Source organism: Typopeltis vanoorti, chromosome 11 (assembly GCF_054136105.1).
Source record: "Typopeltis vanoorti isolate ZY-2024b chromosome 11, IOZ_Tvanoo_1.0, whole genome shotgun sequence".
In the NCBI taxonomy this organism is placed as follows: Eukaryota; Metazoa; Arthropoda; class Arachnida; order Uropygi; family Thelyphonidae; genus Typopeltis; species Typopeltis vanoorti.
In genome coordinates this window covers 135977501-136039574 of record NC_143559.1, presented here as the reverse complement: position 1 = coordinate 136039574, position 62074 = coordinate 135977501, and the positions used below count along the sequence as shown (strand labels likewise).

Here is a 62074-nt window from a genome sequence, read left to right as displayed (position 1 = left end):
TCATATATATATATATATATATATATATATATATACATGTATATACTAGCCCCCTGGCTCCTACGGCGCCCAACCCCCGTGTTCCGGACTGGTAGGCCGGTTCTCCTTGAATTCTGATGACTCGAAGTTTGAAGACTCGACACTCAGGATAGCCCCTGAGTTTTAAAACGTTTCAAAAAACGTGACATAAAAAGGCTTATCATTTTATGTATATAGGGTAGATATTTAGTATATGTTTGGGGATTGTTGTAATGGAGTTTCACAATCCCACTGAGCTTCTTGGGGATGTGGTGAATCAAGATATTCGTTTGTTCAAATATGACATGGCGTATGAAAAATCGCGTTAGGTATACCTCTCAGGATACTGGTCCTACTGGGATATACAGAATGTTAGTTATTTTTAAGTGCATTTCGCAAAGATGAAAACTTTTACAAAAGGATAAAACAAATCTAATGATTTGTTTAATCTGTCACTCGTACGAAAGTTTTTCTGGGAATCATGGTTGAAAAAGTAACAAATCTGTCAAAATTATACATTGCAAAAACTCTGCATGAAATTCAATAAGACTGGTGTACAGAGAAATTGTTCGGGTAGGCGGGTAACAATTTTCGGTTGAATAGAATCATTTTTATCGCAGAATGATTCGAACTGCTGTTAGCAATTGTAGATTGGTCGGATGGAATTTTATCAAATTCTTTCAGATCTCTCCTGAAACGATTTCATTTGGTAAGATTTTTTCCGATGATTTTTAGAGAAAAAATTAAACAAAGCAATTAATATGTCCAAGTACATAAGCCACAAATGGAGCAAATGCTCTTTGAATGCGAAAATTATCACGACATATCGCAATAGTTGTATAGAACGGAAATCTTGACTCCTCAAAATTCAACTGCGTACAGTTTTAAAACTATATCGTAGTGACTAATTTAGCTGGCGCAGGCTGGCCGTTTTTTTCTTCTTCTTTTTTTTTCTTTCATAAGTGAATTCAGCTAATGAAAGATTGTAAAACCTATAACTTATTTCGGTATTGTGGATCAGTTAACGGTTAAATATATGACTATTTTAGTAACGAGAGAGACATGGTATTTTTCAAGCCACTTCAACCGTCATCAAGGTCATTATCTCTCGCTGAATTCGCATTTCATTTTTAAGAGGCGAATATTGTTTGTAATAGCTAAATGAGTATATTGATGGTATCTACATTTCAGTACCTACGGATTATTATTGTTTGTTCAGATTTAGCGAAGAAAGTATTCACAGGAGCAAGAAGTATCTAAATGGAGCGTGAAATGCAATCTTAAGCCGTCTGAACAAACAACACAAACGAATCCAATTCACTATCCAGATTGGAAATAATAACTTATTCCTTTTTTCTGGGCCCACTTGTCACACGATTCCCATCAGGCTGTCTTTTCTTTGGGTCTACCTCAAAGAGAAAACATTTTCCTTGAATTTAAAGAATTTAATAGAATTACAGGGCTTCTTCTGCTGTGAGATTAGATAAAGTAATATCTACTAAACCAGGGCTTCTCAACCTTTTCCAGTGGCGTACCATTATATTTAATTGAAGATATCAGACGTACCAGTAAGACAGTGGCTCACTTACCACCAGTGGTACGCGTACCATAGGTTGAGAATCCCTGTACAATTAATAAAAGAGTTATTTAGTTGAACTCTGGCACAAGAACAACTCCAAAGAGGTTTTAGTTTTGTGCCAAAGGTTAATTAGACAGAGCGTTTTATTATTTTTAAAACAATCCTAGCTAAGAAAGTTTGGAAAGCTATAACACATTTGACTGATTGGCAAGTCAACTTGTAGCCTGCAATAGCGTAAAGTTTAATAGTAAAAAAAAAATCAAAATGCTACCTTCTTTTCCTGTCTTCGTCCCACAAACCTTTCCAAACCTGAGGCAGCAAATTTCGGTTTAACAGGGGGGAAATAAGGATCAGGATCACGCGATGCTTAGGTGATCCCAAATTGATTTTCGTATATTTATTTATTTATTTATTTCTCTTCCTTTATGCTTTTATTTTGATTATTATTAAATCAGAAATTAATTTCGTTTTTGCTCTACTTTTAAAAATATCAATTTGTTAGGCAATCTCTTTTACATAATATATTTGTTCATCACCACTTAAAAGAGATTGTAATTCTGAATATTGCCAATAGAGGGATTCTTGTACCAGCACATCAGTAGAAGTATATCGTAATGGTTCAAGTTTAATAAAGTTTCTCTCGGGAAATATGAGACATCAATGGATGGTAATGTTAAAACGGTAAACATAAATTCTCCTTTTCTTAGAGTTTTGGTATCAAGAATTTATTTCAGTTGAGTTGAATAAAATGTAGTAAATATTTGCGTAACAGCGACCCTACTGGTTGTTTTTAATTCTGCAGTAAAAATATCTGCTGCGTCACGTGTTACACATCGTTCGTAAGTCTTTGTTTTTATTAAATAAATACGAAAATAAGCTGAGCATTATAAATAAAGTGCGTTTTGTCGACCTTAAATTAACTGATTCATATCACTCAATTCAAGCTAACTTTTATTTATTTACTAAAGAAATTGTTTAAATATAATACAATTATATATTAATAAATGAATATGGAGATCAATTTGTGATTCAAATTGATCTCCATATATATAAATATCTAATAATGTATATCAGTTTTTGAGTCCTGCGTGAATAAGTGAAAGTTGAAAATGCCAAATCATAAGTTTAATTGTGTGGATAGTTTAATAGAATTTATCCATGAAGGGGTTGTGTGCAAAATGTAAGTTTTATTATTCATATTTAAATATGTTTGTCCAATTAATTTGGTATTTTTATATTCAAATACAACTTACTTTTTATATACAAATATAAATACAACAAAACATTTTTTTTTTTGTTTTTTAGTATTTACATTTGTCATTAGCGAAGTTGATTTTGAAAAATTCTTTATCTCATTGATGTGCATCAGATCGCCCATCATAACACAGGAGCTAATTAATTTTTTATACGTTTGTAAAACTTGTGATTGAATTCGATTTGTGTCCTTTATGTTTGAACGGCGCCGTTTTTAGAAATGAGAGGCTTACTACATAATATTGAATGATCTGAGACGTTCTAAAATAGATTGCAAAGGGTGTCTAAGGTCAATCTATTTCTTGCATATAATATATACGATCTTGGTCTTTAAAACTTACCGAGTTTTTCACTTCAATAGGATATGAATCCATGAGAGTAAAATATATTTTTATCTCAATAGTGTTAACAGATTTACACAGGTCAAATTTTATATCGCCTATAAAAACGGAGTTGTTGTGGCTTGTTGAATTTAGAATATTATCTAGCTGTGTTAAGAAGATGTGTTAACTGCCCTCATGGACACGACAAATAGCTATAACCTGTGTTCTGATCAAAGAATCTTGAACCATTACAGTTTCTGCACTGTGCATGTTTATATTAAGGTTGTTTAAGTTGAATTTGTTTTACTTAGTACACAATTAATTATTCGTCTTGAACGATTATAGTCTCAGCAACCGTAATACATGTCATAGCCATTTAGGGAGTAGCTGCCAATTTCAAACTGTTTTATTCAGATTTCACTTCAATCTGGGTTACAAAAGGTTCTCTCCTCTCACAAACCCTTTTCGTGCTATATATCAATGACCTACTTCAGCTGACCTCCTACACAATACAGTTTGCAGATGACAGCACATTGCACACCTCCCTTTCATTTGATAAACCTTACTCTACACAACTCACCTCAACCTACAGAACATCAACCACCACCTCATTCACTCACTTCTTATCTGCAAGCCATCATCAAATCCGATTCAGATAACCTAGTCAATTGCAATGCTAATAAAACCGAGTTCTGCCCAATTTCCCATAAAAAAGAACACTTTTTTCCCAGTATTCGTTTTGACGATACCCAAATTTCCAGACAGTTTGACATTTCTCTTCTTGGCATTACCCACCCCCCTTCCCCCATCAAATCTCTCCTGGTACGAACACATTACAACCATTGCACCCTCAGCTTCTACAAAACTGGGATTTCTCTTTCGTTCAAGACGTTACTTCACCCCTGAACAGCTGTTAACATTATAAAAATCACAAATCTGCCCAGCTAATGAATACTGCTTCCACATGTGGAGTGGGACCCTTTAAAGCACTCTCAAAATGGTTGACTTGATACAGAGGAGAGCAATTAGACTTATTAATTACCTGCCTCTCTTACCAACTCACTCCCCTACATTTACACTGATGTTTGGTCTCTGCATATTTGTAGAATATGTACAGTATATTCTACAAATATTTCAGTGGGAATCAAACTTTCTCTTAAGAGATCTAATATTTGCACGGTACAAGTTGGTGCTGGTTTCTAATAAATATTAAGCCTTTTCAAAAGAGATTTTTACAGTTTGGCCAGCACTCCGCACCAATTTATTTAAGTGACTTCTTATGTCCATTTGTATCGGTTGCTTCAGTTAGTTCACAGAAGATATGGGGAACACAAAGAGTGCGTAGCGCTTAACTCGCGTTTTCTGTTTTATTTGTTCAGGTCTTTGGGTGTGCCTGTCCGTATCACTTTACTGTTGTTTTCTTTTCTTAAGAATATCTTCCTCTCTCTTACCCACACATATTTAACTTCAGTTGATCTCTTTTGTTTTGTCTGGTAAGGCAATTATTTATTAGATTTTTGTTAAATGTCATTTATATGTTGTGACAGGCACCAGCTTAATTGCTCATGTTTGGCAGTTAACTTTTGTAGTTTCTTTGCCTAATCCATTTGGTTTTGCCGTTTTTTTGTGATGCTGGATTATAATTTGTTTACTGTCTGATAATGGAAGGTGTTCTGTGTGCTTTCACTATCTCCATATTTGCTACTCCCAGTAGCGATACTAGATCATTCGTTTTGACGCTTATATTTTCGTTCTTTTCGTAGCTCTGGTAGTCCGCTTTATTTAAATGTTATTTTACCTGAAGCACTGCTGTATGTCATTTATATCCCATTTCGGGTCGTGTGTTTGTTGCTTTCATCGGTTATTTTCACGCATCACCTTTGCATTTATTTTCGTTCACTCGTTAAGTAACTTAATTTTCTGAAGTTTCTCTTTATGTCTAGAATACAGCAAAAGTAAATTCACATCTTTCATTTCAGCCTTGAGCAGCTCCTTCATTTCTTTTTTTTTATTGCACAGTTATGTCCATCAAGGACTTCTTTTATAAAAATAAAATAAGACTAATTTAAATAAATAAGATCAACAGAAATGTTAAGCAGCTAAATTAATATAAATAACAAAATAGTTTTGAGGCTGTGAGGTTAGCCTAGTGGCGGGCGCTTCGCAACCATATGCATGGAAAAGAAGTGTCCTGTGTTCGGTGACGTGAGGTGCTGAAGGATCTTCCTCAGTCACAGCCACATTAGCCGGTCTTGGACGTGGACAGTAGGATTTTTTCCCAAGTTTATCTTACGGATTTTCATCCCGCAAAGCAGGCAAACCAGCCTTGAAAACTCAACACTAAGGACATAGGATAAGCCAGAGTGTGGGGCTGATCACCTTATGCTGTGAACGGTTCGATAATTAATAAACCCCCGAAACCGCAAGGGAAAAGAGGGTATAATGAACATAAGATGAGATAGTTTTTGAATTCGGATTTTTTAGGAGACTAGGGAGTTATTTTTATAGGGGTAGGGTAAATAGTGGAAGCGACATCAGTGTCATGGATATGTGTTGTTATGAGATGTAGATAAGTAAATGATTGCATATGGAATTGTGGGAGATGGTTAGAGGTAAGATAGAGTATGGAATGTTTGGAATTTTGCTGGGTCCCCCATCTGTCATTGACATCACGTTTTGTCTTTGGTTGTCTATAGTTGGCAGGTTCAAATTTTCCAATAGAGTATTTTTCATTCCTGTTATCGAGTATGGGCAATTTTAGTTTAGAGTCAAGAGATGGTGGCAGCATTTAGACCTTTTTTCAATAATTAATTACAGGCTATCATTGCTGTCCTCTCAAACACACACACACAATTTTTTTTCTTTCGTGTTCACATTTCTAAAATAATTAATTTCTGGCTATCACTGGTGTCCTCTCACCCCTCAAGCACACACACGTTTTTTTCCCATATACATAACTCATCCAAATATTTTGATTTGTCTAAAATTTTTTAAGATCTTAAATTCGTTACTTTTTCTAATTAAATGTTATCTTTATAACAAAGTTTTTGGCTATTGGAATTTTTTAGTTTAGAGTCAAGAGATGGCATCTGCTTTTAGAGATAAAAAGGAGTTCTTTTTTGATTGAAAAACAAAACGGCATTAAAAAAAACAAAAAAAACGAGATTTAAATGGATCACAAGAACTTCTCTATGTAGCCTAGAACATTTCTAATGATAATTTAGCTGCATGTAACACTCATCTATAATTTTTTTTTTTCATTTGTGATCATGCTTGTTGTAAAATTAAGGGTTATATTTTTATTTTTTTAAACGAATACATATATTTTTGAGCATTAATATAAGCACAAAATTGTTCATTATGTTTCCCAAAACATATAAAAGTACACGTTATGTTTTCACGTTTTGGGCATCCAATTTCATTTAAATCAAGAACAGATCTACCTATTAAAAATGTAATGATTTTGATTTTTCTTTTACATTGGCGAGCAATATTTGATATTCGCATATTGATTATATTATCCAATCTCGTAATTTACCCAGAGATAGTGAACCAATTTCCCAGTTCAACTAATGGATTATATTTTATTATCCAAGAATGATGTTTTTAACCTCTTTCGGATAATTCTTTCCAACTGCATGGTGATTTTGTCAATGCATATCTTACCATAATTCCATCAGAAATACAAATTTCTTTAGGAAATAAAGTTGAATTCTTATTCAAAAGAAATTGAACATCAAAAATACTAATAATAACTGAAACTTCGTATTTTTCACCCACTGTCGATTTTTCATTTTCCATTTCCTTCAATTCCTCTTATGTTACTTCATTTGCCACCACAAATAAATAGTTATGTATTATTATTTCTGTGATTATTAGCTCTGATCTTATACTTTATATTGACTTTATCTTACAAAATTCTAAACAATTAGAACTTTAGACAAAGAAACTTTTAAAGACTTTTGTGGCTCACCCATTATTTTTACTTTACTGGACACAACACAATACAATAGCTGCAGTGGATCAACGATTGCATTAAATGAAGGACACTCGACTCGATTGTATTTCCTTATAGTAGTACTGTTTACCCTACCCTAACCTACTCTGACCATTCCTTCAAAAATTAAACTTTCACGCAGATGACTCACGGACCTGTTTTCACAAGCTGGTGGATATGATGTTGCTTGATTTTATCTTACTTTGTATGGGAAAAGCCAAAATTTGTATTTGTGTTAACTGAAAAGTACAATCCTTTTTTCTATACCAAATTTTTAAGAGTTTAAGTCACGTTTTGGGATTAAATTATCTGCTGTCTCTCTGTAAAATCACCAAATTCTAACAGCTGTGTTTTTGTTCCTAACTGATAAACAAATATACTAGTTTGTTGGAGATAGCTACAGATATATTTATCCTGTCTTCTCAAAATTTGCATTTCTGTTATCTGCAGGGGACAACACCTTTTATTTTTTACACCAAACTTTTTAAGAGTTTTAGTAATGTGATGGATTAAAATATCTACTGTCTCTCTGTAAAATAACCAAATTCTAACAGTCGTACTTTAAGTACGACTGTTTTCTTTCTAGTCTGGTGGAGGTATCTACTGATATCTACAGTAACAAAATTGTCACTTTTCACTTCATTTGTACTTTATTCACCAAACAACAATTACGTTATTTGCTATGGCCTCTGTTTTAATTCCCCCACACTATAATACTATGGGTGGTAAAGTTGTGAAATAAGATTGGACTGGCAGTCACTTGATTTTAAATTTTTATCATGTACAATTGTGTGAAAAGAAAAGAAAATATACCCTCTCTTTATTTTTAAAAACTGCATCGAGAGATTCTAATATTACTTGCTCTTACAGCCTTTTGATGTTTTGAAGTGACTATTTCAAAAGTGAGAAACCAAGAAAAAACATAGCATGAGCTGCAGTGCGAATGAAATTAAGGAAATTTACAGAAACCTAAAGGAACAAGAATCAACTATATTTTCAGGTTATTTACAGCAATTTCATTCTTTCAGCCCTTTTCTTTCTATGTGTGTTGTGCTGTGAATATATGGTTATAATTCAACTAATTAGGAATATCTATCTGCATTCAGAAGAGCCACTCTGGAGAAAGTAAGTAATCTAAATTATCATTAGAAAATTATCAATATCATTAAAGTACATGCAAACGTTCTTTTAATCATATAAATCTCCTTTAAAAAAAGCCAATTGGTTTTGCATTAAAAAAAGAACTAATTTTTATATCTAAAGTTAATCTAAATTATCATTAGAATTTTCTAGGCCAGTGTTTCTCAACCTGTGGTCTGCAGAACAGAGGTAGTCCATGTCAATGAGGCTGGTGGTCCGCAGGCAGACTAAAATTAATTAAATAAATATATATATTGAATTATCTAAACAAATTAAAATTGAATAAGTAAGTAAAAACTATTGAAATCATATGGAGAATTTAAAAAAAATATCGTCAGAATGTTCAAAGGCAGAAGCAATTATTGCTTCCACCTTCGCTTCTGTTTTGTCAGATTTGAAGTGAACATGTGTTATCAACATTTCAACCAATGGCCTGTTATTTATTGATTTTTATTATTGAATGTTTCCCCTCCTTCACCCAAGGCTCAGTATATCTTCAGAAGTGCTCAGTGATACTTGGACAAAGTGTGTCCTGAGGTAACCCCAGTATCATATATTTATATATTTTTCGGAAACATATTTTGATATTTATATATTTTTCGGAAACTGTTTTTAATAATGGAAAAGTGACTTAGAACTAGGACTTTGAAAAGAAGAGAAAATGAAACAGGTAATGCTAACTCTAGTTGTCATACAAGTGTAGTAACGGCGAGTAATTCTGATACTATTAAAGTATAAGAAACAAGCAGTTCAAATAAAAATATACAGTAGGAAATATAACACTTCATATTTGGAATTGGGTTTACTTGGTGTGGAGATGAAAGTGAACAGAAACCTCAATGTGTTTTGTGTTATGAAGTGTTGTCGAACGAGTGCATGATACCACAAAACTCCGACGACATTTAGAAACTAAACATTTTGATGTGAAAAATAAGCCAATTGAATTTTTTCAGCAACGCTTAGGGACATTACATCATGGGAAAGATATAGTTTCAGCCATGGGTTCCATTAATAGCAAGGCACTGGAAGCAACCTATCTCTTAAGTTTGCACATAGCAAAAACAGGGAAACCTCATTCTATCGGGGAAAATTTGCTACTTCCAGCTATAAAAGATGTGGTAAAAATGATGTTTGGAAACAAGTTACTAAAAGATGTTGATTTGATTCCTATTTCAAATGACACTGTCGGTCGCAGAATTAATGATATGGCAGGAGACGTGGAACCTCAGTTAATCGAAAGAGTTAAGGAGAGCCCGTATGCGTTACAAATAGACGAGACTACTGATGTTTCAAGTGATGTGCAGTTAATATGCTACACAAGATATGCGCATGAAAACAACATTCTTGACGATATTCTGTTTTGTAGAACTTTGTCATCCAGAAAAACTGGAGAAGAAATATTTCACACTCAATAATTCCATAATACACAAAGGGATCCAGTGGGGAAAATGTATAGACTTCTGTTCGGATGGAGCTCGCACCCTTATAGTCAGGCATACTGGGGTTGTTTCTATGATATGACTTGGATACATTGTTGCATATAAAGGGAAGCATTAGCCTCCAAAGGAATGTCACTAGAATTTAAAACTGCGTTATACAACGCTGTAAAGCTAGTTAATTTTATTAAAGCTCAACCGTTAAATAACAGATTATTTTCAGTACCCTGCACTGAAATGGGCAGTGAATATATACAACTTTTGCTTCATTCTGAAGTTCACTGGCTTTCCAGGAGAAAAGTACTAACAAGGTTATTTCAATTAAAGCACGAACTTTTATTTGTAAATGAACGTAATTCTGATTTTGCATCACTCTTGTTGACGAAGCATGGTTATCAACAATGTCCTATCTTTCAGACATTTTTTTTAAATTAAATGAACTAAATCTCTCCCTTCAGGTAAATTCTTTAACTGTTCTTGATGACTACAACAAAATAAAGGCATTCAGGAAAAAACTGGTTTTGTGGATTAATTATGTAAAAGACAGACAATCTGCACCTTCAAAAGACATATTTCGGTGATTACACCACATTTTGTATTATTCAGTTATACAGTATACTGAAATAATAGTTCCCGCCAAGTTTCGTAAATCGTTCGATTTACATCTTCAAGGGTAAATAGTATAACTTAAAGTATAAACAAGAGAAATTAATAAATACAAATCATAACCGTCTGGCTATTCATAAACTCAAATAACAGAATGCAGATATAAAATGTTATTGACGTTGAACAATACTGGATGATGTCACGTGTTCTTGTTCAAAAAAAAGTATTGTTTATACAATGTTTAAAAAGATCTAAGATGTCCGGAGGGAAGAGGTCTTCTAGGAGATTCAAAGAAATTTTGAATCTCCTAGAAGACCCCTTCCCTCCGGACATCTTAGATCTTTTTAAACATTGTATAAAAACTGTGAAAATATTTTTCACCTATCAAGACAGAATATGGGAACAAAAAGAAGGACTGGCCATGAAAAGAAGGACTGGCCATGGGTTCATCATTATCACCGGTATTAGCGAACCTATTTATGGAAAAATTTGAAAACAATGCTCTTAAGAATTACCATAAAAAACCAAAAATATGGCTACGCTATGTGGACGATATTTTCATCATATTCAGTGGAACAACAGATGAACTTATCAATTTCAAAGATTATCTCAACAATTTGCACAACATTATAAAATTCACTTTAGAACAAGAATAAAATAGAAAACTTCCTTTTCTAGATATTCTATTAGAAGTTAATGAAGAAAATAAACTCTCCTTCTCAGTATATAGGAATCCGACAAACACTGGAAGATTTCTAAATGCAACCTCACACCACCATCCTTCACAAAAAATAAGCTTAATTAAAACTCTTCGAGACAGAACATACAATATCTCCAGCACACAAGAAAGATGTAATGATGAACTAAAATACTTAATACAAATCCTCCAACAGAATGGCTATGAAACAAAAACCATCAAGAGAATCCTTAAAATGCCTCCAGCTAACAACACAATAAAACAGGATTACAAACACGCAATCTCGCTTCCTTATATCAAAAATGTTACAGATAAGCTAGTCAAATTAATGAACAAACACAGCGTAAAAGTAGCCTTCCTTCCTATGGAAAAAATCTCAAGATTCCTTCATCCACCAAAACCACCTCATCATCCTCTTAAAAAACCAGGAGTCTACAAAATCCTTTGCTCTTGCGGGATTTGCTACGCAGGACAGACAGGATGATCAGGAGAAATACACATGGATGAACCAAAAAGACGTACAATACAAAAGAGAACAAAAAACGGGTCTTGCTTTCCATACCACTTCCACTGGATACGATGTACTCTGGCAAAAAAAGACGATGTCATACACAGAAAACAACTGCTACTTAAGAAACTTTAAAGACGCTGCTATAATATGCTGAAAAACCCAACCCAATGCAATGAAAATCAAGGTTTAATTCTCCATCAAGTGTGATCAGCTCTAATAAAAATCTACCTCAATCTGAGCTCGGACTGTATGAACGAGAACAATAACACGTGACATCGTCCAGTATTGTTCAACATCAATAACGTTTTATATCTGCATTCTCTTATTTGAGTTTATGAATAGACAGACGATTATGATTTGTATTTATTAATTCTCTTGTTTAAACTTTAAGTTATACTATTTACCCCCTGAAGATGTAAATCCTACGATTTACGAAACTTGTCGGGAACTATTATTTCAGTATATTGTATAACTGAATAATAAATAATGTGGTGTAATCACCGAAATATGTCTTTTGAACCAATTAGCCAGGGAAGTCTACGCCTGCAATCTGCACCTTTTCCAATATTGGAATCCTTTTTAGTGGAAAATGATATTTTTGTTGATACTGAGTTTCTAGAAAGGGTTTGTGACCACCTCAAAAATCTGAAATGACATTTTGAAACATTTCCCGAAAAACTTTGATAAGAAATTTCTGTGGGTTCGAGATCCATTTCAGGCTTGCAGTCATGAAAACTACCTTTCGTTATCGAAAAAATAACAGTTAATTGAGCTTTCAAGTGACAGTGGACTTAAAATGCAATTCCGTGAAGTTGGTTTGGCTCGATTTGGGATGTCATCTTCAGTGAGAAATGAATTTCCCTAATTATCTGAAGAAGAATTGAAAATCGTCATGCAGTTCTCTACAACCTATCTTTATGAGAAAGGATTTTCATCGCTCCTTCAAATAAAAACAAAATGATGTTTCCATATGTATCCTAAACATGTTTTTAGATTTATTATGTTATAAATGGCACAGTTTTTCCGAAATGTTGGTAATGCCTACTTAGATTTTTAAAGAAATTACGAAAAGTCAAAATGACGTATAAGGAAATAAATTAAAAACAATATGTTTATTTTTGAAGTAAAAGTTAGCTTTCAACATTCTAAAAGTTATTTTTCTTGCTTTTCTGTTCGCAAAATCATCAAAGTCTAATTCATCACTCAGTTGCCGTTTTATAGACAGTAAGTTAAGATTCTTAAATGCCAAAAAAGTGCTGCCCAGGTTGGATAGCCCCTCCCTCCTCCCCCAGCTATGCCTCTGTAACTTAGTGGTCCGTAGAATTGTTTTCAGCATTTCACTGGTCCATGCGCTGTTCTAGACTATATAGAAAAGTTCTTGTAATCCATTTAAATCTCCATTTATTTATTTTTTTAAAAAATGCCGTTTGGTTTTTCATTCAAAAAGAACTAATTTTTATCTCTAAAAGCAGATGCCATCTCTTGCCTCTAAACTAAAAATTCCAATAGCCAAAAACTTTGTTATGAAGATAACATTTAATTAGAAAAAGTAACGAATTTAAGATCTTAAAAAAGTTTAGACAAATCAAAATATTTGGATGAGTTATGTATATGGGGAAAAAAAGTATGTGTGCTTGAGGGGTGAGGGGACACCAGTGATAGCCAGAAATTAATTATTTTAGAAATGTGAACATGAAAAAAAAATGTGTGTGTGTGTGTGTGTGTGTGTGTTTGAGGGGACAGCAATGATAGCCTGTATTTAATTATTCAGAAAAGATCTAAATGCTGCCATCATCTCTTGACTCTAAACTAAAAATGCCCATACTCAATAACAGGAATGAAATACCACAAACATATATTGCAAAATTCGCACTGCCAACTATAGACAACCAACGACAAAACGTGACGTCAATGACAGATGGGGGCCCCCAGCGAAATTCCAAACATTCCATACTGTATCTTATCTCTACCATCACCCACAATTTCATACGCAAACCATTTACTTATTTACATCTCATAACAATACATATCCATGAAACTGACGTCGCTTCCCCCATTTACCCTATTTGGTTTAAAGTCTCACCAATCACGGTCCGAATCCTTATCCACTAACATATCTTCCTTTTCCATTGAAATCAATAATATCATTTATTTACAACTAACAAATTACGTGACTTATCTATATCTGATAACAACACACATCCATGACACTGACGTCGCTTCCCCCATTCACTCTACCCCTATTTGGTTGAAAGTGTCCCACCAATCATGACACGATTCATTATCTCTAAATATCACCCACAATCCCATACGCAAAGCAAAACACATGACGTGACGTCAATGCACGTGTTCCCCAGAAAAATTCCAAACTCATTACGTCAAGCACCACATCATCCACAATGACGTCAATCATCTTATCACCCAATGACGTCACGATTCCTTATCTTATCTTGATCTGGTTTAGAGTGCCCACCATACTACTGCTCTCGTCTTACAGGTCTCCAATAAGCATTACAAATCTCACTCCGGGTACCAAAGTCGTCCTTTAAATTTATGTGTCGCGTGATATACTGGAGCAAAAGCTATCCTCTGATGAGGAAAGGTTGTTGTTGTTTGCGATTACACTCGAAGCAAGCATGAAAGGCTATGCGACCAGTACATTAACCTGTTAAATGAGAAACACACATTTTTTAATTATTAAATACAGTTTTGCTTATGTGAATTTAATAAACGCAAAGATGGCAAAATTAAACTTTTCAATGTTAAAAAATAGTTTAATGAGGAGAATGAAATTTAGCAGTTAGTTCCGGCCTCATTGGCTCGAACTATTGATTTTAAATTTCAAATGTAAACAGTTCAAACCTAAATACAGTTTGACGCGAATGAAACTCGATCGTGCTGATAATTAGTCGAGGCTCTAAGGAAGATCAATCGATACACGAAAAAACAGACATTTTATTGTTTAAAATTTTCTATTATTGTTTTAATTCTTAAAAATTTATTTATAGAATACGCCTGCTCTCATCTGAGACAATACGGTGACAAAAAAAAAAAAAAAACAGCATGAAAGAAGATAAAAGCAAAAAATTAAAACATTTCATTTACTGAAACAAACTGTAAACTAAGTGGCTTTGCTATTTACAGTTTAGGAGAAATAAAAGTAAAATTTTCAGTGTTTACATAAAATATAATCGCAGAGAAGAATTTATTGGAATCACTTATAAAATGCATGAAGTTTTTCTTCACGAGCTCATAAACAAATTAATACAAAAATAGATAACATATTTGCTTCGCCACTGGTAGTTGTACAGTAACATAGCATTGAGAAAAGCTCACAAATACAGCAGATCCAGAAATAAACACGTGACTATGATATAATAGGCCACAGTGGCAGAACACACTCAGGCTAGCATTTGACAAGTGAGATGTTTTCTTGATCAGTTGAGACGGCACAACATTTTTGATTAGTTTTAAAAATCAGGCTGAGAAGTACCACAGATGGAAGGATTTGAAGAGAAACTCATTCTCTGTGAATGGAAGCTGATCAGAAATATTTATTAGCTGCACCAAAAATGAAATCACTTAATATGATTTGGTGTAGTAAAGTGGGTGACCAATGAAATCAAATAGGAACCACAGACTGTTCCTACTAGAGTTCATTAGGTCACCAAAGAGGGGTATAAGGAAATGTGGAGTTCAACTGCATGAGGAATAAACGATTCAGGGCTCAAAATGTGTAATAACTAAGGATAAAATTCGTTTTGCTGTTAAGTATTTACGACACTCCACTGAAGAACAGAGACTCGATAAAAGTCTTTGCAATTAACGAGAAAAAAGGATTTTTTATCCGAACTTATAAGCAGGACAACTTAATATAAATTTAAATTCGGGTTAAATCAATAATCATGTTACCCATGACAACACCAAAATCCAAACTTTCATTTTTGTATAAATTTCAAAATGTCAATTCTGAATATCTGTTCTCATCAACATAGAGAACAAGGGATATGATTTTTTGCTCTGATTATTATTAGTATTTCGAAGATTAGAAATATTCACTTCTTACATATTTAGCCTATGTAAGACAGTTTTATTTCTTTGGATCACGTGGAAAAAATATTTTGCCTTTTATTGATAATGCAGGTTGAAATTACACATTACAATAAATGAAGAGGAAAGAAATTTCTATCGCTATCTGCCTAACTCACGAGTGCCCGATTTATGTTCTTAAAATTAATTCATTAAAATATCATCATGCTTTTCAAGGATTTAAGCCTAGATTATCCTGATCCACCCTAACAGGCCATCGTTGAATCTCTCTACAGGACCTCCTGATTTAACTATTCCTAATCGCTTGTAATTTAACTCTTCTTTTAAAATATCATATTTAAAAAAAAAACAAAAAACATCTGCACTAAATGGTTTTAAAATATTATACCCAAACCACTTTTTAGTTTTAATAGATGAATGGTTTATTAAATGTATTAATTTAATAAATTTTACCGAAATCATTATGAAAGTGAAATTAAGGTTAAAAGGAATGACGCAAGGCGAGAATAAAAATAACAAAAATTCATTTATTTTAAGATATTAAATATAAAGATTGTAAAGACATTAAAATATAAAGATGCCATATTACAAGTAACTAGGATATAATTCGAGCTTTCGCTCGAGGTTTAATTAATAGTTTTGACCCCATGAACCGTGACCCGTTAAGTTTCAGCGCTTGGCAAACATGTTCCGGAAGAGAAAATTCTACAATTGCATATTTTCCCGACTCTCCTGTTTTTCTGTTGCGTACGATGTTAACGCCAATAACATCTCCGCAAGAGATGAATTGCTCCTTAAGTTCTTCCTCTGTAGCACCGGTGGGAACGTTCTATACGAAAACCTTCACGCAGTCAGCTTCTCGACGGATGTTACTTTCTTTGTGCTTCTTTCCGATGACATCATTTGTTAGATTTTCTTCAGGATACCGATTAACTCCGTATTTCCTTCTTTCAATGAATAGTTTCGTTCCCGTGAAGGGCGATCCGTTCAGGTCCAGTGCTTTTGAAACGTGTTCTGGACTGGTGAATTTTATAAACGCACATCGCTTTGAATCTCCCGTTTTCTTGTCCTGTAAAATATTCACTCGAAGAATGCGACCGCAGGAGACGAAGTGTTCTTTAAGCTTTTCCTCGGTTGCACTTCTAGGTAAGTTGCCTACAAAGATTTTACGAAAATCCGATTCACCATCAAATTCTTTTATGATTTGCCCACAACAAGCTGCCTCTTTGACCGGTGGAAAATGTGTTTGACTCCCACTGCCTCGTCTCGGTGTTTTTCCATTACCGTCTTTATCTGTGAGCATTTCAAGCACTTTTTCAGAAGTATCGAGGAATGCATTAGCGATTTGGTGGGGGCTGCTGATGTTTCAGAGCCTTCGTAGTTTTTATGGTTGGGGGGGGGGGATCAACGCGATGAGATAAAATGCAGATGTGAATTTTCTTCTGCAAAGAAGGGAAATTCCAAATTATGTTGGTGAATTTCCTTTTCGCCTTCCTTTATTCGCAAGCGTGCATCCTTTTCGTTTCCCTCCGATGCTTCTAGGGAATTTCGCAATCGGAAATTCCGTGCAAACCTTTTCAATTCCTCACGAATGGCAGCAAATTTAAGTGCAGCTGATGAATCTTGATGGCGATGCTGTTGGAAAATATAATAAGATGTCAATTTCTTTTCTAGCAAAGTACACAATTCGATTATTGTTTATGATATTGCAGGCTGTGCCTCGTCATATTCATTTGCTTCTTCTTTTCCTTGCGTATCTATTCCATTGCATTTCCCAGCTATGCTTCGTTATTTTACATCAGTATGTTTTCATAAATATATCCCGCATTGAAATAAAGTGGAAATCTTCTTGGCTCATTGTCTGCAAACTTCGGCTGGATCGTATCGGCTTTACCCGTTAAAGGCAGCTTCTCTTCTGATTCAAACACGGACTTTGGGAGAGTTGTGATACGTGGGTGATCAGCCATCTTTAAATCCAAATAAAATTAATCTGACCAAAAAAGAAAGAGAAAGGAGTTGTAGTTGTCAGTAATAGTTAATGAAATGCATGGGATATAAACTGATAAAATGTCTATTACATGAATTATATAAACGTTTTGTCTTCAAAGCCTTCTTATTCTTTCCTCGAAATTCTGCAATTCGCCGACTTTAACTCAGTAACTTGAAGAGTGAAATAAGAATCTGAGAAAGCAAGTGAAAAAATAAACCAAATAACCATATATATATTTTCACTTGCTTTCTCAGATTCTTACTTCACTCTCAAGTTACTGAGTTAAATTCGGCGAATTTCGTTTGCGATGGGCGAAATGAACAATGAACCATTTGAATGTCCAATCGCAATTTTAATAAGCAGCAGTCAAGATTCGTTTATCTCTGAAAACCTCAGTTGCAATTAAGGGCGAGGAAAGATGGTTCACTCGTTTTCATTGAAAATGGGAAACAAATCTGTTAAAAGACCATCACTAATCGCATCTGTAAAATGTCGATGTGAAGCACTCAAAATATTTAAAAGATGACGTCTTTCCGAACAGTTTCTTGATTCTCCACGAAACTGTTTAATAGAAAAAAGAATAATTGAAAAAAGCATTCAAAACTACGATTTATAACTGCAAAGTAATCCTAAGTCTCTAAGTTCACATTACTGATGTTTGATTCATGAAACGTCTTGTATTGTGCAATAATTCCTGGTATGATAGCTTTACATGTATTCAGTTTGTTTGTGAAGTCTTCTTCTTTATGATAACGAGTTTTCGTTTTTCAAATTAGTCCAAATAATTCGGTATTTCTTTTATTTACCTGTCACTCCACCCACAATCAATTTTTGTTTCTGTTAATTGTGTTCATCCTTCTAGTCGGTTCACGTGAAAATACGAGTTTCCAGAAGTGGGGAACTCAACGTTATCCATAAGAGGATGGATATCGCAGAAGGCGTCTGATTGAGTCTGTGTGCGTAAAGAATTGGAGTGATAAATAGTGATTTGTCGGAATCAACCTTAGTTTGGCATTGCTTTGTGAAGAACGGTATAATTTAGAAATTCTTCAAATAAAGAAATACAGCGATGGATATAACTAGAAATGACATTGCAAAAACTGAAGAGACGAATGTGGCTTGTTTGTCCAAATTAATATTATGAGAATTAGAAATTGTTAATTCTTGACCACAAAGCTAAACGTTTAGCTTGTAATTTTCGTTTCTTTGCTTTCCTGATGAAGCCGACAGCACAAGCCGGTGAAGCTAGTTGATAATTAAATTAGTTATTCACCTACACTTGACCAATATTTAATTAATAGTTAATTTTCATTAATATTATGAGTCTTTACCTCTCAAGTATGATATGCAAGAGAGATTTTATCTGCAACTGATGTCCATTATGCATGCTGAATAATTAATTATATGAAATTAGAACTTCAAAGCTGAAGCTCTTCTTCAGAATTTTTTTCTTTCTTTCCAATTTCACATGGAGTAATAGACTTAGACGTTGGTCTGAAGAACAAACACAGAAACAAGGAATCCACACATTCTTGCGTATTTGTCACCAGCCATATATCTAATCTTTCTGAAAAAAAATTCAAGATACATTGCTCGGAAAGAAGACAACGGATACCATAATGTGACAAACAAACAGCCATGGCCTCCAGATTAAAACGATGTACGACCTCCTTTCGCTGCGATCACTGCAGTAATCATACTGGGCATACTTTCCAACAGCGATCAATGGAAGGTTTGGACCGTTCTTCCAGTTGGCATATAATGGGGTGCTGGACTGTTCTTGGAGCGGATGTCCATTGACCTCACCCTACACTCCATCCCACAGATGTTCAATACTTTCAGATTATGGCTCCATGTAACCCAGCTAAGTATGGTGAGGTTCACGTCCACAAACCACGTACGCAGTTACAGGAGCAGCTTTATGACACAATGCATTGTCTTTCTGAAAGAGAAAATGATTATTTCCATATAAACGCCACACATTCGGCACCATAAACCAAGGTACGAGACCAAACCAAGAAATAAGGGCAATACCATCACCAAGCCACCTCAAAATTTCATAGTTGGAGTTGCGCACTTTGGTAAGAGACGTTCACCGCGGGTCTGCAACACCCACACCGTCCATTTGCTCAGTATAGTGATGAGTGGTTTAGGTCCTGAATGTTTTTGTGCGGATTCGTGTTCAATCGATACCTTTGCACTCAACGTGTCAGCCGAGGAATGGCTGGTTTTACTTATTATCGTTCGTAGGAGCGAACGGTCAAGTTCGGTAAGTGTGGTGGGTTGTAAACTTGCAGTTGAATCCCTGCCTTTCCATATGTGTATGGTATCATTGATTATTGACCTGGGAAGGCCGACTGTGTCAACAATCTGACGAACAGATAGAAGTGCAACATGACATTGCATCACACAAACTCCGTCAGTTCCGTTCTCCCAGTCATTTAACCCGAACACACTTGCACTGACTTGGGAGCATCATTTTGCTCCAATGTATACCTGCTACAAACACGTTACTCGTTACATGGCACACACAATGCGCGTTGCCCATGGGATGTCCGTTAACTTCTTACCAAGCAGTGTATCTGCGGATCATTTACTGGCCTAGTCACTTGGGATATGAACTGTGTATGTGTGTTTCAGTTATAAGAAATATATATTAAGAAAATATTTCAGATGAAATATTTTGTGCCTTCAGACGAATCCTAATGCAAGAGAGAGAGAGAGAGAGAGTAATAGTTTTGTGCAAATAATGAAGTCTTGGATTGTTTATTTTAAAGAGAATAATTGTTTTGAAAGAATTTCACTTCACTTTGAATCCGAACAGCATCATCATCATCATTTACATTCGTCATACTTTATTTTCTTTAGTAATTTGTTGAATGACGTCCTTTTCCCCTTGTTAGCCGGGATGTCAACTGGCTTATTTTGAGGATTATTCGGTTTTCCTTTAATCAGTCGAAGTGAACAGTTACTACAGCATTCAGTCGGATGTTTTGAATTACGGTCCGTACAACATGAAGACTTGCTAATCGTGTTTCTTAATGGCGTTTGTTGTTCTGGAAAGTCTTATTTGAAAAGATTAAAATTTCCTCCACACCGAAAGAGAGCGGTTAACTCAGTTAGGGTTGAAAAACTTTAGAAAGTTTTTTGGTCCCATTGGGTGGTGAGCCAAGGACTTCCTTCTTCTTCTAACCAGTTTTTCCTCCGACAAAAAAAAATCGCCTTTCCTTTCAAGGGAATTTGTTACAAGAAGAAAAACAAACTGAGTTTCTTGGACGAAAACCATTTAACAACGCGATCCTCTAAATTACTTTCAGTGGAAAACCTTTCATTAAGTTAGAAATTTGGTCTTTCCAATCGAACATCGTCATCATTCTGAGTTCGCACCATCGAGATTTTAGGATGGAATAAATAAAAAAAAAATACAGTGCTATAATCAAATAAAAAATATGTGCATTCCACTGCTGTTCCTTTAACTTTTCTTCAATCTTACATCCAAATAATTAAGAGCCTTGGTAGCTCATTCGCTGTAGACGAAGTCCTTTGCTTGAAAGCATCTGGTTCGTATCCCGTCTAGTATGGGAAGCACCTTTATCAGGGCTTTTGAACTGAAGAGAAGTTAGCGGAGTTTTTCTTCGAAGAAAGTCGGATTTCTTGTCCCAACTCAGAGGCATCCCTGCCAGTAGAACAACCACAATTTCCAGACGGAAGAATTTTTACAGGCAGACAGCTTACCAGCTTATTATCGAATTAGGATCACGAAAACCAAGGATACTTGGAAGATCGTGGGGCGATTAAGTGCCTGTTAGACTCACTGATGATGATGATATGCAAGGGATATCTTGCAGTGCCCATTATTTATTCTAATATATATTAATATAGATAACTAGGCGGAATTTGTTTTGCAGTTGAAGAGGTCCCAGTATTATTTATTGTGTAGCGAATCCATCCTTAATTATTTGACTGTACGCCTTTTCGTATGCGTACAAATTATTTAGTTGAACAGAATCGTAAAGAAATGAAAAAAGAAGTTGCATTTAGATCTAAATTTTATCCATACAGGATTGCTCATAATACAAAGAAAGAGTACACAGCCAAAAGTCTTTAAAAAGTAGTAATTAATAGCAATAAAACAATCCGAAATTTGCAAGACTTGACTTGATTCTTCTCATTATTTATTTTGCTTTTCCCAAAACAGAGACTTAAAAGCTTGATCGTTTTAATCAGGATGACGTCACTTATCTTCATCTGATAACAACAAACATTCACGTCACGATTCCTTATCTTATCTTCTAGTTTAAAGTGTCCCACCAATCACGACACGATTCCTTATCTCTAATATATCTCCCTTTTCCATTCAAAACAATAACGTCACTTATTTACAACTAACAAATGACGTCACTTATCTACATCTCATAACAACAAACATTCACGTCACGATTCCTTATCTTATCTTGATCTTGATCTTGATCTGGTCAGAAGTGTCCCACCAATCACGACACGATTCCTTATCTATACCATCACCCACAATTCCACACGCGAACCAAAAGAACACCCACAATTCCGTACGCGAACCAAAACACAAGAACTGAAGCCATTGACACATATGCCGCCAAGGAAATTCCTAACATTCCAATCTCATGACATTTGGTTTAAACTACCCAACCAATCACGACACAAGGCTTTATCTCTACCAAACCCACAATTCCATACGCGAACTTAAACACAAGAACCGAAGCCATTGACAGATATGCCCCCATGGAAATTCCTGACATTCCTAACGCATGAAGCCACGCCCACCGGAAGCATTTGGTCAGATCGCTAAGTAGTATGCCTTCCATACTACTTAGCGATCTCCTGACTCACTACGAAGCTTGCAATATTAACATCATTGGCAGACTCTCTCCAATAATTAAATACAGAACTTGATTTTTGAACACATTTCTGAATTCTTCAACTGCTCTCTTTCTCATGTCACCAACAGAATACTTTCTGGCAAATGTGGCATGTTTTTTCATGAAGTGTCTCTCCACATTTGACTTTTTGTTGTGCGCCAGTTTTTCTTGGCAAATAAGACAGGTTGGAAGGCCATACGAGTTCGAGTTGAACGCGAAAGATTCAGCCCATTCAGTTTTAAAGCCACGATGCTCATCTGTTGTTTTTCTTAGTTTTTTCTTTGTAGCCATGTTGAAAAGCACCCTAAACAATATATTTTATTTAAAATGTTATATAAATACATTATATAAAAAGAAAATAAAAAGAACTAAATGATAATTCAAAATAATAAATGACAATAATTCGAAAATATAATAAAAATAAACATCACCAGTAACACGTTTTATCGTAACAGTTGCACGTGAAATAAAACACGCGGCGGTAAATCGCGACCGTAATAAATATAATAAAACCAATATTATATATATAGCAATCCCACGATTAGTGTGCCTAATGCGTTCTTTAAAACAGGCGCATTAATTGAAAACGCACCAATCGAGTACAATAACCTATGGAAAAAAGTATAACTCGTTCCTCAAATGTCCTTTCTTACCCTTGATTATTTTATAAAAGAATTAGGGTAAATAAAACATATTCAAAATATAAATCAATTATTCTGGCTGGCATTCTGTTTCTTTTTTCCCAAACAACTGCCTCTTCTGCAAATTTTCCTGCTTCTCTCTTCACAAGGGCCAGTCTCTAAGCATTGCTACTTAAAAGTTTCGGTTGCACCTAAATATTTTAAATTTGTTTCTGTGAAATCTCTTTGGGCTTGTCAGATTGTCAGATTTGTTTTGATTAAATTTTCTTCATATTCTTCAGGATCTGCCCGATGTGCATCTAAATTTAGCAGGTCGGAATCACTCAGCTTCTCAGAATGAGATTTAATTAACTCAGAGTCAATTGAAATGCCTCTAAAATCATTTGTACAATGTGGAAGAATGTGTTTCCAAATGGATCGCATATTGCTAGCAGTAATTTCAATCGACTTTGCCACTTTATAACCAGGCTGAGATTTCTCTGATTTGGCCAGAAAAGTCTTGGAAGGCATTGTCTTCCAAAAAAAAGGCCAGTTTCATCGACATTAAGTATTTGTTGGTCACAATAGCCCTCTTCTTATACAAGTTTCTTCAAATTTCTGGATAATTTGCGGCCACCTCCTTATCGGCACTTGCAGCTTTGCCTGTGATAAGAACATTATGTAGGCTATTTCTCAAACCACCCAGCACGTGGAATTCTTCTTTCCCACCATTGATAGCCCTTTCTTTCAAGGTTGCAAAGAGACTTAATGCGTTTGATTTAATAAAGACTAAAGTCAGTTCTTAGCAGGATCCGTTTTTGGTTACAATCTTCGATCTATGTAGAAAGAAGTCTCTCTAATTCACTCATTATGATACTTGCATTTCGAGTGCGTGCACGGTGAACTTGAATCAGCCTAACTTTTCTCTTTGTATTCAGCAGCTTTGTTTAAAATTGCTCTTATAGTTGATTCACCCATTTTTGTGTTCTTGTCTTATCTTTGCTCTGGACTCGCCTTGTTCACTTTCTTTATTATTTCAGGTTTTTCTTCCAATGAGATTACTTTTTGAATCATTTTCACACTTTCACTTTTTTGGTCACTAATTCTTTTACTCATGACAATAGGTCGGGAAAATACTTTAAAATAATAAAAAAAATGTAAAGAAAATAATTACAAAGGAGGTACGAGATATGATCAGGAAAATGCTATGTAATTAGCAGACGACATAAATTTTGCGGTAAAAATTTGAAACATAGAGAACATGGTAGTATGCCATTAAGAATAACTTTGTAAAATATTTTAAATCAGTAACTAAATTGTTTCATTCTGGTGAGAGATTTATTTAAAATAGTTAGCCATAAAAAATGTATAGATAGATAATTTTTAAAATCTGTGCCATTTATTTTGAAGATGTATATAGGCGCACTAATCGAATTTTAGAGGCGTATTAATCGAATTTCGGTATCGAAAGTCACTAATCGCACTAATCGGGGGCGCATTAATCGAGGGATTACTGTGTGTGTGTGTATATATATATATATATATATATATATATATATATATATATATATATATATATATATATCAGTGGCGTCGCGTGCTCATTTCGGTTGGGTTTGCTGTCATGTGGATTATGCAACCCGCGCTACAAATTTCACGTTAATTTGACCGTATACATGGGCCTGCGCTCAAAGGTTTCCACGGCGGGGAAGCTTGGAGACAAATAATTACATCAATAAACGTCTTTTGGCTTTTTCTGATGAAATTGTTTGTTCATGTAAACTATAAATACATTGTGGTCATTTGGCATCGAATTTAATGATCTTTAATTCTTGGGAGAAAAAAGGTATTCTGAATTAAGAGATTTCAGCACAATTTCATGTATAAAAAAACTGACCGGCATATTTGATTCAAAAGGAAATAATTAATTAATCCTAAATTAAATTGTTTCAGTTTAAAAGCCAAAAAAAATAATAAAACTAACAAGTCAAATAATATTAAATTACATTAATTACACTTACCTTTTAAAAATGTATTTTTTTTGTTTAAATTTGTTTCACTATATTACAATTCACACTTCACTCTGTAACGCAGACACAGGGCCAACTAGCCAGTCATTCTCCACAAATCAGAAAAAGATTAACCAAAAAGAAGAACACGTGTTTTATTGCTGCAATAAAACAGCATGTCTTGCAGACTACTCAAAGAAGAAGATACAGCCATAGCGCATCAGTGCTCATCTTAATTGGTCCAATGCAATTAATTGCAGGATAACTTTGAATACTTCTGCGTAGAGTCGGGGGACAATCTGTTTTATGACTGATTAGAAAAACAACAATGAAGAAGAATGCTATATTTGGTTGGTATATTTGAAATACTCAAAGATGAAAATATGTGAACTATCATTTATAAGACATGTGAGAATAGGAAGGAATAAGTGTGAGTAGAAACACTCTCATTAATGGTAAAGAATAATTATAATTTGTGACATGTGTGTCCTATAAGTTGCTGGGTAGAGCGAATAGCACAATCCTATAAATTCTCAACATGAATAAGTAAATTTATGATGGCATAATTAAAAAAAAAAACTTATGTGAGAGAGAGAGAGAGAGAGAGAGAGAGAGAGAGAGAGAGAGAGAGTATTGCAAGAATAAATATGGTTTGATGGAGCGGCAAATCATCTCGTAAAATTTGTTGCCCATGTTATGTATTTCTCTGGTTTGTCTTTATTTCGCTGTGTTTTCCAAGCAATTTCTTTTGTTTACTGAGACTCAGTATACATAACATCCGATCATTATTTATCCGAAATTATTAATTAACATTAATTAATACAAAATAAATTGCAGAATTTTATTAAGAAAAGTTTAAAAATTAACATAGAATTTCATAAAAATGAACTCATAATTTGACATACACATTGTCATATACAAATCAATATCAGCCTATTATCAATTTATTAATATCAATATATCAATTTATTAATGATATTTTTGCTGTTGTATATTAGATCCCAAATGCTTTATATCAGGTTCATATTTTGTCACTTTTAGTAATACACACGCGGAACTAGATTCATCGGTTATTCTATTTCTTAAACTGCCTTTTATAAAATTCATTTCGGAAAATAATGACTCACAAGCATATGTAGAGGAGAAAATTAATTATGGCATAATCATAAAGAGTATTAATACACTTATGTATACGGTGTAGCATGTTGACAAATATAAAAGTACGCATTTAATTAGTTATCAATCACAGGACTAATGCTACAATATTGTAGTTTCCTCAGGCCAACATCATTAAATTAACTTCTGGTAAGTTTCATTGACATATCCCATTCTGATCACCAAAAATTTATAATATTATTCAATATAAAATTATTGATTATTGTGTTATTAAATTGGTTATAATGATGTTGGCTTGAAAGAAAAAAAAAACGGTAGTGAGATAAATATTTATGCATTGTAACTCATCATAGAAGTCAGCGGAGCAGGAGAAGCAGCAGAAGGATTTCGGCTTGTCGGCGAACGCTTACCGTCGAATATAACTAGCACCCCTGATTTCACTTTACGAAAAAATACATTAAAAGGTTTTGCATATATACCTCCCACACAAAAAAAAACACGCCCTCCTCTAACAACGATTAAATACTGTAAATGCGAAAAAAAAGTGTTATTGTATTCCTGAATAAGGTACAGAGGCTTTTGCAGTCTGTGAAATATATTTCTCAACAAATAGTGCAATTACAGACAGCTGGAATAAAAACGGCGTTAACTAATGAATCACATGTCTCCTCTCACAGAAACTACTGTATAAGCAAGCAAAACCATATGTTGCACTGGAAAAACAGTATCTAAGTAAAATTATTTTCCAATTTTTCAATTACATGAAAATAAGTGTTTGTTTGACTGCATTTGAAATTCTCGATGTCATTATGACAGATCACAAAGACTAACTTCAAATAAAATTCTAAATTCTACCGCGAATTGAAACATGCCATATAATGCTTGTGTGAGTTCCTCTCCAGCTCAAACGCAAACAAGGCAATAAAAATCAACCAAGGGTTAAAACTTTGTGTGAGTCGAACCCACCAGTTGTGAGAAGTTCTGTCGGAACGATAAACGATACCCTCCCCCGCGTCGTGAATGTCTTAAAACTAAGAAATATATAGTGAATGGTGTTATGACAGCTGCAGATGTTATGAAATTCGGTTGAAGAGAATTAGCATTTCAACTCCAAAATTGTCGGTTTCATTTGTCTTTGGGTCGCGTGATCTTTTGTTAATACCGCATCAATCAAATTCTTGTCTTCATAGCTGCTGTCTCCTGTAAAACAAAATTTAACTTGTACGTATTGTAACAATTAACAAAATTGGAATAATTTATAATCGTATAAAAGGATATCATATGTACATCGTTGACGTGCCAGCAAAATTCTCGCACCTCTGGCACGCGTGCCAGCAAAATTCTCGCACCTCTGGCACGCGTGCCACAGGTTCGCCACCACTGCTCTATAGCAGTGTTTCTGAGACAGGTGGTCCACAGGCAGACTTAAATTAACCAAATCTATATATTTTAATTATCCAAACAAAAAAATAAAATAAAATTGAATAAGTAAGTAAAAATTATTGAAATAAAATTGATACTTAAAAAAATAAAAATAAAAATAGCGGCAGAATGTTCATTCCATGAACATTCCGCCAATATTTTAATTTGTAGCGGCAGAATGACGAGTAATAAAAGAGGGGTGAAACGAACAACAATATGGTTTTATTGTTTTCACCCTCCCTTGCTGTTTTGTCAGATTTGAAATGAACACTGTCATCCACATGACCACATTTCAACCAGTTGCTTGTTGTTTATTGAAGTTTATGGTTGAAGGTTTTCCTCCTTCAACCAAGGCTCGATATATCTTCAGAAGTGCTAAGTAATAATTGGACAGAGTGTGTTGTGAGTTATCCCCAGTATTTATATATTTTTCGGAAATCGCGAGACTGAAAGATAAAAGCAAGCTGCCAGTTGAGTTGAAATGCTAACACACACGTGCGATCACTTATTAGTCACTTTGTTGCTCTGCAAATGACCTCAGATGTCGAGGCACACTAAAACCTAATCTTCATTAGTCACTTTGTTTGGCTGCCCTGTCTGCCATGCGCTCAACCATCCCCTCCACTCCCTCTGTATAATCTTTAAAAATTTTATAAATTAACTATGATAGTTTTATTTTCATTTCAATTTTACTTGAGAGCCACATGTATGTACCCAAAGAGCCGCAGTTTGCCGACCCCTGCTCTAGACAGAGTGCGCTGTCCAATCTGTACCCAGATTAACAAATTAGCTATACTCTTTCATTTCGATTGTTATTTTAGAAATATTAAGAAAATATAAATATTATTTGGTTCAACACAGCCTAGACTTGAATACTCAATAACGTTACTTCGTTCATTCTAACGGAAGCAACTGCAGTTTAAGCGAAACGAATATCAAATTTCGTAGCGGCGTCTGCGTGATAACAGGAAATGCAACACTTGACACAGTTTATGAATCTGCCTGACTTTCATAAATATTCTTTCTTCATTTTGCATTAATTTAACTAAATTAAGTTATTTATTTTTCCATAAATGACTTGCTTAAATATATGCGAAATGAGAAAAATGGAAGCAATTAATTATCGCTTCTAAACTTACACATTTCCTTAACGAAAAATGACATTATCTCTAATTGATAACCGAGTAGAACAAATGCTTGATAAGACAGGTAGTGAAAGCAGTGTTCGGATCAAGTTGATGGTCAGTGCCCATGCGCACAAACAGAGTTTATTTTCTGGGAAGAAGAGAGGAGAAAGTGGCTTATTTCAGATTTTTCATTTTGTTAACCCCAGTTGCTGAACAGAACAATTACTTTGCATTAAGACTACTTTAGTATCTCGATGATCATCAGTGCGAACTAAATGCGCACTTTAGAAGATGGTTCTGGTTTTGTTTTCTCCCTTTAGTGAACATTCAACACGTGATCAGGAAACGATATCACGTGGTTGAAAATATCTTTCTCCTTAGAGCCGCCCTTAAGATAATCCTGAACTTAGATTTCAACACACAGAGATCCTGTCATTCCGTCTCTCCTTTGTCATTGGCCATTCCGATTTCAAAAATCTTACTTAAACAGAGCTGCTACGTACGAGGTGGGTAGAATAAGATCTCAAGGGTTGAGTCACTTGCGAAGTATTTTGAAAGAAATAAAGGAAAACTGGTGACGATGAGATTGCTGCTGGTGATAGCGTTAGGCTTCATTGTCGAGTACACCACTTGTAAGTATACATTTTTCAAAGATTTTGAGTATTTGCATCAGTCTAAGCAACTTTATTTTTAAATTCATCTAACTGAGAGCTAATGCAGGCAGATGATTACATTTTATTCGAAATGTATTATTTTTTTAATTTAAGTACATACTTTTGAGATTGAAACAAATTGTGAAAGACACCCACTTCCGTGAATATTTTTTATAATTTAATATATATACATCTTTCAGTAGTTGCAAACTATGCAAATTATGAGAGAGACTCAAAGACAGTCACGGAAATTACCTGAAGTAAAAAATCCGTGTTCGATGCTAAATCGTGGAGTCTTGCGCTTCACGTGGTAATTAATCTTATAGGAAATAAGAAATGTTTAATCAGGGGTAATATTTAATATATGGTCCTGTATCAAATAGCAGACTATTTTAGGGAGTCCTCTTGTATGTTACGGCCATCTGATGAAGGTGTGAACTAACTTGACAACCTAACAGTCACTTTTCCTGCAAGATTATCCGACCTGTCGCTCTAAGATAACGGACTCCTGGAAATGATCGCTCGCGCGTATGTGTTCACTAGTTGTGCTTGGGTAGATTCCATCATATTCTCAGTTTCTAGGGGAAAGCCACCGAGTATAACAACACCACTCTAAACATCGATCAGTAGCTGAAGCCAGTCAGTAAGGAATCACGATCCAAAGAAGACGGATTTCTCTAGATTTGGCAGCTCCCTGGGGGAATTTGAGTGACCAGGAGGTGTCTCCCCGTCCATTAGTGGCGGTCCTACTGGGATTCTCCCGAGAAGCCTTTTCTTAGCTCACGGAAAAAATGAACACAGCGTGACATAATGGCCGTCAACAAAGTTCTATTTATTAACTTCGGAAAGGCTTCTATATGAACGATTTCATTTAGTTTTGCCAGGATTCGGCACAGAGGCTCCGAAACCTCTTCGTTGCAGACGAATCCCTTTGGTCGGAAAGACGTGGGTTCGATTCCCGTCCATGACATGAGGAAGTTTCATCTCGTCTCTTTCGACGAAAGGTGTTAACCGGTCTCATACGAAGGTAGAGGGTTTTTTTCACTAGGAAAATCTTCGTTCCCCAGAACAGGGGGTGGACGAAAGGAAGGGCTTAGGCTAGCCCGTAACAGGCATAGGCCTAATACAAAAAAGAAACAAGAAGAAGGATTCGGCTCCCTCGTATGGCCAGATCTGTGGAAACATCATACTTCATGCTCTGGGTTCGTTCATTTAAAATAAACTACAAACAATACTTAATTTACATAAGTAAATAATCAGTCAGTCAAGAATAATAGTTATAGGGTATTAATATAAAACACCAATATTCACAATCGAGCTCTAAACCAGCTCAAGTGAGTCCCGGGTTGCTCTTCGAATTATCTCGACAGAATACCAAATGAAACTCTTAGTCTACCAACCACTCACGGCAACAGGCGTACAAAGAACCGTTTCTTTTCCACATTTCTGTGATTTTTTTTTATTTCATAACACAGCGCTGTGTTTTGAAATAAAAATTTTCATGAGGCTCAGGATGAAAAAATTTGTATACAATCTCGGTAACTTTTACATTTCTTGAAGGTGCATATCAGGAATTGATATTGAGCTGTTTCAGTGGCTCAACAAGAACGTAACGTGGAGAAAGAACATTATTTGAATGAATGACACAGTCCGAACTGCACTTATTTTAGATAAGGACACTTAGTATCTTTTTTGTTTGTTTTTTGATAATACCCGTTATCAGCGGCTTCAAATAGAGTAGAACTCCACCTCCCGCAGTGGTATTAAACAATTACTGATAATAAATATTGCTGTGACGTTAATTCGAATGACACCCACCGCTGATTTGTTTTCAAAAAAATATGCGATTTCCATCTACAAAACCTTGTGTACTGTGGGTAGGCTAATGATGTTATTATTGTTTTTATATATTATTTTGCATAATTAACACATCCCACTCTAAGAGACCAATGACGGAATTTTTTTCAAGCCTTCCAACAAATGGGGAAGACGTTTCACACTAGGCAATGAACTTCATGTTTCGTCTAACGGACAGTCACGAAGATTCAGGCTCATGGCGGGATTTGAACTCGCATCCTGGTGGTTGGATTGCATAGCAGATTCGTTAATCACTTGCAAAAAAATAGGCGAGGTAAGTACATATGCCATCTCACATGGAAGTGTGATGGAGAAGTGGAGACAAATTCCACCTGACGTCTGCCGCATATTGGTGGAAAGCCTCACTCAGAGTGCGCAGCAGGCGATCAAAGCCAACGGCGGACATACCCGATATCAGGATTCGCCTGCTTTTATCAATTGTAAATTGCGAAACTGTCCAGACATTTATTGTTAGGTAGTGTATATTAATTTTTAGAAAACTGTACATCCTCTAATTAAGAAATTAAAAGAAAACCATACACTGCTTGGAAAGAAATCAATGGACATCATAGTGTGAGGAACAAACAGTCATGGTGCACACCTTAATAAGATGTAGGACCTCCTTTCACTGCGAAGACTGCAGCATTCCTAAGCCGTATACTTTCCGGAACCGGACGATAGCGACCAATGGGAATTTTCGACCATTCTTTCTGTTAGTTGGAAAAGAGGTCCTGAACTGTTGTGATTTGGACATTCATTCACCCCACCCAACAATCCAGTTCATCCCACAGATTCTCAATAGGGTTGACATTCAGGGCTCTGTGGAGGTCGGTCAATTGTGGTGACCTTCATATCCACAAACCATGCAGTTACAGCAGCAGATTTATGACACGTCTTGTCTTGTTGAAATTTTGTTGTCTTTTCTTTTTGAAAAAGAAAATGGATAGTTTCCGTAGAAAGGCCACAAAGAAGGGTGCATTGCATTGTCCAGAATATTCAGATACCTTTTGGAGTTCAATGTCCGTGGCACCATAAACAGAGGTTCATCCCGTTTTTCAAACAAGGAAAACAGAACCATACCATCACACCACCACCTCCGAATTCCCATTTCATAGCTAGGGTTACATACTCTGGTAAGAGACGTACACCCGGCATCTGCGACACTCACATCCGTCCATCTGCTCGGTAGAGGGTGTTGTGTGATTTGTTACTTCACAACACATCTTTCCAATCTTTCAAGTCCCACTGTACACGTTATTTGAGCCATGAAGAGGCTGCATGGTGGTTTGCGTAATATGCAGCACTCACATTGCTGTCCAACCATGGAAACCTATTTTGCGAGCCTCTGTTATGAATGTTGATTTGAGTTCAAGTCGATTTCCGGAACTCCGGGGTCGGCCTGGCAGTCTTACATATTATTCTTTAGCAATGTATGCTCACGTGTGTAGAGTGTGGTGGGTCGTCCACTGCGGGTAGCACTTGCAGTTCACTCCCTGCGCTTCCATCTCAGTACGCTATCATTGATTATTGACCTGTGATGGCCCAATTTTTCACAATGCCTCTTTCAAACTTCATCATTTTCCTTTTCGCAGTCATTTCAACGGACATGCAGGCACTGATTTTGGCAGATTATATCCCTGCAGTGGTAAAACTGAAGAGTGGAGTAAACTACTTGAAATTTTAAACTTTGCATATCCTGCAATTTCTTGCGTTTCAGTTACAATAGAACAACTCAAGAAAATTGAGGTTCATCAGTACATTTTGAATTATTTCATTACAATGAAATAAATTTTCGATGTCTTCGTTACCACGAGAGTCTGCGACAGAGTGCAGTGGATTCATTCTGGCGAGAGCGGGCGCTTTTCAAAATGTACTAATGAACCCTAATTTTGTTGAGTTCAGCTGTTAAAACTGAAATGTAAGAAATTGCAAGATATGCGAATTTTGAAATTTCAGGATATAGAGGAAACTCTCCTGTCTCATCCCCCCCACCTCCGATTTATACTGGCTACAAAGATGTGACTCGTTACATGGCTCAATGTACCTTGCCCACGGGGATGTCCGTTAACTTCTTTTCAAGCAGTGTACTCAGACGTTTTAATTAATCACATGCAATTTATTTATAAAACGAAACCCTATTTTCTAAATAATGTCTAAATTTTATGTAAACATCACTGATCCTATGTACGGTTGGACGTGATATCGACACTTTATTAAACCCATTCACTCACTTTAATTAAAGACTGAGAGGAAAATGTCGGCAATTTTCCGTGTTTCTCTGCTCTCGACGACTTATAATATTGACTGAATCCAAATGTATCACAATGAAAGAACTTTGTACCCTGCCTTCATCATTTAAAATATGTTTTGTCGTTTCTTTAGGCTGCGAACCCAGCTTGGACACCTATCGTTGCAATAATGGACAGTGCATCGACAGAAGGAGAGTCTGCGATGGAAGCTACGACTGCAGGGACGGTAGTGACGAAGGCAACTGCTATTGTAAGTATTAAGGGGGTTGACACGTACCATTTCATATTTTTATGATAAAACGCGCGCCTCAAGTGTTGCGTAGGAATTTGCAGATATTTTTTCATTAGTGGTGGACAAGATTTTCGTTGTGGCCTTTATTTTTTAAAAGGAAACTCAGTGTTGTTTATCAGGATTGTAAAATTTCTTTCTTTTTTTTAAATTTATTATATTTTCTGCATTTTCCCATTTGTGTTTTCATTCATATTTCAGCAAACTGCATCCATATTTCATTGAATTTTTAAATGATAACATTGTAGTTGATGTTGTCAGAAAAATTAGAAGTGAATAACATTCGATTTTTATTATTTTTTTTTTCCAGCTTGCTCTTCTTCACCTACGTTCCGATGTGATAACAAACGATGCATTGCAAATGAGCGCACGTGCAACGCTGTGAATGACTGCGGAGACAACTCGGATGAGAAATACTGCAGTAAGTGTGAAAATGCTTTTGATGTCTGTGAGTTATTTTGGAATGCGTCTTGTATGTGGCTGTCGATGAGCATATTGACAACAACTCATTTCTCAGCATCCCTGAAAATTTTTTTTTGCTTTTTTTCCCCCCCAAAATTTCGTTTTCTGTGTCATCCCCCCCCCTCCCAATTTTGATGTGGTACGCAATTTAACGATTACACAGTCCAACACAATTTTTGCTGACTTTTATATGAGACTTTTTTTACTAATTTGGGTGCGCTGATTTCAAATATCAAACCAATTTTTCTCTATCACGTCCGCGTTTTCCTCTATGGCATTTTCTTTTTGCTAATTTGTAAGTTTTTGATAGTTTTAAGGAGGCAGTACTATTTAGAAGATCAAAAAAATCGATTTTTAATATTATTTTCTGAAAGTATGTACTATTAAAAATCTTTTCCTAACTTTTTATCAAGAAATTCGAAAAATTCTCGAAGATATAGCCTATTATTCAAAGCGGTGCGCAGATCAGAATCGGAGCGCTCACCGCTCTCGCTTCTTAGTAAACGAATAAATGCGTAAGACCTGCAACGGCATGTACTGGCGCTTTGAATGCGAGGCCGACAATTAGATACATAACAATATTCATTAAAAATTACAAGAATATTTATAAAAAAAAAATAACAATTTTACTTACACATGAGTTTCACGGAATAACTTTTTGTTTGTAGCAATTTCAGCTGTGTGTTCTGTTTTGGCAATCCCTTTGAATACTCCAACAGTAGTCGGCCATAATGTGAGAATCTCATCTTCCTTGGTACCGATCTTCCATAAGTTTTAAGTCTTGATGAAATATTTCGCCTTCTTCATCGCTTACAGCACCTAAATTCTCGGGAAATCTATCAGGATGACTGTATAGGAAATGAAGCTTTATGATCATGTTGCAACCTAGGCGCTGGAAAGTTTCAAGCATTGTTTCCACTCGATCTTTGTAATTGCACGCTTTTTTGTTTCCAAGAAAATTATTCGCAACCATCGTAAATGAAGTTCAGGCCTCTTTCTCAATTTCGTTCATAGAGTTGATGAAATTTGGGTCTCTCATTAAAGTTCTAATTTGGCCCATCAAATACACCGGCTTTAATTTTTTCATAACTAAGTCGTGGAAATTTTTCACATATGTATTGGAAACAGTCACCTTGTAAATCTAAAGCTTTAACATACTGCTTCATAAGACCAAGTTTGATGTGAGAGGTGGAAAAATGATTTTTCTCTGTCGATTAAAGGTTGTTTTATAACATTCTGTTCTCCAATATTTAAGGATATTCTAAGAGGCCAATGTTTCTGACTGCAGTGTTGATTTCTAGCTCGACTATCCCAGAAGCATAGAAAACACGGACACTTTGTATATCCTCTTTGAAAGTCAAGTAAAACGTTCACCATTTTAAGATCCACACAGATGATCCAGTTATGGTCTGTATATTTTAATAACTTCAGAACCTTTTTAATGTCTTCATATGTTTCCTCTAAGTGGACTGAATAGCCAATAGAAATTGAGCCATATACATTCCCATTGTGTAAGACACACTTGAGATTTCTGCTTGAACTGTCGATAAATAAACGCCACTCCTTTGGATGATAATGTACAACACTCATTTCAGTTAGTAAACCTGACACATTGTTACAGTAAAGAAACCCACAGTCGTGTTTAAAATATTGTACAAGATTACTTTCCCTGCTACGATAAAAAGCGTGTCTTTGCTTTATCTTCGTATCTTGCTCCAGTAAGTTTTTTCATTTAATCTTGAAGCTAATAATTCCGATGATTCCTTTGATAGGCCCAAATCTCTTACTAAGTCATTCAATTCCGCTTGAGTAAAACGTTGCGGTCCAGAACTAGAAATTAAATTTTCATTGTCTAAATCAACATCCGGGTCTTGCTCCTCAAAAACATCTGGCACATCCCGATCATGCTCGTTCTCAAGTAAAGGAAGTCCTTTATATATTGGCACGGCTATTTCACTGGAATGAGCAACTGGCCGAATTGCTGAGTCGAGATTTGGATACACAATTTTTTTCTTATTCTTCTTATTATAACCAGAAGTCTGAACTAAACAAAAATAGCAATCATTTACGTGATATTTCGGTTCACGCCAAATCATTGGAATGCCAAAAGCTAATTTTTGGCGTTTTCCCTTGCTCCACTGTCGTAAATTTCCTACACATGACTTACACACTTTATTTAGAGCCCATGACTTGTCCTGATCTGCAATTTTTACGTCAAAGTAGGCAAAGTACACTTTTTTAACGAAATCAGTGATATTTGTCCTTTGACTGGGAACAGTAAAGCTGCCACAAATGTAGCAGAAGGAATCTACACTACTGACACAATTTCGAGTAGTAGACATGATGTATTTTCTTCACTGCCGACTAATATGCAATTGTCAAGACAAAAAAAACCAGAGACTTTATTGAAATGTTATAAACGCTCATCATACTTTCACGATCGATTAATGATTGACTGATTTCGATCGTTCTTTGTCCGCTATGACGCATATAGCATTCATTAGTTTTAGGCAGTTGTCATCCTACTTTTCATCACCAAAATGTATTAGGTCGGTTATCGGCCTCTCTCGCATTCAAAGCGCCAGTACGTGCCGTTCTTACGCATTTATTCGTTTACTATCAAGCGAGAGCGGTGAGCGCTCCGATTCTGATCTGCGCACCGCTTTGAATAATAGGCTATATCTTCGGGAATGTTTCGAATTTCTTGATAAAGAGTTAGGGACAGATTTCTAATCTTTCAGAAAATAATATTAAAAAATCGATTTCTTTGATCCTCTAAATAGTACTGCCTCCTTAAAACTATCAAAAACTTACAAATTAGCAAACAAAAAATGCCATAGAGGAAAAACCTGAAAAACCTGATAGAGAAAAATTAGATATTTGAAATCAGCGCACCCGAATTAGTAAAAAACAAGTGTCAGATCATAATCAGCAGAAAAACAATTTTTTTTTGTTGGCCAGTTTTATCGAAAATGATGAATCTGTAAAGTAGAAAAACCGTCTTGTGCAGAATCAGGATCGGAACGATTATTGTTCGCCTTAGTCCAGGAGATAACGGCGGCACTCCTTGGCTAGTTAAAAGAGTCTAATGGTAGTCTCAAATACAAGGAATCTTCAAATAAAAATGAGTTAGCCGATGTCATGCGGACGAAGGGTCATTCCCTCGGAACTGACGATTTTCGTTCTACTGAATAAAAAAAAAATGGCAGTGGAACACAAAGAACAAAGGAGAGGACAAACAAACTACGAATATCATCAGTTCTGATGGTTTCATTTGCCTTTATTCGAAATTTTTTCCCGACACACTCATCATCATTATCATCATCATCAGTGATTCTAACAGGCAAAAAATAGCCCACGACCTTCCAAATATCATTGGAATTCGTAACCATAACTCCAGGATAATGCGGTTAGCCCTGTGACTGTAAGTATTCTTTTGTCTGTAAATTGTGTGTCTTCTTCTTGCCCTTTTGCATAGTTTCGGGATGAAAACCTAATTTCCCAGGAGGGAATGAACCCTGCTACCTCCGGCTGAGTCCTGCTAATTCATCTCAAGACTTCCTGCACATTGGAAGGAGTCTAATTTACAAAATGGTATTCGCCAGCTGCTCCAGGAGCTTTCTAATAAATTTCGATCAGATTAATTATTTGAGCGGAAATAACAGATTTCCACAAATGCACTGGATTAAGAGGTTTGGATTTCTGCTCTGCGTTTAATACTTTTGGAAGAGATTCTTCCTAAATTTTAAAGGGATAACGAGATTGAAATGAAAACGACTAATGCACATGCTTTTACAATAGCTTCACATTATTATTATTTGTGTGTTTTTGTATTTCTTATTAAATAAATATGTAAACAATCTGCGTTTATTAATGGCGTTACTTGAATATTTTTCGTCTTTGTTACATGTCTGTTTCAGTTTCCTTTTTATGAAAGTTTGAATGTTTTTTTTCTTCTTACATTTGCTTTTGGAGAGTATTCTTCGCCTCTACATGCTCATCTTATTTATTTTGTTCACTTACAGATAACATGGATTCTGTTAAAGGAGTGAGGGAAGCCCGTGTGAAAGCAGTGAACTGGCTACTCAACCAACGTCGCTTGAGTTGGGGATGGGGAAAAGAGACCCCTCGAGCAGTCGTTGCACTCTACCTTGCAAGCAAAGAAAGCCTTCTGAATAACGACACTCTGATTGAAGTACTTGGGGAGTTCCTGGAAGTTGAAATTGCTGTGGCCTTGGCAAAGTACGAAGTGTTTCTTCTCTGTTATTCTTAAGATAATTCGATTCATTCGTGGCTTCCTGCATATTAAACTCCAAAGCATAGAACTGCTGGAATATATTGCGAAAGTAGTGGCACGACGAGTGCACACCATAACCGATATTTCATTCTTAATTTTTTTTTTTTTTTTAATGAAAGGTGTACTTTTACGTTTTTCGTCTGATATATGATTTACGTAATCAGGTAAAAAACCTCAAAACTTGCTTACAGTACTGCCAATAAATCTCTACGACATTCACAATCATTTTAGTTTCGTTTTATCGTATCTTCGTCACAGATAGAAATTATTTAATCCGAGATTCACTCTTTCTTATCAGATTTAAGTCTCACCTCCAGACATTATTTATTGGCATTTATTCCTTCAGAGTATAATCAGGGTATAGAGTTATTCTAATTACTCTGTTTTTCCGTGTAATTGATAGTTTAAATTGCAATAAGTATTTCTTCATATAATTAGTGGATGAAATTTTTATATACAATTGTCTCTAAAACTGTGCCGAATTTGATTCGGTTCACGTTTTCTTTTATTTATTTGTTTCATTTATTTATTTATTTTTGGTGAGTTATTGATGAGATTAACTTCATAAAGCGTACAATGCACAAAATAACCTCGTCTTCAAGGATTAAAGTGATCTCTGGTGAATCTGATTCCCTCAGAGAAGAATAATGGGAAAAAAAAGTCAAAATATATTGAAAGGTTATAAAACATTTAAGATGCATACAGTTTTTTTTTAATCTACAGATAAAAAGGATTTATTATTGACTAAGGATGACTATCGTCAAGATAACTTCGAAATGGCTTTAGGTTATACCGGACAGTATATCCAGTATTGCCTCGTAATATTCGGCTAGTAGAGCCTGGAGTCAATTTAGCAGCACTGCCTCTTTTAATCAGAATAAGCCAAAAACTAAACAATAAATAAACCCCAAAATCCCCTTGGCTATTCTGTTATTCCGTTTGCTTATTAACTACAGTTCGTATTCATGAATACGTTGCTGATTCCAGATACTCTAAACAACGTATTCTTATAATTATCTTATAATATATCGCCGAAATGAAGCTTATTAGCTCGTTATATTTAAGTAACTTAATGGTTGCACCTGTTTGGAAACTCGTATAGCAGAGTATATAAGTTCTTTTTGCTATACCCTTTGATATCAATTTGGTCTAGCTACTCACTGATGAAGCCTCAAAAAAGGCAGAAACCGGTCTGGGTAGTGACCTCCCACCATAATGTAATAACAGCATACATTTCCTAGGAAATGTGTTTTTACATTATGGAAAATACCTAAGAATGGCGATCAGAACTTTACCGACTTGGCTGCGAGTTCTCCGGTATTATACTACGTACTAGGGTCACTTGCATTAGCTCACGCTAATGGTCGCCGACACTTTATAGTTTACTATATTCGGCATGAAACTCTCTGATTCCAATCTCTGAGTTTCTCATTCGGTTTTAAAACAATGTGGGATTTAATATCCCCTTAATTTAAATAATCTTATAATAATTATAAGAATACGTCGGAACGTAAATGCATTGTTCTTCTCATGTATCTGGTTTTAGCAATAATTTTCATTTTTAACATATTAAAATCCTGTATACTTGACAAATCAATCTCTGAATTGAAGAATTGCTAGATATCACTAAAATATGATGAAAAATGGAAAGAGAAAATTTTGAAACCATTCCCCAAGATTACATGTTCAGTTATATGCTAAACCTGCGGACATGTTAGCTGTTCAGATAACATGCCTGAAGGTTTCATAGACAAGTGATTACATTTCTGGTTGATTCCTTTCCAGGAAACACGATGTTCCACTGATCCCCGTGCAGCTAGCCCAGTACATCCGAGCCCTCTTAGCCACTTGCCGAAATCCCCGCAACTTCCATGGATTCAATTTTGTAGACTATCTGAAGAATTCCTCAAAGAACAATACTTCGGTCTTCACGATGCCCACGGTGGTCCTCTCTCTTTGTGTTGCTGGAGAAACACCAACTTCAGCGCAGACTGATGTCCTTCTCGAAGCACTGCAATTGGAAAACCATCCCTCCTACACTGGTAATATCACATCTCGTTTATTGTGAAACTATAATCGTTTTAAAATCTTCCCCTTGCAAAAATTTAACTAAATAAACGAAAAAAATATGAGAAAATGATATTCAATAAAATAATAAGCTTAAAAGCGCAACTGGAATTACAGAGCTGCTTCCTTTCCTAGTTTCATGATTTTAAGTCAATGAATTGTCGTATGAAGCAGAAAGATTCCTGTTTCTATTTTCTTAGAAAACTATAACTATTACATAATAGATTTATAATAGAGTTAGTATCGACAATGACATTGAAATAAATGAATTTTCCGATCATGGTATTCACGTTAAAGAAAGTATAGAACGCTAAGCAAATTATCAAATTTCTTGACTCCTTGTCTTGGCAAAACGACATTTGTGGAATGCAGGCTCGTTGTCACCTAACATAAGTCGGTCACGGTGGAATGTCTGAGCAACAGCGCTTACGGATTGAAATGCTGCACTTCCGCGGCTTATTAGCAGAAACATTATGACCACCTGCATAGTAGCCTGTTGCGTCTCGTTTGACCGAATACGCTTGCAGCTGGCCTGGAATTCGTTCCATTGGACCACGGAAGGTGCCTGAAGTATGCTGAACCAACTAGGCAGGATAATGTATCGGAGGTCAGGACTGAGCGAAGCGCTGATATCTGCCGTAGTTTGTTCCATTGTGCATGATCCAACAAACGCTCGATGGGATTCAAATCAGAATAACTCGGCGGTCAACTCAGCAGATGGAATGATTTCATATACTCCTCATTCAAACGATGCTCGCACATAAGAATCATTAATGCACGAGATGCTGTCTTGTTTGAAGAGTCCAGATACATCACGCCACGTTGTCACCATGTAGGACAACTTGATCAAAACAATCTCCAAGTAAGAATTTAAGATTAATGTGTGTTCAGTGTGGATGAGAGGATTCAGTAGTGTCCAGGACACAATCAGGAAATTCCGCCATTTTCCACCAATCGTGCAGTGTTTGGCCAGAACCAGGATGTTGGTCCTGACAAGTTGCGTGCAATCCAGTACTAGACCTGGAGTGATAATAGCGGTTCTTTGTAATTCGTGGACGTTTTCTTTTTCTGGTAATCATTAAATCGATTAAAATTATATCCTCCAGTATCGGATGAAAATATTATGAAAGAAAAGGACTTGTCATTAGGACAGTATACCGACTTAGATATAAGACGGAATATCAAAACGTTTTGCATGCACTCTTTATATGACAATATTACAGTGGTGTGAACATCATAACAACAAAAAACGAAGGATGAATCCTAAATACACTGGTGTCCAAAAACCTAAAGACGAAAACTGTTTCTGAATATCACTACCGCAATTCAGACGAATCTGCTTTTGGTAGTTTTGTATTTTTATATTTTTCCAGTTCAAAGAAGGTACACATTCGAATAGCGCACAAAGGGGTCACGTGGTAGCATATAACGGGATAAAAGGCAGCACCAAGTGAATTGTTTTGGAAGGAAGCTCGTTTCTTGAAGGACTAAAGTTGCAAATTCGGATCTCTTGTAACGCCGAATGTCATGAAGATGATTTCACGCAGAGAAGATTTACTGGAAAGCCTGTAGGACTATTGAATTACCGATTTTTCCAGAGAGTTCGTAATGTCACATAGCGTTGTATTCAGACTCTGGGCAACGTTTCAAACCAATGGAATGTGAACCATACGTTTGCTAAGAGGTCGCCTTCGCTTTACCATGGAACATGAACACCGATTTTTGGTTAAAACTGCAATCGACGCACCACTGCAGGTCAGCTTGCAAGTCGGGTCCATTCAAGTACAAGAAAGCCTATATCTCGACAAACTGTGGCAAGACTTCCTCGACAAAACAGGCCTTTACACACGAAGGCGTCTAGCCTGCATCCCTTTATCCACAGATCAGTCAGTGGTGTTGTATCCGTAAAACTTGGACGAGAAAGCAATGGGCTAAAGTATTCTTAACAGATGAGAGTTGTGTTTGTCTTTCCTCCGATTCTTGACGAGACTTGATCTGTGTTGCTTACCATTGCGAGAATGTTCTTGAAAGGAATATATACGATTGTGTTGGGTCAGAGTGTGGAGAGGAATTATGTTTAATGGAGGCACCGAGCTACAAGTGCTAGAGAAAGGGAACATGACATTGAAGATCTGCGTTGTAATATCGTTCAGCAGTCATCTGTTCTAGGCGGAAAATTCCTTTTTATAGACGACAAATGCACACACCACATCGTAGACGAGTAGTGGAGATACTTCTGGAGAACGAGGACAATAATCGAATCCAGTGGCGAGCATTCTCCCAGGATATCAATTCTATAAAAGATTTGGAAATGCATCGCGTTGCTGCTCAAAATTACCCTCCAGAAAACAATCCTTGCTGTGAAGGAGGGGTGGGCCAGTTTATCTCAGAGAAAAATATTCCCGAATTCTGAATCTGAAATGCTTCTTCACGGTATCCAAACATGTAGAGTGGATGTAATCTATTTCGACTACTAGAAGGAAGGAAATACTTCTTACCTTTCACTTGTGGACTGGAAGCATAATTCATAGAATTCACCAGCTGAAAAAGGATCAGGATGAACAAATGATTGTAAGCTTTGCGAGGATAAAATCATCCTTTTGCTGATGGCTGTCACTCACTTTCCATCAAAAATAAAATATCGTGGAATTATAGAATAATGATACCGTCACTTTCGTCGTTTTGTTAAAAAGATAAAAAGAAGAAATAAAAAGAAAAATGTTTAAAATGCGTGAATGCCCAAAATGTGATATTTTAATTATTTCTCTTAGATGTGAAAATCCTCTCGTTGATGTCACTGGTGTGCATAGCAGACAGAAAGGAAATCATCAAAAACATAAAAGATGCAAACAATTCCAGCACACATTCGACGTCGGAATCTGGCATTTCTACGAATCACTCTCGAGAGATCAGTCTGAAAGATGTGGTGCTGAGATCGCTTCCATGGCTGAGAAGTTTGCAGCTTCCAGATGGAGGGTTTGGAGATGTGTACACGACAGCTTTGGCTATGCAGGTAAGTACATTTAGTTGGACTACTCTTCCTCAGAATCTGGTATTATGCGCACAAATTAATTGATATATTGCTGAACGACATTACAATATTAGACGATTATATTTTATTTTAAAGAAGAGTTGAGGCGTATTATTTATAAAGTAGCTGTGCATGCGATTAACTCATCGATGCCAACTAGAACTACTGATCATTGCAGTGATACAACTACTACATTGGGACTACTGATCATTGCAGTGATAAAACAAATATTTAACGTATAGTGATCTCAACCGTTTCTCTACTCCTCTTATATTTTCCAGACCCTGTTTGCCGTGGGTGATGAAGGTTTAGACTGGAATGTGCGATCGGCAGCATCGTATCTTTTATCCCATCAGAAAAGTGATGGTTCTTTTGGAACACGTCTGGCCACCTATTTCGCGCTTCCAGTCCTTAAACAATCCACTCTGCTGGACCTCGGAGTAATCAACTGTTCCAAGTTCACCAACAAAACTAGTGAGTTCCAATACACTTTCGAAACTAGTCTGCACATTTATTTCATATTTAATTCTTTAATAGTGTAAGAGCAGATGTGCCTAAGCCACTAATACCATTACAATTCTTCACTTTGCAGGTGAAGAAATGCTGGAGGATCTACAGAACAAGTTAGGACCCAAGGTTCATGTGGAATACATTATTAAATTTGGGGATTATTCTGACCATTCCTATAATATCATCTTGCGTGTTGTGGCTAATACGTCATTCTTTGATGTGATGAAAGCGTCTGCAAAACTGGATTCTAAATTTAGGTAAGAAGATCACGTTCTTTTAACAGAGAGAGATAGAATGGAACTAGTATTAGCAAATTAGCGAATTAATGCACATTTTATATGCAAATATAGATAACGTTTTTTTTTTAATATTGTTTTGAGAGCTTCTGTATCCCCTTGGAAATGGCGTTTGCATTCATAGCCCTTATATTATCGAAGAAATGTTCTAATTTCGATTCTCATCTCCAGCTAGAGCAACAGTCAAGTAAATGGACAATATATAAACTAAATTATTTCAGTCTATAATATACTTCGTTAGGGCTGAGTAAGATGAGATTGCGAAACTTGCCCTCCTCTCTGGACTTGATGCCGTTCAGAATTAGTAATAACCTTGGTCAGCTATCTCTGATTGGCTATATTGGAGTTTGATTGCTTTTCTCAGTCTCTAAAATTTAGAAACCCTAAAAGCCAAAGGGACAAAACGCTTTAGAAATTGGAATAGAAATCGTTAGCCATTTTTTTCTTTTTGTTATTATTATTTACTTCATTTTTATTTATTTTGAGGCATTTATTGAAGTAACTTCAGTTACTTCAATAAATTTTGGGGATATCGTTCCTAATAAAAACTTTTATGGCTGATACAACACGTCAAACCATAATTGAACTTAATAAAAATGCATGTTGCTTTCATTGAAATCTTCAACAGAATTCGTCATTTCAATATTTAAATTAAAATAAAAAATTAGTCTGTAACTGAAGGGAAATATTTCTTTACAGTGATGCCATAGATCAGTCTTTCTTAGATAATTTACACGACATAAGACAGCAAGAAAAATGTTAATTATTGTACACACACTAGTAAGTTTTTATTTATTTTTTATTTTTTTCAGTTTCGAATACAGAGACACTGACAAAGGTCTTTACATTAGCTCCATGGCTGGAATTCCTAACGATCCCGAGCACGGATATGCTTGGCTGCTTTACAGAAAGTCAAAGAATTCATCATTGGAACACTACAAGAAAGGTGAGTGAATGAATTCTCCTAATTTAGCTACTTTCAAGTGGCAAACTCTTTAAATAATCCTGAAATGAATTTACTCTTGTTCCGATGATAACTCGGAAATCATTCAAGACATATTTAGCGAAAAAGGTTTAATAAGAGAGGAGAGAGAGAATTTATATATATATGTAGTGGAGGTGCGAAATTTATCTCTGATATTTTTTCCACTTCCATACAATTTTGAGGTTTTATCGAATTCAAAACAATCTGTCAGAAACCACGTCTCGATATCATATATTGCATGTATAATAACATGAAACACCTTTTTTTTATTTTTAAAGACTCCTTCTGAACTTAAAGAACTCATTTCGAATGAAAGTGAGTTTATCGCTGTCAGTATTATAGTTGGGTTCACCTGCATCAGGATTTAATTACAGCAGGTACCTTTTTACTTATATACATCGGCAAATCGGTGAGAGTACACACACAATTTACAGTAAAAAATATTGTTAGTGATGGGAGATGGCGGTTGACGTTTGTGTGTGTGTGTGTTGTGAGGGGGGGTTGAATAGTGTAGACCGTAGGCAGCATGGATTAAAGCAAGGGTCAGGAACGTCGGCTCTTTTATATTGAATTAAAAGACACACATAATTAATACAAAGAACTAAATATTGTTTTTTGACACGACCTGTTCGTGTCGCTAGATACTATGTATGTGATGTGTGTTACGCATGAAATTTTATGACATAAACAACTGACAACTACGTTACATTTGAAATACCGCTAAACGTTAATCCTGACTAAGGTAACTAGCGGCACGGCGAAAATTTGAACTAATTGATCAGCTTCCCTGTCATACAGCACGGGTTTTAGATAGATAGGATTTTAACTGTCAAAATAAATATTCTGTTAGTTAACTTATTTCTTGTGGTACTAAACTGGTGTTTAATTTAGTGTCAGGTAATGTTATGCACAAATTAAGTTTTTGTGTTATGTTGAATTTGTGTTTTTACTTGCAGGTAAATTTGCAATAATAACCCTCCTAATATGAGTTCAAGAAAAAGAAAAATAATCGAAGAAAACAGGATTCAAAATGTGGACAGAGAAATTTGCATTTATAGAAGTAAATGGAAATCCGCAATGTTTAATTTTCCATCTACGACTTCAAAATGACAAATCAAGTAATGTCGAACGACAATTTCGAGGAAAATATTTAGACTTCAGTAAACAAATATCCTGAAAGTTATCAATAGAAAAAAAGCTATTGAAGAATTACAAAAGAAAATATTACGTCAGCCAAATTATTTTTTGTCAACTTGGACGAAATCTTTCTCGAATACTACTGAGGCAAGTTTTTTGTTACCCCCCCCCCTTGAAAGAGCAAAAGCGAGAAAACCTTTTACCGATAGTAAATTTCTAAAAAAATGCATGTATAATGTATCTGAAATTCTATTTAAGGATATGAAAAATAAGGACGAGATACGTAAAAAAAATTAAAGATTTACCTCTTTCGGCTGGAACTGTAAAGAAACGGATTGTAACAATTTCTGCGGAAGTTTCAAATATGCAAATTATGGATATTAATTCTGCCGATTTGATATCTATTGCGGTTGATGAATCAAATGATATTTCCGATATGACACAATGCTGCGTGATGGTTAAATATATCGCATCTTCCGGTATTCCAGAAGAACTTCTTGATCTAACACTTAAAGGACACACTACAGGTCAAGATATTTCAGAAAACCTTCTAACAAGTTTACAGAACACATTCCACATGGAGTTATTTCATTTCATTGCATTTGGCGTTAAGAAGCTTTAGTTGCAAATTCTTTAGGATTTTTACCACAACTAAAAAGAGTGATGGATGTTGTTGTTGTGCCAATGATCAATTTCATCCGATTCCAGGCGATGAATCACATACTTTCTGACATATCTTTAGAGAAATTAGGTAGTCAACATAAATATTTAGTGACATTTACATCTGTACGATGGTTATCAAGAGGAAAAGCATTAAAACGTTTTTTGAGTGCTTAAAGAAGTAATAGTTTTCCCAAAAAATTATAACGTAAATCATGTGGAACTTCTCAGTAATCCCGAATGGATACAAAACTTTTTGTTTTTTGCTTGATATGACAGAACATTTTAATAAGTTAAATTTGAAGTTGCAAGGGGGATACCAGCCTTACAATTACTCGAGGAAGTTCTTACCTTTTGAACAGAAACTAAGAGTGTTTTTCGAAGATGTTACTGAAGAAAAATTTATATATTTTGAAAATCCAAAAAATTATCGATTGAATTTAAATCAAGAATTGATTTAAATTTATATAAATTGATTGCAAAATATTCGCTAAAATGAATACTGTAATTTTAGATTCATTTACGAGCAGATTTCAGGATTTTAAAAAACACCAGGAGATGATGAAATTTATATTACATACGTTAAATTGCACTTTAAAATTAATAGATATTGAAGCTTTTCCCGAAATATCAATTGCAGAACTACAAATGAAGCTTCTGGAAATTCAGAATAAAAGCATCTGCGTACAAAAACTTCAGGAAATGGTAGCACAAATTGAAGGAAACTATGTAAGAAACACCACAGGAAATTACATTTAAATGTTGGAATTCTTTCCCAACAAATTATTCAAATACCAGGCGACTTGCTTTTGGAATTTTGACTCTTTTCGGTTCAACATACAATTGTGAACAATTCTTTTCTTCAAGAATTACATTAAAAATAAGTATAGGAACAAATTGACTGATGAAAGTTTGAAAGCCGAATTACTATTAAAGTGCACGACATACAATCCAGCTTTAAGTAAGTTGGCTTCGAACATGCAAAATCAAAAGTCTCATTAGAATTTTAAATTAAATCAATCAAATATCTATTGAAATACATAATATTGTATTTTTGTTCGGACTAATTCTTTTTGCAATACAAATTCTGACTTTTTTTGCAATACTATACTTACTTAAACATGTTTTGTGATTAAAAACTTAATAAAACTTAATGTTGTTTTATTTATTCAACATATAAAATTTATATGCAAACATAAAAGTGGTATTTGATATCTGGAAGTATTGAATTAAAAACAAATTTACCTAAGTTTGAACTAGCTGCAGCTTTGAGTCACCAGGAAAAATCGAATTGAAGTTGCAGCTCCCAAAATTTTGTTTCAATTAATTTGTTTTTGGTGGAATGGCTCTTTGGTCCAAAAAGGTTAACGATCCATTCTCTCAATGAGTCTTCGACTCCTAGTGCTTGTCACGTAATAACAATAATATTTTTGAATGTTTTATTTCTTTCTGCTTCGAAACTGTTGTAACATTTATATTGAACCAACTACCATAACACGTTCGCCCATTACAAAATCTTGTTAATATGCACTCATGAGACATAATATTATTGAGCATGCAGTCTGTTTCCGTCTATCCAGACTGTAGGGTTGCTAGGAATCTGGGCAGCGGTGGAGGTATCTTGGTATGAGCGTATCCGGCGATTCTGTGTGCTCTTCTGGCCATCTCAGGGCAACTTCCCTGGTCTCATAAGAGTCAATAGCAAGATGGGGAAAAGGCAGTTTCTTGGTTAAAGGATCCACGACAAGCTATTATGTAAGTGACGATAATGTCTTGCGTTATATATCAAAAACAACCTAAGTTACAGCCCACCAGACTCTCACAGCTCAACCATTCAATATTTGCGCTCTCGAGACTTATACCCCCGAATGTGCATAATGATACAGTCAGAGTTCATTCTTCTATTTAAACTCTAGCCTTTATTCTTTTCAGTGTTAGATAAGTTGCTCTCTATTTTTTTTTAAACAATTCCTTTAGATTGGTTACTGGAATTTATATGTTTATCTCACACCTAATGAAGTCTAATTTTAGACGAAACTAGTAGCGCAATTAAAGTTTTTTTTTTAATTATATATATATATAAAGAGAGAGAGAAAGAGTCGATCGTAGTATCAAGAAAATCGACCGTAGGACCCACATTAATTCACAGCATGCATCCTGTTAGGGTTAGGCACCAAGAGGTGACATTAGTTGTTTGCCGTCTCCTCATCGCTTGTCGCCTATAATTAGTGATAGTGATGGGCCAGCTATCTCTGAATGGATACCGGTGGAGATTCATCAGCCCACTCAATCTCCTAAAGCTAGATAGAGCTAAGGACCCTCGGCTACTCCTTATAAGGGAATAAAAGGGATTAGCTGCTGCTTATATAGATAACTTTATTTTGTTCGTTGTTATTCGAATTTTACTCAGATTACTTTGGTGTATTCTGGAACCGAGCTCAAAATTCAGAAGTTGTATCTTTTAACGATCGTTCGAAATTCGTTAAATGGTAAACCTTCCATTCCAATAAACAGAAGGTTTAAATAAATAATAAATTACTCTTTATGAATAAAATACCAACAACAAGAATACACTTCTTTCATGTATATATTTCTATTTGACGCTAAGATATTTGAATTATGTATATGAAAGCATTCGTTATCTGTCTCTCTCTCTCTCTGTCTCTCTCCGAAAGAATTATGCAAAATGTGACATTCTTTTGTTTTTGTTGTTGTGTAGGTCCTCAGGATGTGAAAGTCGAAAATGGCGACCAACTCGTCATGTGGTACAGAAGCAGGTTGCTGTCGGGTTAACAGGAACTCACCGAAAAGACGTCACAGACATTTCTTTAGAATTTCTGAGATTGCTGTCAAGGAAAGTAACGTGTATGCACCCACAAAAATTGTAATGTGGTTAATAAAGTTACAAAGAATTGCGTGTTGCTCTTTTTTATTACAATTGTGAGACGAAGTGAGGCAAAGCTGCATAGAAAGAAGTCGGTGTTTCCTTCCGTGTTGTTCGCTTTAGACAATTACACTCTATGACCACAAATACCTATCCTTCATTCCTCTCCCCCTCTCCAAAAAAAAAAGGAATTACGGAAAACCATTATTATACTTGCCTTTTGGAATTCGGTTGACATCTGTTCTTCATTATTGGGTGTTGAATTCATTTGTACGAACAGTTCGCTGACATCACAATGAACTGAATACGGTCGGCAATTGTCTCATATTCCTGATTAGAGCTAGCTTTAAAGTGTTAATCGATTTTTTCGAGTTGCAATGTTAAAAATCCAAGATCAGTGGATGCTGTAAAGAAAAAAATCCTTATTGCACCAAAGTTCCACTAAATTGAAAGCGGTTAGAAACAAAAACAGAAAGAAAGACCAGTTCCCCTTTCAGAACCCAGAATGGGAAACTACAACGTTTGGAGTTCTACCGATGTACCGTCGTAGAAGTTTCCGCGTGGTAGCTCCACCCGTGACTTTTTAAACGAAAACGATGGAATTTGTTTGCAAATTTCAAGTGAGACAGGATGCTCTCTTCCACCCATATTGTTTAATCTGTACATTGAAGATGCAATAAATAAACTGAAAGAAATAATAGAAACCGGAACTGAGATAAATGGAATTGATATTAACTGGCCACAGTTTGCGGTTGATATAGCAGTTTCAGCTGATAACGAAAACCAACTGAAAGCCACCCTAACAAAGATGGAAGAAATCTTCACAAAGTACAGCCTAAAAATTAATTATAAGAAAATAAAATTATTAATTACAAGTAAAGCAAATCCAATGAAAATAAACCTGGAAATAAATAATAACCTACTGCAACAGTAAGTTATTATTTAAATATCTTGGAAGTCTTATCACAGAAGATGGAAGAAACCAATCAGATATTAAAGCACGAATAATCCCAGCCAATAAAGCATTCTATAACAGAAGAAACATTTTTACCAGAAAAAGGACTTCGCATCTAGCTCAAAAAAAGGATATTGAAAACATACATATGGAGCATTGCATTATATGGTTGTGAGCCCTTGACTCTAACAAAACAAGACATGAAAAAGTTGGAGGCATTTGAAATTTGGTGCTGGAGAAAGATGATTAAAATTAGTTGGACAGAAAAGAAAAGTAATGAAGAAAAATAATGTAGTTCATGAAGAGCGGTCATTAATGAATCACATCAATAAGAGAAGAAAAGGCCTAATTGGACACCATTTGAGGCATGGGGGACTGATTACAGAAATAATGGAGGGGACTGTAGAAGGAAAGAGGTCACGAGGCAGACCAAGAATTTCATATATAAATAACATAATGATGCTAACTGGCGCTAAGAGTTATGAAGAGATAAAAAGGAACTCACAAGGCAAAATGCGATCTGCTGCTATATATATATATATTTACCAATTTTCGGATTGATGCACCAAAGAAGAAGATTTCAAGTGAACTGCAACGAATCGAAACGAAACGTCAGTCTTTGGATATGAAATGATAGCATAGCTAAAAAGGGTGTTAACCATTCGTGTGGAGAATAGATTTTTACAATTGCATTCCGCTTCGTAGATGATTACTTAATTAGGACAAAATATTATCAAACCTAATTGCAATAACAAGAGGTTTTTAGTTGTTGTGGAATAATGCCTGTGTCGAATATTATGTTCACGAGTTTCAAAAGTATTGGGTTTATTTGTTCAAAGTGTGTTATAAGGTCTGTGAGTCTTATTTTGTCTATTCCTGGAGTGGTCTTTGGTTTTAGTTGTAGGATTGCTTCTTTCAGTTCCTGTTTTGTTACGGGTGGAAAATACATCGTTTGTTGTTGACTTTGTGTCGGTAGTTTTTTGTTGATCGTTGGTAGTTTGTCTTTTTTGAGTTGTGTGGTGGTGATTGTGAAAGCATGGTTGAATGAGTCTGCTAGTTCCTTTTGGTTTGTGTCCTGACCGAAGCTTTTTGCAATAAAATCTTGTACTGAAGTTTTCTTTTTTCTGGTTACTAATTCGTTGCGTGTAGCCCATGTTTGCTTAATGTTGTCGTTATGTTCCATGAATTTTTGAAAGTAGTAGCATCTTTTGGCCCTACGAATTTTTGTTGTTAGTTTATTTCTTGTGTTTTTGTATAAGGTTTGTAAATGTGTGTTACTGAGTGACACGTTTTAATCCATGGATTGTTGTCTGTTTATCGCCTCGTTTGTTTAGGTTTTGTTGCTTATTTGTATATTTCTGTGAACTTTGGTTGAAAATTCTCGTATAATGTTAAAGGATCGTTTATTTTAAGAAGGGAATTCCAGTTCTGTATTTTTTACTTGGTTACCGACAATGCTATTTAGTATGATCGAGATTTGTCGACTTTTGTGGTGGTGGGAGGGGAGGGGGGTAGGAAACGTAATAAAACGAAGTTGAGACAAAGTAGTGATCGGCAATTTTTACGTTAATTATTGCTGATGTATATGTATGGATGGGAGCCCGTATGTTGATATGATCAATGCATGATTGTGTTAGTGAGTTATTGAGTATTTCTTCTCTTGTTGGGGAGTTAATGGTAGGGTTTATGTTGTACTCACTTAGTATATCAAGATATGTGTTAGTGGTTAAAGAAGCGAGGTCAAGAGTATTTATGTTAATGTCTCCTATTAGGATGAGCCCGTGTGTTGTACGCAGTTCGATGCCACTTAGCCATGTTTCTAACTCGTGAAGAAAACTGAGTGGATTATTATCTGGGGTCTGTATGTTGTGTTTATTGTGTATTTAATACTTTTGTGGCTATTTGTGAGTTTCAAAATTAGTGTTTCGGCATGTTCGAAGTGAGTTTGTTTTTCTGTCACATTGTAGTTTTCTTTGATAAATGCCACAATGCCACCTCCTCTTTTGTTTGGTCTGCATAAGTTGGGTTTGATAATTATTTATGTTGTACGCATAAATTTCTGTGTCGTTTATTGCAACTTCGGTCAGTATTAGCGCATCTATGTTTATCATGGTATAATTGAGCTGTGTTATCAATGTAAGCCAGCATTTTTTTATACTTCTTATGTATGATTGTGAAGTTGGTGTTGGTGGAAATGTTGTCTGACAATTTCTTCAAAGAGTCAAAGACCTTGAAGTTTATATTGTCTGACTGGATATGTTCACCTATGTTTGAGATCTTTATTATATAGTTTTTAAATGAGTTCTAATCTTATTCTTAAGGATGTTAAGAGTTAGTGTTTTATATTGGTAGGCTGTGTAAGTCGGATTCACTTGTAATTATGTATACTGGAGCGTTTTCTTTTTCTCAAAAATATCTGGGAATTCTTTGTCCACAGGAACTTGTAGGTTTTCTCTGTTTTTGTCTTCCTTGCTTGGTATAGAAGATTTTTGAAGTATGGAGTCCAGTGTTCCGTTATATAGATTGGTGTTGGGAGTTTCTTATCAGATAGGATCGTTGTTTTCGGTCTTGTTTTCTTGCTTGTTGTAAGAATGGAGTCCCTCAGATTTCTGTTGGTAAAACGAGCGATGATTGGTGGCGGTCTCTCCCTTTATTTTTTTGTGGGCTTCCTGAAACTGACTCTTTCCTGAGTCAGTTTCAGGAAAAAAGGATGTCTAAGAACTCACCATCTCCAAGAATAGTTTTGTTTTACATTTCTCTCCTTTACAAATCGAATTCTTCTCAGATGAAGTACTACACATAATATGTAAAATTGAAAAATAATGTTGCCTGGTGTAAATAAAAACAAACTATTTTTAGAGACAAACGTGTTTATCCAGCTCTGGAAGTGTTGCACTTTACCTTCAATAACGCAAACGATTAAATATGATAATCCTGCTCGAGGCATTCTAGAAACCCAGAAGTAGAGACCAAATATTCGAACTTTTTCAAGCCACTTCAGGCTTCAAATAAGCAGAGTGAGGTTTCACACGGAACTAGGAAAATATTATCTGGAAACATTCTTATCGGAGCAAGAACTGCCTGTAGAATCCTGTTGGTGAAATGTGGAAGTAATTTTCATTTGGCCCGCATCTTTAGTATTTTGCTGTGAGATGCATCCAAGTTTACGTATTTCATGCCAAGTGCAACACTATCCTTAGCGAAAAATGATGAAGTTGTGTTTGTTAGTGCAAATTTTGCTTGATTTTCTCTTCAATTTCTTTTATATTTTTTCTTGAATTTCTTTTATTTCTTAAATCTTCTTTCTCTTAAAACGACAAATTCTGTAAATATATTGAAAATAATTCGCAGCAGGTTTTCTCACCTCTGATTTCGATATCTTCGTTCTCTTAACGAAGCTTTCCAGGTTTCAATAAATAGCTTCAGGAATCCAACGCTGTTCCTCGCGCGGCCACAATGCACTGATGAGTGATAATTTAATCTGCCCTTATCCGCTGCTCCCGTCCTGAACGAAGATATTTTATGGGATTCATATCAGGACAACGCAAATCCGTCTTGAGAACGGCATTGTTCAGGAAGTATTCAGAACAGTTTTTTTGGATGACGGAAACATGGTATTATTTGGCTGATTTCAGCACGGTCAGTCTTTACTGCACTGCCAGTATTTCCACAATGAAGGATTTTCTGAAAAAATAAGAGAGGCCTTGGCGTTAGCTGTGTTCGCTAACACAAGTAAATGTCGAGGGCTTCCCACAAAAAAAAAAAAAGTCCCAACCCGGAGTGTTATTCACTGGAAGCTGAACTTCTGCATCACAAAGATGCATTCTGCCAAATATTGGACTCCACTCACTCATCCACAGATGGTCATTCGATAGTTGCAGAATGATATTGTCCCCAACAACATGTTGATCCTCTTCATAGCATTCTAAATGTCCACCAGAATTCTGGTGAATAATGTACGACTCTTGACACAAATGGCAGCGAACTCTCCTCAAGGGAGTTCTCAATTATGGGATTAGACATCAGTGATATACATGATCAGCAAGCTACTGTACTGTCGATGCGTTGTCACCGCTCACTTTCTATGGTCTGTGTCATCTGGGCTATGTCGTACGACTTGTTGGTGAGGAAGCACCTTTCTCCTGCCAGCGAGTCATTAGTTCGGTTATAATTGACTTAGGAATGTTTAAATGTGTCACCTTTGCTTATTGTAGAGATCAGTTTTTGGAAAGATACAATAATTACTTTTCTAGATCCGGTATATCCTCATGTACATGTCCACGACACGTAATACATGTCCTAGTAAATGAACGTATACCATACTTACACATACTCATTTTCGATTAGCAACCCCTAGTCGGCGAAAGATTCAGATCCATAGCATACGTAGTCCAGAGTTAGATAAAATGAAGACGGTTACTGATTTATTTGAATGCTTGTAAGCTTCAGTTCATTGGATGGACATACTCACCGAAAGGAAAAGTTTGATATCAAAATGAAATCGGATGCTGAAGCAGTTCGGAGGTGGATTCAGAAATTGATTTGGTAGAATTCTGTCTGCTTTGGTAATTTTAGGAAATGATAGTTTGCACAATGCATCTGTTTAACAGTTATGTGATATAGAGAGGGGAGGGGAGGACGCAATAAGATTTCCATGTATGGTCAAAGATATGGTCCATGTTTGTATACAGGCGCAGATGCGTCATACTAATGGAATCTGAATTATTATCGTAGTGTCTGATATTTTTCTAGCATACAGGGAATAGCATCCTTTCAGTGGTGGAGGTTATCTGAATTCAAATGTAATAAGTACAGGTTGACTGCGTTCTCTATATGTTTTCAAAAAAAAAAAAAAAACGAGGAATAGGACCAAATCGGAAACCACTGAATGTGACGAAGTTATATTTCCTTATTAAAGGTTGGTATGCACATCGACAGTTAACTAAGGAACTGTAGATATCCCGTACTTCCAGCATTTTTCCCACATCGCAAGTTTCTGAAAGTATGCCATCAACTTCTGAACTATCCTTGTAAATGGGTTTTAGCCAAGAAAGGGTTCAATTAATTAGACCCTTGCTTGACTAAATCGTTTATAAAGGAATCTGTTAAAAGCCTAGTGAGAGGATTCCATGATAAAAGACAAGAAACTACTGACTTGCGATATCGTAGGTGGTTCGTAGATTAAATCCTTTACGAAAGAAATTGTGAATGGTCTAGAATCGGGGAGAAAACCCTTCGGCTTGTTCAGATCAGAGCCGTCTGTTCAGATCCGAAAATTAAGGAGAATTGCTGTCACGTGATGGTTAGGAAGTGAATGGATGTACGTAGATTTGAGCTGTTCTGTTATCGACGGTTCGCACGGATCGCACGGATACTAATCCATCTTCCACAGACACCGACAACCAACAGACAGACGAAAAACTGGACGCTCATTGCGCAGTACAGAAGAAAGTTCTTAAAATGCTCAGAAAGCTTTTGGACAAAAATATACAACCGAATACGAGGGACAGGGTTGCCATCTTCAGCGCTGCTTCTTTAAGGTGTGAAATGCTGCTGATTGGGAAAGATGGATCGAAGAAGCTTAAAGCTGGCTCTCTGTTAGAAAGAGTAAATGCGGCTTTGAACTTCGAAATGTACGTGACTTCGTCAATGTGTTAACGAATTCTATCACTTCAATCCCAATCAATAAAACTTTCATTCCTCTCTTTTAAAGTGATTGATTTCTGCTTCTTTCGTATTCTGAGGTACATTTTTCCTCTTTTCGTCATTTTGAGGATGTAAATATGCACTGGACTAAACGCCTTTAAATTAATCAGACTGAATGAAGTGTGAAGCAATTTACAGGAGTTCACCATTAATGTGGATGACACGGGCAAGAAGTTCTTTCTAAACAAATATGTATGCAATATCTTGGATGCACTAACGGAGAATAAAAAAAAATCACGTGATTTTTGAATAATAAAATCATCATCGTCATCATCATCATGCGTATCAAGGATTTAGGCCTAGCACGGCCTTAGAAGTCATCGTTAAGAGGACGTCCTGGTTTTCGTTTTCCTAATGGCTTGTACTTTAAGGCTTGTTTTGGTAATCTTTCTGAATTATAAAATGACATTCATAATGAATAAATAAACAAACAAATAATTAACAATAATTAAGTAAACAAATAATTTACTAGTTAAATAACGAACAATTAATTAAGTGATTATTTAAGTAATTGCCTGTGCAAACTCAGTCGTAGGCCGCCCGAAGGAAGACTAAATTCAAGTCTAGTCGCTGACTAGCGTAAGCCAATCTTCGACCGGTTCTCGAATTAGTCGGTCTCCGGCACGGTCAAGCGGGTTTTTCTCCCGGAAACTGGGATTTTCTGTCCCATCTATTTATGGTTAGAATTTTGTTTTACACGATACGACCTCACGCGAGCGATCCTTCCTACTCCACACCCACACAAGAGTTGGGAGGTTCGTGTGGAGAAATCTCATACGGAAATGCTAATCCCAACAAATTAACTGTCGTTCCCTAATCCCGTATGGAACCAGCTGAACCATCAGGAACAAGAAATGCTGATGAACATCACTCTCGACCATCCGGTGAGAAAATAAAATCAGGAGGACGAGCGTTTTGCTTTACGAGTGAATAACTGTGATACCAGATTCGCTACAACTTCATACACATAACCCGGTTCCATTTGTGTGAAGATTTATACTTTTATAATATAATTATAATGCGAACGATAATGACGTTCTCAACTTCAAAAAATCTTGGTGCTCCTAATATCTTATGGAACCACTTTCAAGAGTTTTCAAATGGAGATGCGTTAAGGAATTAGTGTGCTCCTTTAGTGTGCTACTAAGCGAAGGATGAGGATTCCTGTGTCTCCAGCATAGCAGCCCGTCGCTTTTTCTCCTACTAGACAGACAACTAACTTTGCATGTGCGCATTTAAATTTAAGACCTTTACTGCATTTAAATGCAGTAAAGGTCTTAAAGTAAAACGGTTACGACTTCCTTTCCTCCTCGCAACAACCTGCTATTTTACGCATTTTGAGACACTCTCTTTCCCCATCACAGCCCTATATTTAAAATAATTTCAATTTAACGCTGATTGTCTCTGAGGAATTCAGGTTATTATAAATATTTCACTTAAAGAGTGTAGAAACATTCATCCTCTCCTGTGTAAACTCATTATCAACAGAACTGCTTAGAGATGAGTGGTCCCAAATTCGAACTGTGTTGAATACGTATTTAAATCTGTTAATATAATGCGATCCTTCTTGGAATTACTGAAATTTAAATAGGTATCCTGGCATAAATATGTTACACATATGAAGGCCTCTGCATCATAAATCAGGCTTTCTCTTTCGCTGTAAGCTGAACGTTACCTTTAAAACTAGTTAGCTACATACACATCACGAATTCCGATCAACCGTTGAATGCTCTTCTTAGATTAAAATAACAGAATCTCAAAATAATTAAATTACAAAAGAAAAATCAATGCACTAACGAAAATGCATTAATGTTATCGAAGAGGGGCCATGTTATCGGCAAAATTCGAAACACACACACGTAATAAACAGAATAATATTTCATTTCATAATATTTCCATTTTACAACCGAATAAAACTTCGAAGAACATTTGAAACCTTTTCGAAGATCCTTCTTAAAGTACTCACCGCAAACTCCTTTCTTCTGATTTTGTGGTTTCAGTCGCCACTTCGTGTTTCATTTGAGCCAGACCTACGAAGAATTTTACATTGCGTTTAGTACGATCTAAGACATTTAAATAACTGAGATTATTCTTTTCTATTAATGTATTTTGATATTTCAGTACTGTGGACGTTAGAATATTTCAGCGTTTTTCACTCTTCTGTCACTCTTGCTTAATTGAACGGCGCTTCCTTACTCATTTCTGATCGATTTTATTCTCACATTCCGATTTCTCAAGAAAACCCACGTATGCGTTTTAAAACCCGTTAAAACTAGGCTGAAAGAACCAGTTTTGGGCATGGGTAATAAGGACACAAAACTCGTAAATTACTAGAACTCGGTTTAGTCTGTTAATTGTCTTTATTAAACCTGCCGGTCGAGCAATATTCAATGTGTACCTAATTTGCCTTTTCAAATCACATAAATGTTGTCATATTGTTGTAAAGTCAAAGAGGAACACGTTACACAGTTAAAATAAAGCCAAAATTAAAGCATTTTACTCACACTGTCTTGGATAATGAGGAATTAAGAAAATGTTCATACAGACGAAAAAATTTCCTGTTCTTAGATAAACCAAGTTACGCTTCATAAGAAACCCCATCCTTGAAACGTAAGCGAGGCAGCATCTGTTCGCAACAAGCAGTACTGAAGAAGTATCACTTGTGCTCTGTAATTGTTAGTCATTGATTGTTGCACACGCAACGGATATTTGCCAGAACTGTTTTTAATTGCGCAAAAATCAAAATCACAAAAGAATATCGATAACAACTTTGCAGTTGAAATTATGATGAAATCATCATTTTAATATTATTTTCAGCAATCACTTAACCATTTTTCACTTCTTTTAGTTAACTCTTTTCTTACTATCTTTATTCTTATATTTTTTTCGTTTCTAGTTGTCTTGGTTTTTAGTACCAATATTGAAAGAATTTCCTTGTTGCAAAACTCACACACGAAGTCGTCATATTGCAATAAAGCACTGTACAACAGCTTACACGAGTGAATATTTTTTTATAGATAAAATAGTATTTTCTTTTTTGTACTAACCTGCAGCGAACCTTCACTGGTTTAAAACTCTGCCCGTTGGTGTACAATTCCCGGGAAAATGCCAAAATACGAGAATGCGAAAATGTTAAAACGCTCCAAGCATTGTTCAGAGATTTTCATGCGAGCGCATTTTTGATCTGATGTAAGCAAGCGCGGCACCCATCATGCGCAAAGCTTTTTCATTTGCAATTTTTCATGCTAAATGTATCCTACACGTTCTCTTGAAATGCCTATAGTCTCAGCAATATCACGTACTTTGACTAGCCTGTCATCCAGTACCATATCGTGCACTTGATCAATGATTTCTGATGTTGTTACAATTTTTGGACGTCCTTCACGTGGGTCAACTTCAAGGCTGGTACGGCCATGTTTAGACTCGGCAGTCCATTTCGTAATTGTCGAAAACGAAAGAGAAGAGTGCCCATAAACTTTTATGAACGTCGAATGAATTTCATTTGGCATTAAACATTCTTTTACAACGAATTTTATGACCGCACAATATTTTATCCATTTTAAGGGGATACACACAACACTTTGGCTCCGGAAAGCTGTATAAAACAAAGTACTTGATAAAATGACTTGAAATTTCACATTGATGCTTATAACAGATGTACCAACTTAGAAAAAAAAATCTTGCCGATAGTGTTGCCATGTATGGTCGAGGACGTAAACGTTTCAGACCACCCTCATAGGTCATAATTTAACTTTCTGACAGTGATATCTTTTTAGTCTTCGCCAAGGTTCTTAATTTCATTATCTTTAATTTTTCGGTCTTTAAGAGCAAATTCTTCTTAATGTTATGACTCATTCCAGATATCGGACTGGTCCCTCTTCCTTGCAATTTCTTCCTAACACCACACATAAAGCTTACGCGTTCATTCTCATCGATAAAATTATGCAATTATGAAGGATTACATTTTACATCACGCAAATTTCTTGTAAATGAAAGAATTAATCAGGTTAATATTTTGGCTTTTCTACGTTATTTGAAACTTCCAAATTGCAATGCGAAGTTATTTTCCTATTTCCAGTGTTTGTTTTTACTCCACCTTTGATTTGCTTAGTGCGAAGATTGAAATGTGCGCGGAAGACAGAATGGTTTCTCTACTAGAGAAATTGTAATGGGGGCACAGAGGCAGACACGGATCTCGTGGTGACCGTGTACACCCCGCCCTTACATGATGTGTTATACAGATCTTGTAAGGGCGGTGTGTACAACACGAGCATTGCTGCAGTGTTCCTTGTTGCACACACCCAAATGGCAATCGAGAATGGCATTGAACAGAGGAGATAAGGCGATAGTGGCTTGGTAATATCAGGCCCGGACCTCCAATCCGGTCCATTCCCCTTAGAACTGGTCAGCAGGCTGTGGGATGCAAAATGCGACTATAAAGACAGAAAAATGACAAAACTAATATTAGCAAAGTGAGTTGTTTATGAACACGAGATAAAGGTATGTAATTTGCTCACGTGTAATCTCAAATTACTTCAGAGCAGCTTAGCAATCTCAGTCGAATTACATTTTAGATGATGAAACTGATAAAGTTAAGCTGTTTTATGTATCTGCTGAATGGATGCTAGAAGTGGCAGGTTCTTTGCATGGAGGGTGGTGCATGGAATGGATTACAAAAAATACGAGGTGCAAATGAGTTTAAGTGAAGAGACAGACTTGAAGACGTCTCACGAGATTCTCAGCGATGAAACTTGTTGACTCATCGGAAGTTCTGAATATTCCGCATATATAATAACAAAAACCGACCAATTCATCGGGTGGTGTTTCGTGTGCTTTTTTTTCTATAAATTTAACTTAATAATTTGGAAAATGGTGTGATAAAATGCACATGAACAAAATTTTACCTAAAAAAAAAAAAAAATAGATGCAATGTTTCGAAATATTTTAAATAAAATAATACTTATTGAGAAGATTTATAGCAAAATAAATCTTGACTTAATAATAAAATAAATGATCAACAAGACAGATAAAGAAAGAAGTAATACACGCATCAACAGTAGCGAATGATTAGGTTCTTCCTGTATATTTCGTAGTCTGTTAATAAGAATAAACTTTTGAAGTTATCCGAAAGTGATTTTGCCTGAAGATGTAGAATACCATTCTGATCACATCCTCTTCCCAGTTTTCTTTCAATTGCTTAAACCTCAGAAACAGCTGCGCAGGCCCGAGTAATAACGTTTCAGTTA

General features: G+C 35.6%; 2 protein-coding genes across 3 annotated transcripts; one reads left to right on the top strand and one right to left on the bottom strand.

Annotated features, from left to right (window-relative positions):
* Window positions 1-8181: 8181 nt before the first annotated feature.
* LOC150102090 (uncharacterized protein CG3556-like) lies at window positions 8182-50198 on the top strand. Of its 2 annotated transcripts, none has more exons than XM_090400692.1 (10): window positions 8182-8296; window positions 33683-33799; window positions 34149-34259; window positions 38326-38542; window positions 40383-40639; window positions 43436-43677; window positions 43977-44169; window positions 44288-44462; window positions 45314-45447; window positions 50003-50198. In XM_090400692.1, exons 4-10 carry the CDS (start codon window positions 38331-38333, stop codon window positions 50074-50076), a joined length of 1287 nt encoding a protein of 428 aa, XP_090256818.1. In that variant the 5' UTR covers window positions 8182-8296; window positions 33683-33799; window positions 34149-34259; window positions 38326-38330; the 3' UTR covers window positions 50077-50198. The 2 variants fall into 2 exon arrangements, with proteins under 2 accessions (XP_090256818.1, XP_090256817.1); XM_090400691.1 differs by lacking the exon at window positions 8182-8296 and adding an exon at window positions 29125-29422.
* Window positions 16441-16914, bottom strand: LOC150102091 (uncharacterized). Its single transcript, XM_090399970.1, has one exon. It carries the CDS (start codon window positions 16912-16914, stop codon window positions 16441-16443), a length of 474 nt encoding a protein of 157 aa, XP_090256096.1.
* Window positions 50199-62074: the final 11876 nt, after the last annotated feature.

Coding starts and splice junctions, on each gene's coding strand:
- LOC150102091 (XM_090399970.1), bottom strand. CDS start 16,914: ATGCTCACAGATAAAGACGGTAATGGAAAAACACCGAGACGAGGCAGT.
- LOC150102090 (XM_090400691.1), top strand. CDS start 29,371: ATGAGATTGCTGCTGGTGATAGCGTTAGGCTTCATTGTCGAGTACACC. Junction 29,423..33,682: donor CATTGTCGAGTACACCACTT/GTAAGTATACAT, acceptor TCGTTTCTTTAG/GCTGCGAACCCAGCTTGGAC. Junction 40,640..43,435: donor AAACCATCCCTCCTACACTG/GTAATATCACAT, acceptor TATTTCTCTTAG/ATGTGAAAATCCTCTCGTTG.